This window comes from Syngnathus acus, chromosome 22 (assembly GCF_901709675.1).
Source record: "Syngnathus acus chromosome 22, fSynAcu1.2, whole genome shotgun sequence".
Lineage (NCBI taxonomy): Eukaryota > Metazoa > Chordata > Actinopteri > Syngnathiformes > Syngnathidae > Syngnathus > Syngnathus acus.
In genome coordinates, this window is record NC_051106.1 from 1,555,742 (window position 1) to 1,609,496 (window position 53,755).

Genomic DNA, 53,755 nt, shown 5'->3' on the forward strand with positions numbered 1-53,755 from the left:
CCAAACGCGTCCAGACTGCAAATCAAGTATCTTCAAGCAAATTGACTGTCCATTCTCATTAATGACAAAAAAGTGCACTATACAATTGTGTACTTGTCAGTAATGAAAAAGCTCCTAAATTGTTGGGCAGGTGACACTAAAATGCAAAACAAGGACTTTCCAAATAAAAGAGGAAAAATTTACGACACTTTAAATTAACAGCAGAGCTGAACTGATGGGCTCATTTGCACCTTTTATTGCTACGCAGTCGAGTTATTACGTGTCGGACTGTCATCGTTCCTTCACAGCTCACAAGTAAAGCAGACAGGAAGGTTAGCCGCCATTAAACTTCACTTTAACCAGCAGCCAACCATAAAGCAGCCATATGGAAATTTAATGAGAAGGGGGGGAAGGGGGGTTTAAGAGTTTACAACCAGCACGGAGATTGTGACCACGCATTTGACCGGAGAGCAGCCGTCAGATAATATATTGTGTTTTATACTATCCATGTAGATTTTTTGTAAAATCTGGCTGGTTGTACAATGGCACTCCAAAAGTCCAATAAAGGATCAAGAGAGTAAAAACAGGGCTAAATGGTGGCTTCCTGTCCTCCACATGAGGTGGCGAATCAATTTGAAAAGAAGCGGATGAGGGGAAATTAAAAGTCGTCTTGGTTTTATTGATAAAAAGCAACAGCGGGAAATCTAATTGAGGGGAAGACGAGAAAGAAATGGATTTAAATTGTACACCATTACACCATTAGAGACGCTCAACAGACAACTGCAGGTAGGCTCAGAAAAGATGCACTGTGAAATGTCAAGTATAATTTGGAGCTTGGTGGCACAGAAACAACAGGAAGATACATTTTTTGGTGAGACGCCAGATTAAAGATACACAACAATGTCATTTCAGATCCACAAAAACAAGGTGGCTATGTTGCGTTGGCAATAGCATCGCCACTTGTGTTACAGTTTGGAGATGCAAATTAAGCATTGTCAGTATCAACAAGGTTGTACAAAACTAATCAGAAAATGATTACATTAACAGTTGCGGACAATAGCATCTAAAAATCATTAGTTTAGGTCCATGAGATGCTACATTGCCTTGTTAAAAGTAACATAGCGTTGTTGTTGTTGCCATTGTGACTCACAGCACCGACTTTCGAGGTGTCATCATTTGCATTACAATTGAATTGAAAAGTTGAAAAAAATGTTTTTTTTTATTACTGATACCAATGTTTCTGAGACGTGTTTTATATCAGTAACCACAGTAACTGAAAGTCTAATCTGCTTCAGTGCGCTTTTATTTAATCCTGCTTAGTTTTGGGGGGATATGTGTGAAATTGTAAGCGTCGCATTGAAATTCATACGATGTCCCGTCAGCACTGAGCCCCGGCGCATTTTACAATAGCCGTCTAATGAGGCGGGAGAAGAAGAAATATTATGTTGGGGAAATGAGCTCCAAGTTATTCAAAGAGCAGCATGCACATTTAAAGATTTTTTGTGTGTGGTTAGAACTTTGGATGGATGGAGACGGGAAAATCAGACATTAATGTGGACGCTCACAAGAGCTCCGTTAAGAGAGTCAGTTAAAATGAGATGAGCAGAGCACTTAGCATTAGCATCGGCGGTATTATGACAGTTCAGCGTTGGGAGGAGTGCTTGAACATATGATCAGTTAAGTTCGGTTCTGTGAGCATTGGCTTTAGTTCTCGTGTTACTGTTAAAGACGCACACAGCGCTTGGACAAATGATCTTACAGTAATTCTTCATGAGTACAAAGCCAGTTCTTTTAGCATCTGTTAGCATCACCAATTAGCATTCAATATCATCTATGAATGGTTGTTTGTCTATATGTGCCCTGTGATGGACATTTTATTTTTATTTTCAGTCGATGCATCTGGCAACATTTCATACAATTTGCCAATGAAAAACATACGCTAATTCTGTTAGCATTTAATACTCACTAGTTTAGCTTTTTTGGCTCATGACCATTTCTTAGGTTATGGACTACTAATAAAGGTTTAATGATGGTCACAGTTTGAAAGATAATTTGTATTTCCATTATTTCCTATGGGGGAAATAAATATATCAATTCCTGATCCCCCCCCAGTCGATTCCCCTTTCCGGGCCAGTTTGTCGGGCGGGTGTGATTTTAATCTCCACTTGACACCCGCTCAGCCGTTTAATCCAAACAGCTGTTGGCGAGCAAACAACAACTTCCCGCGCCGCGCGCCATTAATTGGACGTAATTACAAAATGCGCGCGCCGAAAAACAAACCGCGCTGCTGTTTGTTTTCCATGTCTGCAAGGCTTTTTTAGAGCGATAGAGAGCGATAGCGCACACAGAGAGAGAGCGAGAGAGAGAACGAGAGAGAGAGAACGAGAGAGAGAGAGAACGAGAGAGAGCGAGCGAAAGAGCGAGTGAGATTTCATTTTATTTTCCTCTTGCCGTAGTCAGTGAGTGGATGGTGAAACAGTGCCCTCCAGTAGCGACAGTATGGAACAGTGTGGCAAAACATGATTTCATACTGTTACTGAAAGGCAACACCAGCCTACCTGGATTTAATATATTAATTGATTGAGGAATAGTGGAACAATCACTACCGGTTTGCGAGGTACATTAGAGCCTCGATTTAATGCACAAATTGTGGGAAGGTTTCATCCGTTAGAAATATCTGACTTTATAAAAATATCTAACAGTTCTTTTAGTCAGACAGGGAAGATTTTACCTGCTTTACATGTTTCGGCCACTTCCTGTAGCCTTCCTCACAAGCGTCACAAGATGGGGAAGTGACGTGACATGTTTTGTAGGCTGCTGGGATCTCATTTAGCCACTTGTGGCTTGCATTTAGCCACTGGAGGTCACTTGTGCATGTAGGCGGCCATGTCTTTTTCCAGACTCTGAGCGAAGCGGTGGTTGAGGAAGACAAGCTGGCCGTGAGGAAGAAGCCGACTTAGCAGGACGTCCACACGGCTGCTCTTCAACAGGATCTGGGAAATTGACACACAATTACATAACATGGAAATCAACCGTTCTTAAAAAGAAGCAACACTGCCATCTACTGGGATCTGTTCATCAATATCGAGGCCAGACTGTTGAAATACACGGAATGCATACGATAATAATCCACTAAAAAGGCCCTTGGGCTTCCCCCTCACCTCGCTGCCCTGTCCCAGCATGTGCAGGTGCTCCAAGCAGTGTCTGGCGAGGTTCCGAAGCGTTCCCTCGGCCAGCAACAGGTTCTCGTGGGGCTCGCACAAAATCACAAAGGACAAACAATTGACGGCCAACCAGAGTGCGCTGACCTCCTGCAAGTAGGGGTCACCGCAGCGCAGCCTCAGCACGCCGGTGTCGGCGTCCTGCAGGGCTAGGGCCTCCTCGCCAGGCAGAGTTTCCACCGGGGGATGCCCTGATGCCTCTCGGTGCAGAGAGACGGCGCTTTGAACCTGCCTGGTCCGAACCAGACAAAATAACACAATCAGTCAAAATATGTAAAATACTTGCCAGCTCGTATGTCATGAACTTGGGGTGCTCGATATCACTTTTTTCACTCCGAGTACTCACCGATAATAAGTACCGATACGTATAGTACTTTGGGAATTTAATACAAATACAAACAATTCTGAACAAATAACTTTCTGATAGATGATTTCGCTGATGCGTCAAAAATTCGTTTGATAAAATTCAGAATGGGAAAAATATCACAATAAATGTCTGGTCTGAATCTGCTGGGTCAATTCATAAAGAAGAACCGACGTACCGGGCCACCACGGCGAGTTTCTCGACTGACAACAGTCGCCTCTCCTCGGCGTTGAGCTGCAGCCGCTGCCCGCCCTGAAAGAGCGCTTCGTCCGGTCCGAAGACGCGTGAGTAGAGCACCCTGCTCTCCCCGGGAGCGAGCGCCCCGATCGGGCAAACGGTGTGTATGACGAAAGCGACTACCATGATGATGATCACATAGCAAAGCAACAACGAGGATGGAAGGAGGCTAACTGTTTGTGTTGTCAACCCAGGCGACTCGCTTCCGAGTTTGATCACATGACGCAGTGACGAATTTGTTGCTTTATGTTGTTACGCCCACCAGAAGGCGCTCGCGGGTAATACATTCGAGTGACTGCGATCATTGATTGCATTGATTTTCTGTTGGAAAAAAAAAAGATTGTTAAAAACACCCTCAAATTAAATTAATTCGTTTATAGTCCCAATTCTTGAATGACCACAAGAGGATTTTACCTTTTTTAATTTAAAATGATAAATCGAAGAATAACAGTTAAGACATTATCAAAAATCAGATTAAAAAGTATTAAGATGAATAAAATAATATATATATACAAAAAATAATTACAATTCATAGAAAGAAACACTTCTAGCATCTCAATGGTTTAATCCAAACTCAATCATCATTATAATCATCATCATGAAATAGGAAATACATGCATAATAGAATAAATAAAACTTCATAAAACGGAGTGAACAGTTCAAACATCTTGCTATGGTTTAAATTGCATCAATTTGCCCATGATACTAGGTCTCAATCATATTCATCATGACAACTTGGTTATATCTGTAAAACCTACAAATAAAAAGGTTTGAATTATTCCATTGTATTGAAGTGATTCATTTGTTTTTGACATGAAACTGTCAATGAGTTGACCTTTGACCCATTGGGCATGGTGTGGGCCTGTGCAAGAAAACGTCTTGTGAGCTACTATCTCATTCACGTACAGAATGGTTGTGTGCATGCAGCTGCCATGCATGCAGCAGCCGTGCATACGCTTAGCAGAGAGCGACTTTCCCTTTCCGTCCGCCGTGTGTTTGCTCAACCTCTTGATCCAGCCAACGGTCGTTGATGATGTGCGATCCCGTCTGTCGCTGTCCAAGTACAAATGAGCACAATATCCAACATGAGCATGAATCGTACAACAAAGAAAACTTACCTTCATCCACTTGCCAAGGAAGCTAAATTTCAAGACGTGAGCTCCGTTTCTTCGTTCTGGGGCTTTGGTTTGATAGATTCCAAATTTCAATACTTCAATACCCGTGCGTGTTGTTTTGAGAACCTCCCATTCCATTTTCTGTATGACATCGCTTGTGAAAGCGTGCATGTCGTTGACATCATTACGCGTCACTCTTACACACAGGTTTTTTCAAAACAAACTCTTGAAACCGGCCAAGACAAAAAGGATGGTACGAAATAAAAAAACAAAAGAATGAGCAAGCGTGTTTTATCCGCTAATTTTTAAATAAAAAATTATTCGCCCCATTTTTCATAAATCGTTAGCCAAGATACACAATATAATTAAATAATTCAAATGTATTAATTTATCTATTAGGTTTGATTTTAAATTCATGACATCGTGTTTATGAAAATTGTTTGGTTTGATTGTGTCACATTAATTTAACGGATTTTATGTTTTCAAAGCATCGAGTGAGTTTAAAAGTGGCGCCAGGAATCTGCCTCACGCTGCACGTGAGAAGGGCCAGTAGCAAGAGGCCCAGTTGTTCCACATACTAATAACAACCAGCCCCGGGCTCACATGTTGACTACACGTGACTTCCTGCTGAACTTTGGTCAGGACACTCGTGTGGAATGTGTGTGCACGCATGTGTGTGTGCGCACGTGCCTTGGCAGAGGCCGCTCCCAAGGCCGCTTTGGGAGGGAGATTTGAATGTGAGGCCTGGTTACAAGCGTGCGCGCCAAAACAGAGACAAAAAGTCACACTGAGTCACGGACTACGAAGCGCAATTACTACAAACACTCCTCAGAGAAAAATGTTTGTGGTGTCGCCTCACAAGACTACAAAAGATCTTGTGTGAAAAGTCAACGACTTGGACATATGTGCTCCCAGAAAAAAAACGAATGCGACTTCAATTGGGTGGGGGTAGGGGTGAATTGAAATTCAGAGCTTTTTAGCATATGTCAGAATTTTTAGCTGACTTTAACTTAACTTGGTTTATTTTATCACAGAATGAAAAGCAGACCCTCCAGGGATGAAAGTCACACTGATCTTTATTGGGCGGCTCTCCTGAGAGCTGTGCGTCAAAACTGGCAGCGCCTGCCCGCTCAGCAAAAAAACTCATATTTGGGCAACACCACACATGCAAATCACTCACGCTTTCTTTCACACTCCAAAGGTTTTTGTGGTCCTGCAGGACGGCAGCAATCTCACTGCATGTCTTTGGTGTCTTTGGCACCGCGAGAACAGGAAACTTTCCGTAAAAAGAGAATCATGACGATAGCCACAGAGGAAGATGTGCTTCACGTGGTCACCAGGGAACTCAGTTTATAAAACCGCGGAAGCGGTGTGGAAAAGGGGGAAAAAAATAAAATAACGCACCTACTCCCACCTAGTAGGCAATTAAGTACTGAAACGATTTTAAAGTGAACATTGGCAGTGGTGGCAGGAGCCCGGCCGCCCCAAAGTGGTCAGAAAAGGCGGCACTGGAACAATGAGCTGCCTGATAAAAAGGGGGTATGTATGGGCAGTAGGGAGCGCTCACAGCTTCTTGAGGCGACTGTACATGCCCCGCTTGCTACGCTCGCCGGCCCATGAGCGGCTCCTCAGGCGACAGTTCCTCAAATCCTCGCGGAAATCCTCGTCCATCATGGTGCGGTACGACTCGGGCTCGCATTGCATCTGTGCCGGGGAGAAACAGGATATTAACCAGTTTTAGGCATGAAACGAATAATCGATTAATTGTGATCCCCTTAAAGCGCACACAGGTCCCAAAATGGCTAAACGGGCCTCATTTTTGCTCTTATAAGTTGGGCTTTGGTGCAATGCATCAGTGTACAATTATGGCAACCTTACATTCTTGGGTTGAACAACAAAAACAAAACGCTAGTGGAAAATGACCCCCAAGGGACACTTTTGCTAACAGTTAACTGTTTTATAATAATTTGTCCTTGCTAAACAAATATTTGCGGGGGCATTTTTTTTCTGTGAATGTCATCAGCTTGGTGTACCTGGAATAGGGGGAAGAACTCCTTGTAGCCCCCCTTGAGCACGTAGAGTTCGGGGTAATGGAGCTTAGGGTAGTCGTTCATTGAGCGGTCCCGCTCGCGCACATAGCGGCACATACGCGGTCCGCGCTCCGACGAGAATTCGCAGTGGAACATCACGATGATGCGCTTGTCTGGGCACAAAGGCACCACTGGAGTCTGTAGCAGGAAGTCCTCCACCTCGTCCTCCAGGTAGAGATTCAGGGCACCCTGATGGTCACGTTCAATAAATAGATACATTTCAGTTACACAAGTGTGAGGAAAACTGGATCAATCAATACAATAAATAGCATTCCTAAAATCTGTATTATTATATAATAAATCATTTTAATGCAATGAGCAAATAAATAACGTGTTAAATAATACTTTTAGTTGCTTTCATTTAGACGTTTCTCTAAGAATTAGTTTTTTAGAGTTAATGGAGCGTTTCATTATCTAAAAGTAACTTCACGTTTATTTTCTAAATTGCGGCAATGCGCTCGCTCACCTTGATGTGTCCGCCATCATACTCGTATGGGTAACGGCAATCAATGATGATGATTCGGTCCACGAGGTAACTGAACTCTCCCTTCATCGCCGCCACCACCTACACGGCACGCAACAAAACAGCTACATTTTATGACCTCCGCTACGCTTAGGACTCTTAACTTCACACGATCGTACCGTTTCTCCCGTGATGTATTTGAGGTCCTGATGTTTTCCGTGCACCGTTGGCAGCGCGTAGGGCTAAAACGGATCAAGGAGAAAAAGTTGCATCTTAAATTCATCAGCACGCAATCAAGTTTTTGACCCTGTTGAGTGGTGCTCACTTTGCTAAAGTCACCAATAAATTCCGCCGTGCCGTCGTCATTCCTGTCCAGAACTTTATCGATCTCCATGTGGCAGAAGGACTTGGATCGCGGCAGCAGTGGGCAAGTCTAAAGATGACAAAAAAAAAAAAAAAAAGCACAGTTACAATCAATCAAACAGGAGATGGTGCCGTTTGGGCATTGTTGCCAAAATTGACCTTCTTGGGGGAATGGACATCCTCCGTGGTGACTTCGGATCTCGCCAGGCTGCGACGCCGCTTGACCTGAATGGGCGTGTTGTCGTCTCCGGGGCAGTCGGGACGCTTGGCGCAGGGGCGCGACACAGACGGACTAGGCATCGATGGCGAGCGGAAAAGGCTGCGAGGCCGACAGCGGATCACAGGCTGAAGAACAACAAGCACCGAGATCGAGTTGTCAAGTCACAAAAACATCTGAGACAGGCTGACATGGGCAAACCTACTTATCTCTTGCCTCAACAGGCTGCCACGGAAAATCAAAAGTCTGATTTAATTCAGACCCATCGTGTTGGCTAGTGTCTACTCACCGAGTCAGGTCCTAAGCTGTCGGCCACGAGGGGCGCTGTGAGCAAGTTGGTCATCCCTTGGGGCATGTCATTGCTGTTCTGTGAGAAGAAGAAAACATCAGCAAGCGCACCGACGATGCGTTACCTCGACGTTGGGTTTCATGAAGGGAAAACAGCGTTACCTCCATGTTGTCGTCCATCGCATCCATCGCATCCAGGAAACCGTCGTCATCATCGTTGAGTGACGTGAGGGTGGAACATCGAAGGAACAACGGGCTGTCGTCACTAAACGGCAGCTGTCGCGCAAAGGAAGGTGACACCTGCGAGAACACGCCGTTCAAACTTTAGTGGGAGCACCAATAAAAGTAACCTGCAAACCTCCCGTTGAGTGCCGTCTTGTAAGTACCATGAGGGCCGGCGCCGAGTTGGGGCGCTGGGCCAAAGTGTCTTTCGGGGAGGCATTGCTGAGCGAGCGCAGTCGGGTGCGGGCCACGGGCTGGTTGGGCTTCTTGAACTCAAAGCACTCCTGAAGACAACCAACGTCCATCAAAACTTCAAACGCCCGCAGGCGCTATCGTCGCGGTTAGCAATTGATAGACGGACCTTGGGGATGTTCTCCTTGTTGTCCCGCGAAGATGATGAGGAGGCAGAGTCGACACACACGGGGTGCTGGCCAAAAACTCCGTAGCGGTTAGCATCTGGTTCGGATCCCTTCAAGGGCGGACTGAAGCAAAGGAGATGAAGCTGCAAAACACAAGGTGACGAGATGACAAGATGGCGGCGACATGATCGCAATTGAAACATGAAGCGCTCATGCAACTATTTTGCTGCCTAAATGGGCTAAGACAGAAAATCTAATCCTAAATGACAGACTTACATCTGTGGCCCACAAAATGAAAGTGACTTACCGGCAAGGAGTTGTTTCGCCTGATGGGCATTTTCCTGTGAGGGGAAAGAAAGCAGTTGAAGGCGTGAAAATGCAGTTGAAAGACAAAACAGGTTCACGATTGAAGAGCAAATTTGGGGAAAGCTGCCGACTTACTCGTGCACTCGACTGGACTGTTGAATGGCCTTCTCGAACCTGGGCATGCACAAAAACAAGCAAGATTTCATTTTGATGACACTTTTGACTCGTGAACAAAGACTTGATGCTCATCAAAAGTTCAAGAGCCACTGTTTGGTGGCTCAGAAAACACACCTCTGTTGGAATCAAGTGAGGGACAGGCGACCGGCTGGGGAGCACCTGTATGCTAAAGCGTGACTATAGAAGGGCCTCCTGAGCAGACGTGGGCTAATCCACCAGATGCCTGATGGCGAGGGCTCCTTTTGTTTGTCAAGGATGGGGGAGCGTGCCCCATTCAATGTACAAGCCACTGGCTTGGGGGTGGCCTCATTTCTAAAAGTTTCCGTCTCGCTCCTCCTCCACCTCCCATTGAAATAAAGTGTGCCACGGACTGGAGGGGCTGTGCTCAGCTATCACTAAACCCGCCGGCCCACTTTTGACCTCCTCACAAACCAACAGCTGGAAGGGTCTCTGCGACCAAATGCTCTTATGAAGGGAGCTGCCAGCTGGCAGGCCACCCAACATGAGGAAAATGACATCACCACAAAGGAACAAACCTGGCGTACCTTTTCACAGTCAGTCACCAAGTCGATCACACTTTGGCGATTTGGAGTTTAGCATCGCACATCTTTCTAAGGCACCCGCTTCTAAATTGGGGTTCTAATTCCTAAATAAGAGGAACAAAATGCTCAACTTCCTGTTCCGTCTATTTTTTTCCCCTGACTTTCCAATTGAGGTATTCAATAGACATTTCTCTTTTTGAACCAACAGTAGCCGATCTAATCTGACGGATTAGAAACTGGTGGTCTCAACTGTTGAGGTGTTGGAGGGGTCATGGCGTTGGGGTGGAGGGCCGGTCAGGGACAAGAAGAGGGGGAAAGCTGATTGATTCAAACAGATGTTTTATACTTACGAGTTCTCCAGTTCCAGTGCATCGATGGGACTAGTGAGATCCATGCCGAGGCCTGGAGGACCAGAGTTAAACCATTCAGACAATAATAATAAAGATTTGATACCAATTGTGAACGTGATTAAACTACGCCACAACATTCAGAATAACACAGAAAAAGATTGATCATTTGTTCAACGCTTCTCCGGAGCTCACCAGCATCGGAGGAGACATCCGAGGCGATGGAGCACACCTTTTCCAGGCGTGCATGCTTGCTCCTCTTCGGTGTATCACATTGACTGTGCACAGCGCAGCAAAGAAGTCAGCAACGCGCCAAAGAGTCATTTCGACATTTCGGAACATAAATCAACTTAAAATTTACCTCCCGAGTCCCACCAATTTGTTCATGTCCAGTGCAAGATTGGTGACAGGCGAGTGAAGCGCGGGTGATGCCGGGGAGAAGAGATTCCTGCAGTGGGCCATTTTGTAGCTCACGTCCGGCGCAGGCAACGAAGAAACACCGGGGATGTCGTCAGGCCTGCTCCTCGCACTGGTCCCGACGGGACGAACACAGCCCAAAAATTCATCCATGTTGTTTTTCTCTAATTAAGTCGACTCCTCGAGGTATCCGACGAAATGGTTTGGTTGTTTTTGGGGGGAAACTTTGTGTCGCCAATTAGCGAGGTGGCCCGAGGTGTACGCTAACCAAAGAGCTAAGCATTTAGCCTCCCGCGAAAAGTTACGGAAACATGTCCGAATAAGTTATGGTAGCTAATGGGTGGCAAAAGCAGCCCTTCCGAGATGCTAGAGAGGCATGGTTGTTGCGTGACAGAGCGCGGCTGCAGAGAATATTTCCGACCTGACAGCCTCGGCTTTCTGGGGAAGAAAGACTGGCTGTACCCTTATTTACGTTCAAAATAGACGCCGCGGAGCGGCATTCCAACAGCCAATCGGCGTCGATGTTTCATCCATACGACCAATCAGAGAAGAGAGCGACATTCGTGACGAAAACCTTTAAAAAAAACTGTAGTTTCCCTTTTAGCCCTCTGCTGTTGTCTTTTGTTTTCAATCTACTGTATACTTCTGCCATTTTGACGACTCAAAGACAAAACAAAATGCAACATATTTGAGGAAAATTAAGATACCTAAACGTCTTTATAATCAGGATGCCAACCAATAATTTTTATGTGTCGAGTATAATTTAAAATTCAGTTGCAGGAAGTAAAAATCCGTGAATTACAAATTAGCTCCTCAACACAAAACACGATTAACATTTTTGCATGATGGGTCACAAATTGAGGCTCAGTTATACTCTTAAAGTGTCTAACCACAAAGAAACAGACAAACGCTATGATGTAACAGGGATGATAAGATATTTAATAATAATAAGAATGAAACAATCAGAACTGTACGCATGAATATCATTTTCCAGCGTCATTGACATTTGATATGGACAAAAAGTGTGTTCAAATGAGAATCAAGTGTGAAAATGCCTTGACGCCACAGTTGCATATTTCAATGTATCTCCAAGCTTGATGCTAACAAGCCTCCATTTTAGATTCAAACACAAAACAAATTCATCTCCCACTCGGCAGGCTTTGTCCACTTAAATGCATGCATTGCGTGACTGACTGAATGTACTGCATGCAAATGAGCTTTAATGAAGTTCCCCAGGACACGTACGAGCTCCCAGAGGCTCCACACCCCACCTCTGAAAGGACGGGACAAAAGGCCATCGAGGAAACTGGCGTGCCACGCACCCCCTCCTCGAATAAAAGCGCCTCCTAACACATCCTCCTCCCCAGCACCCGCTCCTTGCGGCTCTTTCAGGCGCCGCATCAACATAATTATGATCCAAGGACATTTTGTGACCACCGCAGCCTTTAACTGTTCATTGTCAGGGATAGAGTACAGAGGAGCGATTTTGACATACGCGGAAATTCACCAACTAATGCAAAAACGTATATCACTTGTCCTGCTGCCTTTTTCTTATCTTCACACAAGACGGTGTTTTGGCAACAACAACATGCATGGGGTCCGTTTACACAGCTTATCTGGAAAAAGCCATTATTCGGCAGTACGGACCGATTCTGTGATCAGGAAAACGGATCTGTCTCAGTGGAAACCACAAAACTTGTTTTTTGTTAGCAGTTAGCCTAGCCAATTGTTCTGCAAAAGCCACCCCTTTACACATTTACTTTTTATGAATACATTTAATCTTGAGATAAATGTTAGTAACATGTTCAAAATGAGTTTTGACTCCAGAGGCCCCAAGAGTGTATGGAGCTAATTGTTAATAGCATTAGCATTGTTCATCTCACCTCGACTGTCACTTTCATTGTAATTTTTTGCTCAATAAATACGTCAACATAAATAGTTGTTTAATCAGAAATTGAACCAATAAAAAATGAAAGCATTTTAAATACAAATAATTCACTGACATTAAATGTTATCCAGCTAATAAGTCTTCCTCTCCACCTTTGTGGTAGCTACGCTAATGCTGCATTAGCTTTGACATGAATCTCAACTTGCAGTTAATTCATGCGATGATACAAACGTGCAGAAATGATGTTTCCCTAATTGGGTTTTGTAACGCACAGCCTGTAATGTAAATGAACTAAAGTGAGTTGCGGGCGCAGTGGCTGCTCGGTGTTAATGACCTCTTTAAACTCGTGTCGATGCAAATGCCAATGCTGCCGCGCGCACGCAGTTGTTATGGAAAGCTCAAGTGCCTTTTGCACCCTTGACACGTCTGTCACTTACCACCACTGACACACATACCTTCACAAATGTGGGACATGAGAACGAAGTACAACAACTAAACTACACAGATATACGTACATGTCCTCTATGATGAAAACGGAAACGGTGTACGAGTAAGGGGATGCAAATGTAAATGAAACCAAAAAGTCAGCAGCATTCAGTCTCGTTGCCATGACAACAACTGATGTGCAAAGGTGAAGAATGTGGAATGACCCCCCCCCCCCCCCCCCCCCCCCCCCCCCCCCCATCCATGGAGACGGTCGGTCACATGAATCCCTACCCCGACCACCACCCTGGTGTCCATGCAGACCATTGTTCCTCTTCTTTGCCCCCCCCCCCCCTTTAACACACCACCACTACCCAAAAGCGTCAAAGTGGACAGTCAAACCTCCAACCCAAGAGCCCAAGAACACCCCCCCCCCAACCTTCCACATACACAAGCACATACCTCCCGGGTCAGGGGAAGACACAAACATCTGTTCCTGGGAGAGGAGGAGGAGGACGGCAGATGGACACGGGTGGGTGAGGGATAAGAGGGGGACGGCTTGGAATTGTGGCGGACAAAAGCAACGAGGAGATGAAGACATGAGGAGAAAGAGCAAATAGTGGCATGGCGTGATCCTTCCTGACATGGAGGATGCCGTCTCCTTCAACAAATGGCTCAGAAATGTCCCCTGAAAATGTCATTTATGTTTAATTCAGAGATTCAGTAGTGAGACACATACCACACTTGGAAAAAGAGCATTTCTGTTGAAATTAAACATCGACCATTTAAAAATATATACATTTTATTGTAGGTAATCAAACCCATGGTACATTTTTAAAGAGAATGGCATATTGTATGAATGTTTACATATAATGTGCAAAAATACTTCTGTTGCACGAGGAATCACTGTTGCAAAATGATTCCTCATGCAAGTTGACAAAATGCTGACTGTGCGTGTGCGCATTCAGCACATTAACAAAGATAAGGCGGCTGCATGTGCATTGAAGATCAAGATCTTGATCTATGCAAAAACACCACATCACCACACTGAAAGCTTGCATGTCAGAAGGCTCCAACCGACAAACGTGACGTCAACATTCTTTTGGCCCTTCTAAATTAGCCCAGAACTAAATTCAGGTAATAAGGTGGTGGTCCAAACACACAATGCCACAAAGGTTCCATGAACGGGCATTGTTCGGTAAATAGTAAATGTACCTCACAAACAGGGTAGGCGCTCTCAAAATGTCTTGTGGGAAAGCCCCTGTGGTCAAAACAAGCCAGAAAGCATTGCGCCCTAAAGTTCTTGAAACTAATAATCATGGTAGCCGTGTCTTTTGTCACTCATGGAAGAAGTGAACTAAATAAAATTCTGTACACTAACTCGACCTCCGGCCTAGCGTGTCCAAGGGTGACTGTTAATGTGTGTGCGTGTGTGTGTGGCTTTGCACGAGTGTTAAATATTTGACGTGGGGCGGTTGGCCGCCCATCTGCCAGCCGCCTCCCGCCTCACACAGAGGGAGTTATTCATCATTGATGAGGTCAGTGATTAAAAGTTAATCCATTCAACAGATATCAAAGGTAACCTTATCAAAATGAACTCCAGCAGATCACTCTCACATCAAGTGATTTTTGTCATTTAAATGATGGGGATTAATTGGGTGTAACGCTGACCTTCAAAACGGCAATGGAACTTTATCTAACCCCGAATGTGGTACTTCAAGAATAGAACTAAAAAAATGGGGGAACACTTTACAACTTGTTTTGCTAGCTAACGACGACATGTTATCAAATGCGGAACTACAAAAATGCCTGGGAAGCCACGACCAACTCTTGTGAGGGCAGCTGTGAAGAGTACTGTACCGCCACCTACAGGCGAGGTCTCAGACTGCACGTTACTCTGGACGTACTTAGAAATACAAGTGCAGTCAAACCTCTACATACGATTGCTTAAACATGCGAATTGTTCAACATACGATGTGAAATTTAATCAAATATTTGACTCACATCCGAAGTAATTCCCAAAATATGACGTCATCATGGTTAGCCCGCCCGAAGTCGGCACGTTGGGATGACGTCAGTGAGCGTCCCAAGAAGGCTAACGCAAAGGGTACTAGTGGTGGAAAAAAGGTGATGATTACCTTACAATTAAAACTAGGGTGACCAGACGCAAAGGCGGTCCTGGCTACTTTTGCAAATCATCCATCGCCCCCCCCCCCCCACACACACACAAAACAACCCAATAACTTTGCAAACACCGGTCGGTCCGTCAAACAACTTTAACCTAAATCAATGTTAACATTGATCACGTCACGTATGCGTGCATCAGGCAATGGGGCCATAGGCTATGGCCGTAGCGTAGTGCGTGCACTGCCCGTTTTTTATTATTTTTTAATTTTTGTGTGTAATTTTTTCACATAACACAATTGATTACATGTGGATAGGTATTATTATTTTTATGAATGAAATACAATTTATTTGGAAGCAGTTGTGTGGCCTTGGAATCCCTCGCCCCCTCCCTTTTCTTTTCCTCTCCGGCCTCCGCTGTCCCCCGCCGGCCGCCACCTTCTTGCCTGCTCGGAGCAGGCGAGGAGGGAGGGGCGGGTCGAGAAGAGAGGGCTGCTCTTCTGACACACGCACGCAAGAAGAACGAACGAACGAACGAACCCCGACCCGACACAACTGTCAGCAGCAAGTTGACATCACGTGACAATAAGGACGCCCCAGTGCCCACTGAACAGATTTGAGATGGAGCGTCCCAAGTGACGTTCATAGTTTTCAGTGCAGGATCAATCGGGATGCTGCTGTGTGTGGAGTAGTTTGGCAGCATCAGCGAGCTCTGAATGAGATGCAACATCTTAAATTTAATCGGATTCGTTTTAATCGGAATATATGGTTTTTTCAGTCTTTTTGTAATGAGCTAATATTGCCACAAGACGGCGCCAAATACTCTGAAAAGTAGACTTACAGTGCTTTGGAGGACTTCAGTGGGAAATTGACTTATTAGTGCCATATTATTCTTCCTATTTTAATTAAAGACGAATATAGGTTGGTAACCAACACAATAAACAAATGATGCAGACGTTTTAACATGTTCACATACGCATGTCAGATTGTAGTCAAGACCACACCCACGGGTTGTGTCATCACCATTGCTGGCTCCTTCTCCTGGAGTCAAAGATGTAGAATCGAGAATACATACTAGAATTTCATCTTAATTCGTAGGGGAGCGACTAGGGAAGAAGAACAGAGCTGACATAACATGCTTAATTTCGTTTTCATTTCTCAGAGCTCTCAATTCTATCAACATTTGATCCCACCAGGCTCTGGCAAGCACCATCAAACCAGCACAGCACAGAAGCTCCAAAATGGGAGTCATGGAACCTCCAGCATCCTCCCAAGAGGGAAGTAAAGATGGGGTTGGATGCAATTCAGGAATTATTATTATTATTATTATTATTTCTCCTTTTAAGAGTTTAGCGGTGCCTCACGCAACCTCATCTTCACATGGGACACCAGCGGCGAGGCCAAAAACCAGAGCAGTGGAAACACCGATGGCCAGAAAGCCACCAAGTATCCCGAAAGGGCTGCCACCTTACAGGACGCAATTGACGCAGTGGCACGCTGACTTCAAGTGCAGGTAAGAAAAAAAATGAGGATGATATGATCCACACACATCATTAAAAAGTACCGTTTTTTTCCGTGTATAATACGCAAAATTTAACTAATTTATTGTCCTAAAATCTGGGGTGCGCATTATACATGGGTACAATTTTTTTTAAATTTTTTAAAAAAAAATTTTTTTTTTTTTTTTTTTTTTTTTTTTTTTTAAGAAAATCATGGTACTGGTACGAGTATTGATTTATGTATTGTTCTCTTCTTGTCATGTTGTGAAAGAATGTGGGTTGAATAAATACCGAAAGAACAATAGTGTGTTTGTACTGTGCTCTGGTCATTTCGTCAAAGAAGGGATAATTTAATACAATCAGCAAATAACAAAATGCGTATTACAGGTAATATTTTATTTCACAACACTTTGCCTTGTTCCTTTCGTCTCTGCTGTTCACTTCAAACACGCTCCATACGAACGCAATGCTCTCGTATCAGACGCTTGCTCGATCACCTGCTCGTTTGCTGTCACAATGTACCCTACACAAATCCGAAACATTTGTTGCGGCTCCGAGTCACGACGAGGGGCAAGTTTTGGTTTCCAAGGGTGTTATTATTCCTCTTCAACGTCTCTCCCATACAGAGCCGCCTTTTTCACATGTCCGCACGTCACTTTCCTCTCTTTTCATCTGATCGCGGTGGTGCCTTTATGGGCAGTCGGAGAAATCAACGCCAACAAAAAAAATACATCCAGCCTAGTTAAGACCATACCAAAGACTATAAAAATGGGACCCATTGCCTCCCTGCGTGTGTGACGATCATTGGGACTTAAAAAAAAAAAAGAAAAAAAAAAAAAAAATTAAAAAAAAAAAAAAAATTGGGTGCGTATTATACATGGGTACAGGCTTTTTTCCAGCATCAACATGCCATTGTTAGGGTGCGTATTATACATGGGGGCGTATTATACACGGAAAAAAACGGTATTATTCACAACAAGTAATAAATGAAAATTTGAAAATATATTTTTTTTCCTTCTTACATCTAATCCTGCCGTTAGCCTTCCTCAAACCAGCGGGTGCGGATGGTTGTTTGTCTCTGTGTGTGCCCTGCAATTGGCTGGCAACCGGTTGAGGGTGTCCCCCACCTACTGCCTGAGGACTGCTGGGATAGGCTCCAGCACGCCTGTGACCTCCATGGGGAAAAGCGGTATAGATGAATGGATGGCTGGTTCACCAACTCCGGTCCTAAAGGGTGCCAATCCAGCCCGTTTTATGTGCAGGCCTATTACAACACACCTGATTCAAATGATCAGCTCATCAGCAAGGTCTATTAAGCATGATAACGATCCTAATTATTTGAATCGGGTGTCATGCAGTGGGGATGCATCTAAAACAGGCTGAATTGGCGCCCTTGAGAACCGGACTTGGTGACCCCTGCTTGAGTATCAAATGCACAGTTCATAAATAGATGGTTAAAAGTAAGTCACATCCATTACAGGAGTTCAGCAGATATTTCCTAACCAGTCACATACATCATCAAATGCGTCAAAGTCTGGTCTCGTTTGCTGGCACTGTAGCGCCCCCTTGTGTAAATATTTGACATGACACGGACCTGAACCGACTACTGTTTAAGGACAAATTTGGATGTAATTACAACAACACAGTACAATACAACACAACAACCAAAACAATAGAATTAGAGTAACAAAATACTAAATTATACCATCAGAAAGTTTAGTAACATTTTTACACCCAAAATCACAAAATACGGTCGGTAGAAAGTGTTAAGAGATAGATACACACATGCTTATAAAGTGAAAATGTAAAATCTATACGAACATAAATACGTTTAAGAATTAATTCAACAAAAACAATTCTTGGTTGCTGCTAGCTTTTTGTCCAGCAGATGTCAGCAGACGCCGGAGGAGCTGCCGTCTGCCTGTGTGTGGTCCTTGTTTGAAGTTCTCACTCCACTGCAATGCAATCAAGTGCAGTGTCGGGGTGTGTGCGTGTGTGTGAGGGGAAGTAGTGTGTGTGTGCTCATGATGGGGTCCATTATGAGGCGCAAAGTGTCCTCCAGTCTTTGTTTTAGTGCTTTGATGTGCTCTTTACATTGACATGGATGCATACAATGCACATCACTGTAAACCGCCGTTGCCATGGAGACGTCAACGCAAACAAAAAGAGGCATCATCGTGTCTTGTTTTTTTCCACTACTTTAGGCACGAGCACACAATATTGCGGCTTTTAAACAACAAATTTGCAAAATATAAAAGGACTTGCTTTCACTTAATCATAGGCAATTTTATGAATCATTTTAAGATTTTTTTCAAATTTGATACATTTTGGAATACATCTGCAATATTAATACTAATACTAATACTATTTTCACAGGTTAATGTTGTGAATTTTTCATTTTTTTTTTTTTTAATATATTTTCAAACCTTTTAGGCATGTAGGAATTATGGCTAATTTTATGAGGAATTTTTAGGGATGATTCTTAAACCAACCAATTTTGGAAAAAGACCGTAGCAATATAACGTGGGTAATAGCTTTGTCATTATTTTCCCATAAAGTGCCCGAGGCTGTGCGTGTGTGTGCTGTTCAGAGGAAGTGGTGCAGTACTATAAGTAAACAGAGTTTGCAACGAAGCAGAGGAAATGATGGAGCAGCGATGCGTGGAGCGAAGGCCATATCCGGTCCGGCCCGGCTCGGCCGGGCCCGGCTTGAGGTTCCTGAAAGCAGCGTGGCCCCATGTGAGCGAGCAGGCACTTTACGGACAATGACACCCACAGGAAGTGTAAACACAGGTCAAGTGTTAAAGTCCAACCCGCCAATTCTCACCTCCATTAGAGGGGGGTGTCTGCATCAGCACCCCCGCCGCCACGAGCAATTCACAGAACCCCCCCAAAACCTCAACACACGGCACCTGGGCCGAAAGGGTCATCAATGATATACTCTTGTTCAATGCAAGGACGAGAACACGATGGATTTAATTTCTCCTTGGCTGAGTTAATCAGATCAAAGGGTACTTTTCATCTTTTCAAAATAAATGCAGTAAATGAAGCTAAAATGTTCCACTTGAATGGATACACAGATGGACAATGCTAAAGCGCTCAATTAAATTAACACAGTCAACGAAGCTTATGTGTGAAACAGCTAACATGCTAAATGAATATCTAAACAATTGATAAAACAGCGAGCATGCTAAATATGTATGTAATATGTAGTAGATGAAGCTAACACCCTAAGGCAAAACCGACACAGCAGACAGAGCTAACATGCTAACTGAAAAGATTGAATCGTGACTAGCGTAGGAAAATGAATAAAAATGGATTCAGCAGATGAAGCTAACAAGCCAAATGACAACATATTCCAGTTCTAAATGAAAACAGACGAAATAAATACAAGCCGCAACAGTTAACGTGTTTTGAGTGAAAAAGACGTTTTCAGGCATCCAGAATACACATGGCGAGTTCCCGGGTCGTTTTGGGAAGTTTAATCCCTCATTAAGTGAATAATGAGCCCACAGTGCTACTTCGATGGCCCCACAGGTCCTCAGAGGGGCCCCTCGTGGGGCTCGTACAGTAGCAGGTGTCGATGCTAATGGATAACGGCGGCCACATGTGCAAATGCAACGTAGGCAACATCTGCATAGCCGACACGCACCGCTCTTCACACAGCCAATTCGCATGAAAGTACAATTTTGTAGGATTTTGATTCAGCACAGTTACGGTATGCAGTTAGCTGGCTATAGCTATTGCTTACAGTTCACCCATATTGCCATGTGAGAGTGCCTTGTTGTTAGCCGTGAGGGCACGCATCTCATGCAGAGAAAGACAGAAGAGTGAAAAGGAAAATTGCAGTTCGACTTGACAGCCAGTTTGTGGACGGGGACTTGTGGCTCATGTGGCTGGTTTAGAGCGCCTCATTGTTGGCCTTGAGTGCACACACCACACAATCATATACTACAGTTTTCTTTAACCATAATCTTTGATTGGTGATTTTATTTTATATAAACATTTCAAAGAATCCATTCATCCATTTTCGGAACCGCTTAGTCCCCACGGGGGTCGCGGGTGTGCTGGAGCCTATCCCAGCCGTCATCGGGGGACACCCTGAACCGGTTGCCAGCCAATCGCAGGGCACACAGAGACAAACAACCATTTGCACTCGCACTCACACCTAGGGACAATTTGGAGTCTTCAGTCAGCCTACCAAGCATGTTTTTGGGATGTGGGAGGACACCGGACTGCCCGGAGAAAACCCACGCGGGCCCGGGGAGAACATGCAAACTCCACACAGGGAGGGCCGGAGGTGGAATCGAACCCACACCCTCCTAACTGTGAGGCGGACGTGCTACCCAGTGCGTCACCGAGCCGCCCCATTTCAAAGAATAAATAAGATTTATATCTAAAAAAAATCTACGATTTTCTTTCATGGTAAGTAATTAAGCAATTATGACCTCTTGTATAATTGCTGACTGCGACTGGGCTGCATATTGACGTACACGCACTTTCAAGCACAATTGTGAACGATGGCCCAATAGGGTGACGTCACGCTGCCCGTATTCACTCCTATGACTTTGAATGGGCCAGCACAATGAATGCGGAGTGTATTCCTTGTCTGGTTCCAATACACATCCGACAATCCGCCACTTCCTCCTTAATGAACTTCAACATTGCTTTTGTCATGAAAAGGAAGTTTTTTTTTTTTGCGAGACAAATTTATTTCTTTATGTCTAGAAAAAAAAAAGCCCAATAGAGTTGGATGAAGGGTGGTCCCAGCACAGTACAGGCAGTGTGTTTACCTGGTTGATGAGACGTCGGAGTGTCACTCAGCTGCGCAGAGCAAACAGTGAACGAGCGCATGCGCACGTTGCGCTCTCCAAAAAGGACAAGCCGTGTTTGCAGAGCTGCAGTTGAAAGGCTGACTCGCAGACGCTGTTTCGCCTCAAATCGCCTCGCTCGCAGCAGCGGCACCTCAGTGACGAAAGCAAAGAGATCACATGGCGCAATTAGGAGCGCAATCGCCTCGCAGCGCAAACACGTCTGCACAAAAGACGCTGCTCAAGAGTGCAATCAGTACACGACACGCAAACACCGGCGGCCAATAATGAGGGGAAACCCAAATAGGAGTGAAAGTTGTTGGGATCAAACGGAGACGGGTTGGGGCTCGCTGATGGTGTAGGGGCACACTCGCCTGTCTTGTTGCCGGCACCGTGAGTTCGATTCTCCCATTTACGGTGTATGTGTCAAAAAACGGGAGAATTAAGATGAGAGGGAAAATACTTTTAATTCAAGTGGAATTAGTTTTGCATATGATATGTGAGAAATACGATTAAGGGTTTTTAAAACGTGACTAATGGAGGATCGTGAAAATATCACAAACAATGGGGGAAAGCGCACCCACCTGAAAAATTTGCAAAACATTGCTGATACAGCTAGGGGTCCTCATAAGAGCAACATTTTAAAAAGGTTTATTGACCATAAAACATAATTACAATACAGTGGGAACAAAACTTCTAAACCAACTTTGACAAAAAACGACTGCAAAAATTAAACGTTAACAGCAAATTCTAATTAGAAATGCCTTTTTGTGTCCCTTTAACATATATAACCGATTTTTGATGCTGTTAAAAACGTATTAACTTTTTTTCTTGGCACGTTTTGTCGTATATGTTCATTTTTTAAGTTTGACGTATACATGCTTAGATGAATAAATAATAATTAATTTATTTATTTAATAATATAAATGCTGAACCTAACCCTCAATTCATAAATATCATATGTTCTATGTTGATACAATCCTCAAGTGTCCCAATAGAGCTGACTGTAATGTGCAAATTGCACTGACCTAAACCAGTAAAGCTAATTGAGAGATGATATTTTTTTCTCAATAGCCGTGAGAGAGGAGGTGCCAGGCAGCAAAGTTGCTCCTCTAATGACTTTCGCACTCATCGTATTCTTCATGCAGTGCACCCCCCCCCCCCCCCACACACACACACATACAAAACCACCAATTCGCCAGATATGATACAGATAGCGTGGTTAAGGACGACACAGTGCATCAAGGTTGCAACCCTGATAGATTATATGGTCGTAATAGAAACAAGAGAAGCCATAAAACAATAAAGAGAAAAACATCGGTTGTCAAATTTGACGCCTCCATTAGGCAGCCCATTTCAGGGAGCGACACCCCGGCCGCAAAACGTCACACGTCGTGCTGGCCCCCGTCATTGTTCTCGAGAAAGGCCATAATCGTGTGTTTGTGAATCTCTTCATGGTTCCGTCGGCGACTTATTCAGCTGCTAAAATGGGAACGAGAAAAAAAAAAAGTGAAGTTCTTGCAAGGTTCTCATTCGGTCACGCCGGTGAGATGATTTGCCTTTAATAAGATCATTTGGCAACATCAAGGCTTTCCCAGCAGTCGTGATTACATCTGGACTCAAGATCCATGCAGGAATTTGTAGGCCGGCTAATTCTGGCTGGGAGTCAACGACCCCCAACCCGCGTCTTCAAAAGCCCCCACTTGATCCCCCTCCCCGCCCCCTCCTCAAAGGGTGAGGATGTTTGACAATCCCATCTTGTACTCGTCCCGCAATTAATTGGATACGTTGTTGGGATGTTGGCTCCTCTCATCTTTGGCTTGGGGAGACAAAAGAGGGGGGGGGGTCTGTTGACACCTCCGCGTCTGGCCGGGTATAAAAGAAGGGAGGCCACCGTTAGCCTCGCATGTTCATCTCGTGGCAAGGATGCAGATTCCGAGCAGCAGAGCCACGGGAGCTTTCGGCGGATACTCGGTGCGTAATTACGCGCCGGCGCAGCCCAAGCCCAAGTCATTCACCATCGACGCGCTACTCGCCAAGCCAGACGAGTGCAACTCGGAGCGGGCGAGTCCGGGGCTCCCTTACCCGGCCGCACTGCACGTCGGCACCGGACTGACCTACGCGCCCTGCCCGTACAACATGCTGCCCGCCGGCTATTCCGCCGTCTACTGCTGCCCGCCGTTCCCCTACCAGGCGTCCTGTCGCGGTGCCTTTTACGCGCAAGGTATTCAATTCAAGTCCTTCTCACTTGGAATGCTTTTCAATCATCTCACCTTAACTGACTTTTGTGACTGTTTTTGCAGCGGCGTCAATGCCCAAGGTGCACGCGTTGAAAGCCAAGGGGGGCAAATCCAAGCGCATGCGCACCAGCTTCACCAGCGAGCAACTCTCCCGCCTGGAGAAGGAGTTCGCCCGGCAGCAGTACATGGTCGGCTCCGAGAGGTTCCTGCTCGCCTCCGCCCTGCAGCTCACGGAAGCGCAGGTCAGAAAAAAATACAATTAATATGATTGAGTTTACGAGACAAAATGAAGGCAACAAAGTTTTAATGTGCATTGAGGTCGCCATTAAAGGGGAGAAAAGTTGAACCGACACTCAGTGAGTGCTGACATAAGAAATTTCTATCTAAATCAATTTAAAGCATATAAAATATGTTGTAAATATGAAAAATATTGTTTTACACGTTAAGAAAGAAACATTAACTATGTCTTTGATACTGTGTTTGAAATTGTGTGTTTGATAAAGTGAGGGGGAAAACAAAGCGGCGATCAGTTGTCCAAACTCAGGCAAGAAATAAAACTGCTGTTTACGTGACAAATTATAAGAAAAACACTTTAGAAGTTTCTTTTCTTCCTCAGGTCTTTGATGTAAAGCGAGAAAACCCTAATAACTCCTTGAGTGGGTGGTCATAGAAAGATTAAAATCCAGCACTCAAAACCAAATTTCCTTTCACATATTGCATTTACATATTAACGGTCAAAACTCTTTTAAGACATTCCGTCTTTGATATTGTCAATTAAAGACACTCAATGATGATGAATGACAATTGCAAACACTGAAAAAGACTTTTCTTAGACATGAGAATGCATTTTGATCGTGTCTTTGATGTCTTTGATTTTGAGTCTTCCACTCTTTCAGTGATTAGTTAACTTCTAAACATTTTTAACAACTCCAAATGACTTATTTTTAATTCTTGTACTGTTCTTTTTGTAGGTGAAAGTATGGTTCCAGAACCGTCGCATCAAATGGCGCAAGCAGAGTCTGGAGCAGCAGCAGGCCAAGCTGGCCAAGCTGGGCCTAGCCACCACCACCCCGCCCAAAAGCCCCGGATCTCAAGGCCACGCTGACGAAGAGGAGGAAGAATTCTCTGACTCTGACGTGGATGTGGATGTGTCCGATGATGCCCACGAGCCTTGCTGAAAACCCCCCTCCCCCAAAAGACTCTTGTCCACAGAAGACGACCTATTCCTATTTAATAGAAGTATAGTTATATATTTAATTTTTCTACATGCATTGCTCTTTGACTATTGTTATTTTTTGTATATTTGAATGACATATTCATAAATATATTTTATGCAATGAACGTCACTACTTTGCCTGGCTTCTTCATTCGATGACACAGCATTACACATTTTCAGAGCTGATTCAGCAAACAGGCCAAACGAATATGAAAACACTCACAACGCTAAAGTAATTCTAGTTAATAACCAAAGGTGCCATTTTTCGTCATGAAATACATGAAAGAAAAAAAGGGGTTAATGGCATTTGGTTGGCAGAACAAATGAAAAGTCCTCTCGAAGGAGCCCCCCCCCAATTACATCTTAGCAGCCAAATGCTCAGCACAGGTGTACCTAATAAAGTGAACTGGGGTGGACGTAAACGGCGAGCAGGTCCTGGGCCTCCCGTGGGCAACCAGAGACACATCAGCCGCATGTGCCGGGATAAGACGCGCGAGCACGGTGTGCATCGAAGTGGCTAATTGGCGACGCCGAATCGCAGACAACGGAGCACAAAGGCGACACGCTGGGAAGGTTTCCATGTCACTAATCTGCTCCCAAGACCTCTTAACAGGAGAAACGCTCACCTCGGGGATCAAGAGGGCTTGTTTGAGGCTTTCATCTTAGGTAAACATGACTACCAACACTTTGAGCACATCACGCCACAAAGGTGGCACGCAGGGAAACGAACCAGATACCCCCCAGTTCTAAACTGGATGATGAAGTTGGCACGGTTTGCTTGGACAGAATGCTTTGAGCGCTGTATGACTAACAACCAACAGATTTGTGATTGACTTAAGTGAATGACTGACTAACAAACTAACGAACTAACTCACTCATTAAATACAACACTGATGATCAAACTCCTCAATGAACGAACAAAGATGATGAGAGAAGCAAAAGAACAAGAGGATGGCAGCCGAAAAAAAAAAAATCTGAATTTAGCTGAAAAAGAGTGAAGCAGATCTGAGTGGCGAGTGATCTGATTTGCCCGCTAAGCCCGCAAAGCAGCGTGATGAGATGACGCCTGCTATCTCAGCATCCAGCGTAATCCCATTGAGGGAGGACCAGGGGCAGCCTGGGAAAAAGTGGAGGGGATGAAGAGGATTTGGGGAGGGGTCAGTGGAGGGGTGCGGGAAGGAGGGGGGGGGGTCGTGCTCTCAATTAGCAAAGGCCACCTTAACGGCTGGAAAGCAACACCAGGGGCTGCCGGCTGCGTGGGCTCCTTAAAATGAAGACCTCATCATCATTGCTTGTGCCACCAGGCTTCAAAAACAGTGAGACATCAAATACAACAAAAGTACTGTGCAGAATTCAAGACAAATGTAATCCACTGCACCATTCAGCTCAGTTGGAAAATGTATTTTGGTCCTTTACTTTCACGTACCACTAGAGGGAGACCTTGTATCGTTTTAACAATCTCCAATAGTTAATAAGAACAAAATAATGCAGCATGACAAGGGTGGAATCCAAATTGCATATGAAGATAGACATGTGGAGGCGAGAAGAAGGTGTGAAAGTTCTCATGCCTCGTCAAAATGGCGCTTAGCATATTTTATGTGGCGCACTCCATCTAATAGTCATTAGCTTTCATTACTGCGTTTGAAGTGGAAGCAGGCTCTTTTGTGAGCCAGCACAATGGCGGACCAAGCACGGACGTGGCCTCCTAAGGGGAGGAGACGGGGACACGCCTCTTCCTGTCTGCATTCAGACTGGCAGCCAATCAGCGCGCGGAGTGAAAGGGAACCAATAAAGTGGCAACAAAGGGCAACTTTACAGTAGAATGACTTCTGCTTGCAGTTCAATACGGACCATTTTAATTGCAAGTTATTAATTCGAAAGCATTTACTTGTAAAGGGGCGGTAAGCCCAAAATTCTATCTATCACGTGATTCCACTGCCTCGATTGTAAATAACCTTTTCACTTTGAAACACAGGCAACTAGTTTAATATCTTAGAATTTACTGTATCATTGAGGTGCAATCGATTGTATTGAGCTGGATGTTTGTTTAGGCCGAGTGGGTGTAGTGGGGCGGGAGGGGGTGGGGGATGCTATGTGGGGGGCGGTCGCAGGTTGTCGCGCAGGTGCCACATACGCGGCGACGTGCTACTTTTGCCATGTGGTTATTGTGGCAAGGGTGAATTTCTGCAGGTGGCGTACATTAGCATCAAGGCACACATTAGCGCTGAGCACACAAACAGAATGGCCAATTAGGTTATTTTAATGAAGGAGCCATCACATCTTCATTCATCTCACATTCCATGCAATCACCATAACAATATTCTCTTGGAAAAGTATTGCGTTCATTATACATATTGACTTGCAGCAGATTGTTATTCTTCACTCAACTGCCGATTAGCATAAAGATGATGTCATCTGTAATAAGGAAATGTTTGACACGTTGTAGTCCATATTCACTTCAGTCATGATACACTGCAAATTCTATGGTGTTGTTAAAAAAGGGAGGGAACCTCAAGCTGTTGTACCTGGCTTTTTCCGACAAGTGGCAGCATAAACCCAGAAAACTGATACAACACGAATTGCTCGTTTTCATTCGCAGGACTTCAAGCGTTGTAGGATTTTATACCAAGTTCTACCAGAAAATTGTAAGTAAACATTCATCCGATAGCATGTAAATAAAGAACACCTTTTTCTTTTTTCTTTTTTTTTTTTGATAAAGCGTCGGGAACGTTTTTTTCAAAAACGTCTTTTGTCAAAAGTTTCTTTTGAAAGTACATTTTGCCAACACAGGGGGGCAGCTGTCATGTCTGAACAGGACATCAGACCAAAACCATTTTGGAATGCACGGATTCATTAATTTGAATTCTGTCATTTATGCGGATTTATTTCAATCAAGAACATTTTCGAACGGAATTGTTGAGATTATGCGTGCATGTTATTTTAATTGGACAGTTCTCTATTTTTTTAAGAACGCCTGGCATTAATAACATTTGACACAAAGACGACAGTAAATTAATTAAACCGGATGATTCTCTATTAGCATAGGCGTCAACGAGCAAGGAAAAAGAATTAAATCCCAATAGAAAAATTTAAATCAACGCTTATGGGCTGATAATGTTGATAATGTTTCATATAATTACTTTTTTTAAAGAAGTGTGTGGAGCAATTTCATTAACACCTTTGTTCATTTCTTTACCACTATACATTAATAAAGTCACACGCATGATTAGATTACGCACACGTAAGGTGTCAAATACATTTTTACAATTCTACAATCTTGAAATGGGATTATTATCACATTGTGACGACGCATTTAGAATTAGTCAAACATCAAAAACATTGATGTCAAGTTCCAGGTTTCTGTGGTTGGTGAGACTCAGGTGATTAGTGGAGCCCGGAGCTCAAAGCAAGTATGCTGAGGCGGCATTTTAGTGTTACGCTGCAGGCAAACGGAAAGATGTTTTCACAAAATGGTCTTAAAACTACTTCTCTTTCTTCACTTTTCAATCTTTTAGTCTTCTCTTAATGTGTTTAAACGTCGGCAAAAATGCACATTTCCAGGTAGATAATTTTGTCAAAAATATTAGGAACAGCACACGGGGCAATCTAAAAGATTTTTTGTTTACATTGGCTCGAGAAAGTGTACCTAATGAAGTGTCCAGCCAGAAAAGAAACTGAACCGTGGCGCAGGTGGTTTTCTGTGAGACACACGCGCGTGCGCAACCAAACATTAACCTGCAGCGGGGATGCGCATGAGCGCGCGTGCATGCCCGGGGGCTTTTCAGGATCAAAAAGCTTTCATGTTAAAAAAGAAAGGTTAACCCAATGACAAAATGTTTCATTCCTTCAAAGTCGTGACTCCTAAGTTTTAGCTTGACTCGGGCTGACGTCACTTGCGGAAATTAAATCTGCTCGGCTGGTGCGTTTAGGAGCCTTTAAAGCTCTAAACGCCTCATCAACAACTTGTTTAACGCTAATCATTTTCTATTGCAACTCGCTGCACATTCCCAAGTCACTTATTAACTATCACGTTTTTTTCTCTCTCTCTCTCACTCTACCTTTCCTTTCCACGACCTAAATCCTTCTCGTGATAGAGGACAAAGTGTTTTTGCCCAAAGCTTGCACACAATGTAGACGTTTTGATTAAATGTCTAAAAAATGGACAGACAAATAAAACGCACTAACATTAATGTGATTAGATTTTTTTTTTTTTTTCAGTGTGAGAACGGAGGCCAATTATCACTACTGTTAATGAGTGGCAGTGTTTATAGTGTAAGTATACAATCTCAAGAATATAATCGACGGTTATGGAGATTTAAAAGCAATTAAAAATACTAAAATAAAACATGAAAACATGTTAATTTGCATTTGACAGTTTATAATAAAAATGCGCGACGACATCCATTAATGTGAGTCCTTAAAAAGATCGCTGGACGAAAATGCATGCTGGAATAGTATTATATATATATATATATTTGTATTGTATTTTGTGGATTTAAAAATCCAATCAAATAGTCGACTTTGATATGAGTCCATTTTCTCAAGAGGGACACACGCATGATCAAAAAGATGATGAGACGATGAGGGGGGGAAAAGTCGAAAGTAAAGAAATTTACCGACCTTTCTCAAAATTAACGCATGGAGTTGGGGAAAAAATGAAAATATATTTCAGGTAAGTTGGAATAATTTTTTAACACCGATATATACGAAACGTAAATTTTACTGGCTACAAAACGAGCTTCTTGATGGGCAGGTGCGGTGGTCCAATCAACGTCCGCGCAAGGGGGGGGGGGGGCGAGGGCACCCCCACATGCACGCACGCACGCTCTCACTTGCGCAGCCTTGCGTATAAGAAAGCTTTGGCGTCAAGGAGGACTTGGAGCACTGTTGACTTTTCAAGCAACATCTCCGGGCTCCGAGCGGAAAGAAAAGTTGGACATGCAGATCTAAACGAGGATTTAGCAGGGAACAGAAAGAAAAGAAAAAGAGCTCGACTTCTTTCTTGTCTGGAGATGTTCGCGCCTGCAGGCAAGCGCTGCTTCACCATCGAGTCTCTAGTGGCCAAGGAGAACCCGCTGGCCGAAGAACCCATCCGCCCCACGGCGCTCAGCTACGCCGGTCCGGCCCCTGACGCCCTGATGGGCGGCTACCAAGCGGCCGCCGCTCCAGGGGTGGCTGCAGCGGCTGCCGCTGCGGCTGTTGCCCGCTCGCTCTACCCGAACCCAGCCGAGCTGGTGTTCCCCGAGTCGGTGAGCCACCCGCAGCTGGCCGTTGGCCCCCACTCGCACACCCACCATCACCACCATCACCACCAACATCAGAACCAGCACCTGCAGCACCACGCACACTTCTTCGGCTCGGCGCAGCACCGAGACCCGCTCAATTTTTACCCCTGGGTGCTCCGGAACCGCTTCTTCGGACACAGGTTTCAAGGTAATGCCGCTCCTTTTCCGATGAATGTCAATCAACGAGGCGCGGACGCAACGCGGTCATTTTAACTATGCAGCGCAAGATGTAATAAAAGATGCTTTTATATTATTTAAATGCAAAATTCAAGTATGCACAACATTTAGCCATTGGAAACCTCATCTGGCTTTAGAAATGCATGGCAGCAATGATATATTTTTTTAAAACTATATTAACTTTAACAACGTGTTACTTATTACAGGTGTAAAGTACTTTTTTTTATAAATAGCATACGATTCAATACTATAGACGCAAATACAGTAAGTTAATTCCTCACTTACTGAGTCATTCTAATGAATATTTGTCTTCGTACCTGATTACACTTTAACGTGCGCGCGTGTGTGTGGGCGTTGTAATATCATGAAAAGTCATACACACTGAGAACTGCACTCGCTCAATTATTCATAAAGAAGCAAAATTACTGACGATATATCCTAATCAAATATAAATATTTCAAAGAACCATGGTAGATTTTTTCCAAATGACACAATTATCAATTGTATTAAAAAACAGCAAATAAAGTAAAATGATCAAATTGAGTCAAACACACAATGTAGATATATATAATTTAAATCATAGCGTATAAAACTCCGCAATGAGCACTTCTTACTCAACATGTCCTGCACACACCAAATGAAAAGGAGATTCAAATACATGTCTACATTAAATTACAATCACCATAACAGTACAAATTGCAAGTCGCTATTTATTACGAATAATTAATAAGATCATTTTTTAATCGAAAAATATTGTACTCATTTAGTTTTTTGCTACCAAAGCATTTACTGCATGTGTGTAAATATAACTTTAGTCAACAAACGACAATAAACGTGCATTGGACATTTGAATAGCAGTAAAGAAGCAAAAAAAAAAGTTGATAGATAATTGGCGAAGGCGATTAAATCACGACAAAATGGTCCAGAATATAAATGTTTTGAGCTGCGGTTTTAAGCGTAAAAAACGGGCAAACAACTCACCTGTTCGGCGACTCGGAGTCGTTCTTGCAAGGCCGTAATGGTGGTCCGGTGTGTCGTCCGCGTCCGGCAGGTCATGACGCGTCCCAGGACAGCCTGCTCCTCCACGGCCCGTTCGCCCGGAAGCCCAAGCGGATCCGAACCGCCTTCTCACCGTCGCAGCTGCTGCGCTTGGAGCGGGCCTTCGAGAAGAACCATTACGTGGTGGGCGCCGAGCGGAAGCAACTGGCCGGTAGCCTAAACCTGTCCGAAACGCAGGTGAGGTCCCGGGCAGGAATTAAGGCAAACAAACACGGTGACTCCTCGCGTTCTTTTGAAGGACAAGTATTGGATAAATTGTGTCCATCTGAAATATCGACACTTGGGGGGGGGAAATCATGCCACATCTACCGGAAACACCAGAGGTAAAGTGATTAAAAAAATTCCCCTTTTGATTATTTAGCAAATTTTGGCGTTTAATAAATGTACATGTGCATTGTATAATATCAGCAACAATAATTTGAGGAAATACTGATTCATAGTGGCTTTGTGGATAATTGCTACTCTTAATTTGGACACAAATAGAGGTTAAATTGTCACAACAAAAATATTCACAGGATACACTTATATTAGAAATACAGAAACAAACCAACAGTGTAAATAAATACAGGAGCCAACGAAAAATGTTAAACATTTAAATCTAATCCAAGCATTGAGAGTGTTTATTTTTTTTATGACGATTTATTCATTAATAATACGTTTGCTGTGGTGGTTGTATGTTAGGGAAAATATGGCCCGTGGGCAATACGTGGCACACTACGTTCTGAAATCCGGCACACCAGGCAGTTGAGTGATCAAGAATCTTGTGATACTTGTAGAATTTGTAAACTTATTATTATTATTATTATATTATTTGATAAAACAGGCAAATTAAAATAAACAGTCATTTTGGTTTAATGCACTTATATTTTTTGATTTATTAGAAATCAAAACTATTAGTAAAATGTTCACATTTTCATTTTATGCTTTAAGTGTTATTAAATAATAAAATGAAAATAAAATACAAAAAGAGAACGCACCATTGTTCAGACCATTATACTTTGAACTACATCTAAATAAATCCCATAATCATCAGTTAAACGTTTGTGAAAAAAACCTTGTCATAATCTGTGACTAAACAGATGTGCAAACGCCACCACAGCAAATCTGGAAACAGTGAGCCACAAACACAGCACAGTTCGTGTCATGTGATCAAAGCAAGATTTATCGACCAGGCTTTTACTACCAGTCATAATGATGGCGTTCGCACCCTCGCTCTTGCCGCTTTGACAAGTCCAAAATAGCGTGTGGCATATCTACCGACATCACTTATTGGATGGAGGTGTGTGTTATTGATGCTATGTGGGTGTCAATTAGGCCTAATGGGCCATAAAAAGACATCTCATGAGCCAACAGTATAGTTTGCGTGAATGACGAGACTTCTTGCTTAAGCTGCACCACTTGCTTCATCACCCTTCACCATCATAACACTAACACAAATACATGACATCAAAGTATCAGTTATGATTGGCATATGAAAAAAAATCTCACTTCTTTTTTTTTAGAAAACATAGTTTTAGCATGCGGACTCATTCCAGGTCACATGTGACTACAGTCTTGTTATCAAACAGTGGGAGATGGTTTTGGACGATACTGGAGTACATCTTAATGAATGTAAATGATATGCGAAGTGAGAAGAAATCCGGCAAGAAGGCGACGGCAAGTCACGAAAAACAAAAAAACTGCAAGCAGGCATGTGCGATGAACTTGTGTCACTTCCCAATGTTGTGCGACACGTTGTCGCTCCCCAATGTTGCGTAACACGTTATCTTCCCATAACGTTGTGTACTCACCGTGAATGGACTTACTCATGTGTGTGGCTTGCATCCGCACAGGTGAAGGTTTGGTTCCAAAACCGGCGGACCAAGTACAAGCGTCAGAAGCTGGAGGAGGACGGGCCGGATGCCCAGCAAAAGAAGAAGGGCAACCACCACATCAACAGGTGGCGTATGGCCACCAAACAGACCAGCTCCGAGGACATCGACGTCACCTCGGAGGACTGAAAGAGAACAAAAAACAAAAGGAACAGAAACACTGCTGCCTCACGAGGACCAACAACACTATTTATTATGTAATATGATGAAGTATATGTACACGTACCGGGAGCAAACAAGACTGTGTGTGGAGTGGGACGAGATGGACTGGGACGAGATGGACGCCCCCCCCCCCCCTGTGTTCTCATGCTGTTCTTTCATTAAAGCTGCTGTCAGTCACCAACCGTGGTTTACTTTCATCCCCAGGCACACAATTTGCCCGTTCGAATGAACGCCTTCCTCAAACAAACGTCAGCCACAAGACGCTACTGCTCACGTGCGCTAACCAAAACAGCAGCACCAATCCAAGCGGTTGCTCAGATGAATGAAAGTGGTTAGTTTCCCTTGACGTGACTTGTAAATTACTAACATAAGCCACATACTGTAACACTCCCGGGCCAGGCCGGTTTGGGCCGGGTCACGTTTTGCTCTCCACCTGCACGTCGAGGCCCAATAAGGTCTGAGCGCTTCTCGAGCCTCTTGAACAAATTGACACGAGGAGACAAAACCACGTCAACGTGCCAGGAAGTCAGTCGTCCGCCTTCTGCTGTTTGTTGTCGAGAAGCGCCGATTTAGACAAACATGTCAAGAATGTCGCCGGGCGCTTGCGCAGGTGTCAGGTGCGTTACCCGAGTCGCTGCGCACACAAGTTAAACAGACGGAGAGGGAAAGTAGTCGGCCATTGTGCGGCGGCTGGGGCCTCCGTAATCACCTGTCAAAAGAAACGGAAGGAATCTGTCGCTAATGACCGCTGGGCTTTAGCGATGAGCCGTGATGTCTGACCTTGATGTTTTGTTTTGTAAACCAAGAGGAGCGGGGGGGCTCTTCTCACTTTTTGGACAAAGAGCACAAAATGGGTGTTGTGAAGGACTGGCTTTCAGGAGATCCAACTTGTATGCACGCTGGTACACGCACGCACGCACGCACACAACACACACACACACACACGCACACACACACACGCACGCACACACACACACACGCACACACACACACACACACACACACACACACACACACACACACACACACACACACGCACACACACCTTTAATTTAAAATCCATTGGAAATGAAATGAATCTCTGCAAGCTAGTTGTAAACCAAGTCAGCAGAGAATGAAACCAGGCGTCTCTTATCGCCAGTGTCAGCAAAGAGGACATTTGGTGATGGGAAAAACAAAAGTGTGTGTGCACCAGCAGATGACAGACGCCTTGACGAGAAGTTGGAGAAAGCGAAGCAACTGTCTCCTTGCGCCGTCATTAGCTCAATGCGCTAAAGAGCAGATGTTATTTCCTTCCTCCGCTTCACAAAACAGCACCTCGTGCAACAAACGTGGCGTCACTTGAGTCGCATGATAAGAAGTGCAACTGACGACAAATTGCAGCTTTACTAATTAGCATGCTACGAAGCCGCCATTTGGGGATATTATGCTTCAAGAAAATGACGATTACGCAGTAAACACACACCAAAGTGGGCAATGGCTTCTTTTCCCTGATTCAATATGCTTATAACATTATTTGGACCCACCCAGGTCGTTGTTGAGGAAGGTGCGACTTCATTTTGACAGCACACACCAATGCGACGTGACATTTTTTCTTCACAATTGCCATGGCAACCATACAAACACTGCAGTTGACAGTGGAGGATGCGAGGCAGCAAATGTGAAAATGAAGTGCAAGCAGCACTCAAACACATATTGTCACCTGCGGCACTACCTTGACTTACAAGTGCCCTGACTTACGAGTTTTGCAAGTTACGAGCCATCGCTCCATGCAACTATGTAAAACCAAAACCAGACAATCCAAGTTAAGCAATGTACCCACGAAATAACGTTACTTTGTAGTTAGCTTCTTAAGCAAAATGCTAACTTTATGCTCGGCTAAAGACGTTTGAACTGGTTGAAAAATCAAAAGGCTAAGGTGAGCGACTTAGCATGCAAGCATTTGTGTGTATAATGACGTGGTCCGAAAGCACGGAACACTCACTTGCAGGTGTTTGTTGCCACGTCTGATTGACTGACGCAGACCTGAAGGAAGGAGAGAAAAACAAGCAGTTGTATGACAAGACGTGAAAGCGTAACCCAACAAATTGTGACCGTTTTAAAGACATTTTTAAACGTTGCTGCTAATGTGCAGAAAAAGGTCCAATTTGGCACATGGAAAGTCTGAGTGGAGCTTTGCTAATAGTTGAAGCAGATGGCAGAACCCAAGGTGTGAAGTGGGACAATTGCGTAGGTGGGGGAGTATTCAGGTGTCTTTCTTTTTGTTTTTTTTGTTGGGGGTAGGAGAAAGTGCAAAACTGGCTCCTCCATCGGAACGGAAGGCGTCTATTCGCTACATATGTCTGACTTTGCCACCATATGGCTGCGGGAGCTATTTCCAGTTCGTAATTAAAACCTTCGGCAAGTGGAGAAAGGCGGTTTGTCTCATTCGGCGAGGGGGAAAGACGACTGCAGAACGCAAGAAACAAAACACACCAAACAGACCGATTTGGACAATTAAATGAATTCAACAAGTCGATACATAACAAATACCTGCGATATTTAAAATCAAACTGGCTCTGGGCCTTGCGAAGAGACCAAATATGTGCTCTGACACCACTAAAGTGATTTTGTCCAGATTCTGTCCATTTTCAAACCTGCAACGTCTTCACCTGAACCAACTCAATCTAAAAGCAGAGTTTTCCCATCTCCAAGGATAATACCTCCTTTGCCACGTGGGGACGGCGAACACAGCGGGAGCTCCCGTGAAGGAGCTAGCTCCGTCGCTCCTCCGCCTAACAAGGAAGAGCGGCTGCCTAATGAGGGAGCTCATTAACACGTCGGGCTGCCTTGTCTTAATTAGGCAGCTCGCTCACAAAACCGAGCCTGAGAGGAGGCGGCGTCAAAGAGGTCAACGGCAGAATCAGGAGTGTGCTAAAATGCTAACTTGCTAATTCCAGCATGGCACCCATGGTTTGTATTTCATTGTGGAATAAACGCATGTAACGTCTTTGTGTTGACGACGTTCAGCATGTTCATTAGCTAATGCCAGTTAGCTCACTAGCTTGACTTTGAATTTAGCATGCGCGGTTAGAAATATATTACAAGCGTGCACAAGCAAGGATAGTGCTATTACCACTTCTTGGTACAGAATGCTAGAATGGTTAACGATACCGGAATTATAAATTGTGTTTCAGAGATTTTGTGTAACATCATGTAATGATGTTTTTGTAGATAGCACAGGATTTGACTTCAAAAACATCCCGATCAAGGTTTACCAATTCTAACTGTACTTTTGAACAGAAGCAAAGCGTTTGGCAGAACCGAACCATTAGTCGGGTCTGCTCAAACTAGAAGCCCACAAGTTGTAATTGCTTCACTTGAACTGAACGGTAAAAATGCTCTCAGCGGTGTGATCCATCACCGAAGGGAGGCCCCTCTTACGACCATCTTGTTCTCGCTCTATTGAACACCAGCGAGGGCGATCTGACATTGAGGAGAGGCTCTGCACCCCCCCCCACCTCCTTATTCACTCTGCAGTCCGGAATCCCAAACACACCTGGCTAGAGGACTCATGCTTGTCAGACCTTCACAAAGATGGTCGCATTCCTGAAGAGCCAGCTGGAAGAGGGGCTTTGCTTTCTGGCAAATGATGCACCCGAGTATCGCCGTCGACAACGAGATCCGTCTATGAATCAGTTTAGGCTTTTTTGAGATTCCTGTCAGCCATGAGACACCCTCCGACAGTTTGCATGAACGCCATATCGCACAGAGAGCCTGCGATCACACTTGACATATTTGATTAGTTCACAAATGAGCATCTTCATTTCGCTTGCCATCTGAATTCAATCCAAAACTGGAGGTTGCACAGAAACATGGCCTGGTTATGTCCCAATAATAATCTGGATAAATAATAATAATAATCGTAATCTGCTAGATAGCCTCGAATCATGGAATCAATTAACGTGAATGCTGCAATCATTTGGAATTATTTGAAACTGGCGGCGATTTTCCGTAAGCTAATTTCACTCGCACATTTGAAATTGCGTCAAACAATCGTGTGCGGTATTCACTGGCGAATTGCCACTGGCCACAATTCCAACAAATGGCAAATTAATCGCGAGACGCTAGCCGGCGCCTTTGCCTCTGGTCGAGCTCTTTATCGTCTAATTGATTGACAGGCCAGCGCTTGATTAGGTTATTACAAATAAATATAGCCCTAAGTAAGCAAACAAACAAAATCCAAACACCACTTTGCTTGTGCTCCATCCAATTAGCTTTTTTTAATTACCTATTATGCTGAGGCGCACAGCAAAACGACAACAATGCGCAAAGACAAATCGGCAAAACGAGGCCCTGACATAGACGCCACTTTAGGGGTAATTACCCAATTTGTTTGCGGCAGCAGAGTTCTAACAAGCAGCCAATTACCGCAGAGAAAGGCTGCGTCGCCGTGCAAACCTGTTGATTTAATTAGATTAACCGTGTGCTACGGCGCCGGGAAGCAGGCAAACAATTTAATTACCAGCCGGCGGCCCCGGGGCATTGTGGGACGATGGCTCTGTGGACCCACGAGGGCCGATGCTGCAGAAAGAAAGCAACACAAGGAAGACTCACAAACGTATTTTGTGGGATCCCTGCCTGAAAGAGAAATTCAGATCTCTGGATTTTTTGTGTTGTGAATAAAGAAAATCAAGTCTGTGACTCTTTCAATTTCTTTAACCATTACTTGGTTGCTGTACTTTATAAAGGTCGCTACAGTTCATTCGGTGTCGACGTTTTGGTGCTAACGCGCCAATCGCCGTCTCAGAGCGCGGTCGGTGAAGAAAGCAAAATATTCCGACTCGGTTCCAACGGAAGCGTCCGCAACGCAGCGGGAGATGGATCTTAATCAGCGACCAGCCGTGTGTGACCTTTTCCAGGTCCGAGACAACCTGACGTTGCCCCCGCGGAGCGGCGACGCTTCCCGGGGTGAACGCTGCCTTCCCTGTTGGCCCACATGACAAGCTCTCAGATCCATAAGAAGTTCCACAGCAAGACACCGCCAGTGGCACTGAAAGGTGATAAAAAAGACAAAGAAAAAGCCAAAAGCACGGTATTTGTCATAAGACTTGTTCGCTTGTGATGAGTCAGTGTTAAACTTCACAACCTTGTCACAAAGGCCGTGCCCAGCCTCTGTACCGGCTTACCTCAAAACGGCAGAAATATGGGTCGACTTCCCGCATATTCAATATGTTAACCAGCTTTGTTGTGAATGGGTCGTTGTTCTCCCTAATTTGTTTTGGACATCAGCTTTCCTCTGATTGGTTTGTTCCTGATATATCTGTTGGCTCTACGATGCTAATGACTTAAGTCAAATTTCACATGCTGTGGATCAGTTTCACTTTTCTGTCAAAATGGCGGCAAATTGGTGGTCAAGTCCACTTCATTTTCTGCCTTTGGAGGCGGGATGAGAGCCGAGCCAGAGTTGGGACGCTGCCCGTGTGTAAGGGTGTTGTTCTCAGTGGCGCAACAGGGGTGTGAAGTTTAACGCTCGACATCCTAGGCCGACTCCCTAAAACCATTCGCGCTGCCCAGCGCTCCTTTTGTTTTTGTACAAGATTTGCAGGTGTCAAGCTCAAAGCGAGCGAATAAGTCGTCCTTTAGCGACCGCCCTGAGGCGTTCACGAAAGCGACAGGAACAATGGCGGGGGCACTCGGAGGGGGCGTGACCGCAGGCCGGGACCCGCGAGGGGGTCAGGAGGTCGCCAATTAAAGGTCTGGTGAGGAGCCCCATTCTTTGAACCAAGGCACCTTTTGCAATCAAACTCGAAATCTTCTTTTGGAACACTAACTGTGTGTGTAAGCACGACTTGCTCAGAATATTTGAGCATATTTACGTTTTTCTCTTGGGACACCCAAAAGAAGCTCAACACACACCGACGGGGCGAGCGTGTGCGAGCCTGGCCCACTGGCCGCTCCGGCAAGGTGACAAATGAGTTTCCTAAAAGGTGATGAGCGCCACTCGACGACGCCGTCGCAGCAAAAACTACCAACGCCCGTCATCCAATTTGCACTAATTAGCTTGACATCAGGTTGGGAGAGCGCCGTGGTCCCTGGCCGGCGCCCACCCGGCCCCTTTCCGCTCTTGTCATTAGGAACAAGTCCAGGCGAGACCTGGCCCTGCGGGGTGCGCTCTGTGTGTGTGTGTGTGTGTGTGTGTGTGTGTGTGTGTGTGTGTGTGTGTGTGCGTGCGTGCGTATATGAGTGTGTGTGCTTGTGCATGTGTGTGCGCACGCACCCACACTTCATCGTGTTGCTATCACTGTCAGTGGAAAGCCCGCCCACCACTTGGTAGCATCGTTCCTCACAGACCTGAAATGACCACCACACAACCAGGAAAATAAAAAAATAAATAAATAAATAAAAATAATAATAAATAAATAATAATTTGCATTCACTTTATTCAAAATATATGACATTTTTCCAAATTGACAAAAATGCATCTACATAAATCATCAAAGGAAGCTGTTTCAAAAATTGTCTGATTCAAAAATATTTTTTGCTTAACTCAGCCACAAGCAGGGTGGAGAATTCATTTTGTCAGCGGTGTCTCGCTAAATATTAATTACATTTTCCAATACATCCTTAATAAAGGTCATCATTTGAGTTTTTTGCGCTCCAACTGTCAGTCAGTCAACATATCAAATCATATCGTCATCATATTAGCGGGAGCCAGATGTTTCCACACACCAGGTGGCGCCTGCTCATTAGTGCCTCTGACAAACTGTTTCCTGTCACCCTCTGACAGAACTCAAATCAGCTTGCACCATTTGCAATTAAATTCCGTAATGACGGCGCCAGCGACATCCCTCAAATCATGATTATTATTATTAATAACGCAGCATAAGGAACCATTTTGGAGCGCCCAGCCGCCACCGGCACCCGTGCCTAACTTGAGTTTAATTGTGGCAACTGCTAATTTGGATGAAAATCTGCTCTGCGACGATGTTGACATATGGATGTGTTTCAGAAAAAAAATGCTAGGTCACTTTTAAGTTTTAAAGTCCCTGATTAGCAGGATAGATCCAATTAATACTTCCAATAACATATTCATCTTGTTTACCGCATCAAACTATACATATGGTTGGAATAATTCCATGCATATTCAATTATAAGCATAATTGTGTTGCGTCTGTGCTTTAATACACAGTCTATTAAGAGGGTAATTATTTTTATTTCTTGGATGTAGAGTGGGGAGAAAAGTGGGGGTCATTTCTTTGCCCTCTCCAAACCAGCGTCCCTGTTAGAGAATCTGCCCAGTGCTTAGGCCCAAAGTAAGCACGTTATTACATGAGTTAAAAACTGTTTCTACGACAATAAAGCAACTTGATGCGAGAATATTTCTTAAAGATCAGTACTAATAGAAATTGTAATTGTCAAATGTTACCTGCTCAGAATGGGACCTATCACTGCTGGGCTGCCAGATATTTTTCTATTCTGTTAAGATATTTTGTTTTTGTCCATTTCTAGTTTGTCAATGATGAACAAATTTGCAGTTTAAGAACACCTTTAGCTTCTTTTTCGTTCTTTACTTCAGCTAAGGAGAGGGGCGTTTACCTTTAGCTTAGCACCTAAGGTGCATTGTGGGAATGTAGTTTTTCAACCAGGCTTGTTATTGGACTGGGTTTGTTCGGGTTTCATTTCCAACGCAACCTGAACAGTTGCGACGACAACGTCAAAGCAAACTAAGGTCACATTCATATTTTGATGACGAACAAAATGGCTACTTGGAAACAACGTTAGTTTCTTTTGACAAATAAACAGGGACGTTTTTACCTTGCTCTTATCGCCGAGGTGCATTGTGGGTATGATAGTTTCCGACGACAGTTACAAAGAATGATGTATATTTGGCGATTTGCGAGTTCATTATGTCTAATAATTCTTTATTAATAAACATTAATAATTTAATGACGGACCTGTTCGGCAAAACGTTCACTTAATCATTTTATGAATCAGTCAGAATGGTGAGGTGCATTATGGGTACTGTAGTTTTTACGATTCCCTCTGCTAAATCAGGGACATACATAGTTTGTTGCGATAGAAAGCAAAATCATGTTTTAAACAGCACCCAGGAAGGGCTATACAATTCTTTAGTCATAATTTTGGACTGTGCAAATTATATAAATAATCAAAAAAATTTGAAATGATTAGCAAGACCGTCTCACAGTTAGGAGGGTGTGGGTTCGATTCCACCTCCGGCCCTCCCTATGTGGAGTTTGCATGTTCTCCCCGGGCCCGCTTGGGTTTTCTCCGGGCACTCTGGTTTCCTCCCACATCCCAAAAACATGCTTGGTAGGTCGATTGGGCACTCCAAATTGTCCCTAGGTGTGAGTGTGAGTGCGAATGGTTGTTCGTCTCTGTGTGCCCTGCGATTGACTGGCAACCAGTTCAGGGTGTCCCCCGCGTACTGCCTGATGACTGCTGGGATAGGCTCCAGCACGCCTGCGACCCCCGTGGGGACAAGCGGTACAGATAATGGATGGATGGATTTGAAATGTGCCCGCGAACCTCGTGTGGCTAAGTGGCTCAGAAGATGAATAAATCTATACATTTCAAATGTGATATTGTAATATTTCACATAATGTCTTGACCTGTGTGGGTGTAGTTTCGCTTGAGACCGGAACCTATTGTAATGAATAAAACACGACAAGAAAAAAAAAAAAAGAAATATTTTGAGGCAAACATAGAGTGAGGAAGAAATACTATATATTCTTTATTAAATATACAAAATTGTGTGAAACAGAATTGCATCATCACAGCTTGTAAACGCTCTTTTGCGACACGTGGGCCTGGGGAGGCAGGCGACCCCCACCACAAAAAACATTCGCCTCAATAAAAAGCTTTCAAAATGGAAGACATGATATACAGCGCTGGTCCATACACAGCCACAAATCCATGAGCAAAAATATAGGCAAACGCATATCTTTTATTGCACTGATTTTGCTGCAAACTTAATCAACATTGTCTGTTTGGCAAACAATCTTGCACAATAAGCACAAGCTTAGTAAAATTCTTGAAAAAGTGAAGCGCTGTGAACATTTCCCGAACAAACTTAATGCATCTGGAAAGTATTCACGGGCCTTCACTTTAAGCGACTTTTAGAATTGGTAAGAAAAAGAAATACACTATTTTGGAATGAGGCTGTAACTAGAGCTGCAACTAACAATTACGAAACAAATAATTTCGTCGCATTGTGATGATGATCCAATTTTTTTCCGCACAAAAATTAAGTGAAGCTGTCAATTTTTATTGCCTCCAGCTGTGTTGTCTACCACACATGGCTGTAAAAACGTACTGCAGTTCAAGATGAAAGTGACAAAATAGGGTGAACATTCTGCATTTGCTCTCATTTGTGTTCATAACAGGCAAGGTGAGGCATAAAGGACTTTTTCTTGTTTTCTCCCCACACCGATTCAGCATCCAGCAACATGGTGCGCACATGCCCACCATCCTAAAACCAATCCAACCTGGTGGGTGAGGAGCTGAAAACAACCTGAGGACTACGTAGCTAGCATATTCGTTACACGTCTCAAATGCAGCGGTTCTCAAACGGCAGGTTTTGGGCAGCTGATAATTCGCCAAAGTGTAGCATAGCGCAAATTATTGCCGAGGAGAGTTTAAGATTTTCTTTAACTTAAGTATCGGTTTCTGGTATCGGAAGCCTCCATGACAGAGCAAATGAGGTCTAATCAGACAAGTTGATGTACGCTACATTTTAAAGTGTAACGATTTCATTCGGTTCAACCAAGACCAATTTTTCAATTCAAATTGTTTTTTCTCGCACGCCTAGTTCCTTTGGCATTTTGGGTTACACATGTTCAATTGCTGTTGGGACTATGAGGGGGGGGGCCCGGATCTAGAAAGTTTGAGAACCTCTGCAAAAACGCTTGTATCAAAATAGGGACAGCGTAGCGGTGAAAAGACTAAAAAGCTGTTGGGGTATCCGAGGTTGCCCGTGGGGAGCGTGCCGTCATTTGAGCCTGGATCGCACCTGCAGGAGGGTGGGCTTCTGCTCCATGATGCGCACCAGGAGCGTGTCAATGTAGTCCTCCAGGTCCCGGACCTGCGGCTTCAGCTTACGCAATTCCACCTCCCGTTTGGCCAGCAGGATGCGCTGCTGCTGAAACTCCGCCTTCTGCTGATCCAGCTCCGCCTCGCGCTGCACCAGGAGACCAATCAGTTCGCTGTGGGTCAGGTGATAGTACGAGCCGGCGCCCTCCGTCAGGATCTGGAAACAGGAAAAAAAAAATTTAACTGAAAAAAATATCATGTTGATGTTACAAGTCTTGCTGGTAAGAGAATTTTGAGGAAAGGAAATGTGAAAAAGTGCAGTGAATATTTTCTAAATGAACTGCAAAGGAATCAAATTGGACCTTCTCGCCGGTCTGGCTCCTCCTGCCAGGGTGGATGCTGGACTTGATCTTCTCCAGGACCGAGCGGCCTTCGAGCAGCGGGCCACTGCTCAGGGGCCGCACCGGGTGGGGACTACAAGGAAACCACACAAGAGACTGCGTTACAACACACTTGAACACTCTGCGTGCCATCCAGGGTTGCTTGCAAGGGTTAGCATTTTTTTTCCCTGAAAATAACATTGAATTGTAAACATTTTGCACAACACCAGACAATTCTACATTCCACAATCTGAGAGCGGTCCAGGAGAAGAAGGTTAGTGCAGGTGCACCTCCTTAAAGCGGTGAAAATTAAAAGTCAAATGCGCCCAAAGTTGTTTTAATTGCATGCGTTTATGCAAAACAAGTACAAATGTGAGAAGAAGTGTGTTATTGCCCCAGGTTGAAAAGGAAACGCTATCAGTGACACAACAACACCTCTATTTGGGGGGGGGGCAAAGTGTGAGAACAGGTCCTGTGAGGTAAAGGGGATGTGTGTGTGTGTGTGTGTGTGTGTGTGTGTGTGTGTGTGTGTGTGTGTGTGTGTGTGTGCGTGTGTGTGTGTGTAAGGAACAGGAAGGAGTGGAGGTGGGGAGAGGGGTTGTGTTAGGAATTGGAGGGCAAAATAATAACTGCTAATTGGCCTGCGGCAGTGTTTCCCCTCCCATTACCACGGAGACAGGACACATACACACACAAGACACCTACGGAGGCAGTTCCGGCAGGATTAGTGCGCGTGTGTTAACTGGGAGATTAAAAGAACCACCACCACCACCACTACCAAGAGGATCCCCTTCGGAGTCGATGACACAAAGGAAGAAGCAGGTGAAAGGGCCAGAAAACGCTGGAAAACTGGAAGGAAGGGGGAAAGATGGTTCCCTCAACCGACGAACAAGCTCACCTGAGCTCCTGACGAGTTGCGTGCTCCTGCTGGCATTCCAGTGCCTCCTGAGGGTTCAGTGTGGCGGGCAGCAGCGAGGCATCAGAAGGGGAGGAAAGGAAAGAGGGGAAGCAACTAGTTTGACGGGTTAGTGTAGGAGCGGAGGCCGTTGAAGGGCAGGGGGAGGAAGGGGATGTGGATAACGCCTCGGGGGAGCAGGACTCGTTCCAGAAGGACAGTGGAAGGGTCTTGTCCCAATTGAACGGGAGGGTGCTTGCGCGATGTACTGTGGGGTGGTGCGGTGGCGGGTTTTCCACCATCTGGTTACCAAAAACCTCATCAGGCTTCAATATTGTTGGAGTTGCAGCGAGAACTTGCGAACCCCTGAGGTCACCTCGAGTGAGACCTGCATCTGCTCGGTCTGTCATCACTTGAGTCAACCAGTCGGTGATGTGCGTGTTAATGTTCGGTCCGGTGGTCAAACCCAGTGAAGCGCCGGTGTCTTCCGGAACCTCTCCAGCCTTCCCAGCAAAGGTAGAGTTCTCTGACCCTCGCCTCTCGGTGGGCTTTGAGTCACCGTAATGGTTTGGAGATAAGTGGAATGAAGGAACGCTCATTGTTCTCTGGAATATTTTGGGAAGTCGTGGTGGTGGGTTTTTCACAAACGTGTCATCAAAAGCAGTGACAAAATCATCCCCGAAAGGCTTTGCATACGAGTCTGTTGATGTTGCAGGGAGAACCTGGGAACTTCCATCATTCCCTTCGTTAAAACTTGACTCATAAGGATCTTGTCTGTCTTCTGTAACCACAGACAACCAGTCATTTAGATTTTTTGAATCACTGGGAAAACTCTCTGGAATCAGTGAAGCAGTGGTGGCACTCTGAATCTCTCCTAGCTCACCACAGAAAGTAGAGTTCTTCGCGATTACCATCTCGGGGTGTGTGGCTATGCCATAATGGTGCTGCAACTTTCCGTCGAGGCTTTGGAGAAAGCTCCTAGTGCTCTGGGATGTTTGAGAGACTTCTGGTGAAGGTTTGTTCACAAACACATCATCGAGAACGGTGAACTGTTCGCCATCAATGGTATTCGGATACGAATCTGAAGGAGTGCCAGGGAGGACTTCAGAACTCCCATCATTTATTGCTGTGAAGCCCAAGTCACAAGATTTTACGAAACCTGATTCACAGGTATCTGGTGTGTTCTCTGACATCAGAAACAATGAGTCAGCCTGGTCATTTGGGCCACTGGTAGAACCCCTGGGGCTCACTAAAATTCTGATGGGTTCTGGAATCTCTTCTAGCTCACCACAGAAGGTAGATTTCTCTGAATCAACGCTCTCAGTGGCGTCGGGTACACTGATATGGTTTTGGTGGTCCTGCAAGTTTCTCTCTGGGATTTTGGGAGAGCCCCTGGTGATCTGGGACATTTGGGGTAGTGGTGGTAAAGGCCTTTTCAAAGACACGGCACTTAGATCAGTGACCTGATCGCCCTCAATGAGCTTCTGATAAGAGTCTGTATGAGTCACAGGGAGAAATTGGGAACTATTGTCGTCCCCTGCTGTGAAACAAGTCTCAAAAGTATCTGGGCTGTCTGTCATCACCAAAGACAACAAGTCATGTTGATTGTTTGGATCTTCGGTTAAGCCTTTTCCACAAAATGAAACATCGATGAATTCCGAAATCTCTCCTGATTCCCCAGAGAAGGTAGATTTCTCAGAGTCAAGTGTCTCTGATGGGTCATATATGCCGTACTGGTTTTGGTGGCACTGCAAGTTGCTATTGAGGCTTTGGAAAAAGCTCCTGGTGCTCTGTGATATTTTTGAGAGTTGTGGAGGGTTTCTTGCAAAACCTACATCAAGAGCTGTGAATTCATTTCCCTCCATGGGATTTGAAAAGACGTCTGTTGCAGGGAGAACTTGAAAACTCTTGTCCACTGCTGAGAAATCTTGTTCACCAGTTTCTGATCTGATTTCCGGAATCGGAGCCAACAGGTCAGCTTGGTTATTTGAGCCATCTGGACTCACTGAAGCAATGGCGGGTCCCCCAATTTGTCCTAGCTCCCCACAGAAAGTCAAGTTCTCAGAGTGTGACTTCTCAGTAGGGTTGGAAATCCCAGAACATTCTGAGGGCGGCAGAGAGCAGCAATTTTGGTCATCGTGTGAGTCAGTGTTCATGTTGAGGCTTTGGAGAAAGCTGTTAGTGGTTTTGTCACTATCTCCAAGATGCCTGGAAGGTACAGGAGATTCCCAGCAACCTTCCTCAAACGACAAGGATAGGCCAGTGCCTGGGGGAGAGCTCGGAATGTCCTGAGATGGTTGTCCACTTAATTCGCCTTGAGATACTTCTTCATTGTTCTCGTCATCAGATTGCATCTCACATTTTGGCTCTAGGTCCAGGTTCTCTGGTGTCTGCATGTCTGCAGCTTCTAAACCTGCAATCATTGCACTAGACATAGTCGGCGGTGGTGTGAAGACTAAGGACCCGTCTGAATCCCACCATTCAGAATCGTCACTCTGACTTGCAGTTTGTTGAGCTGCATCAGTCAAAAGCTCATCTGTAGAAGTAGAACCCTTTGGAGTGATAACTGTTTTGGACAAGATCTCCAAGGTTGGAGCAACGCTCTCGAAATTCTGCGGCTCAGTTTCATCCAAGGAGCACGCTGAGAACTTGTCCGATGCAGAATTTGAAGAGAAACAGGAGAGGAAATCATCTTCAACTGAACTCCCGATACCCGAAGAACCATCTGGGAAGGGAGCCATGTTAGTAGTGCTGTTAGCTTGATGCCATCCAGTGGGAGGGTGTGATTCCAAAGTGTTAAACACTTCGTTGCAGTACTCAAAGCTTTCATCCTCTGGGATGGGGTCCAAAGAGTGCAGGTGGCTGCAGGTCGTCATGTAGTTGCTCAACATGACACTTTTGGTATTCAGGGAATCATTCCTTTCATCACTGCCAAGTTCCAGCTGATGGGTGTTGGTTAAAATGTTAGATGTCAGGTCTTTTGGACCTTGCAGCCTGCAAGCAGCAAACTCCTCAAAAGAATCGTCCCATTCCGTATGTGGTTCCTGTTCCTCAGCAGATGCAAAAGGGTTTGAAGACTTCTGGCTTAAAGGTATCTTCTTGCCCAAGCCAATGACGTGGTCTTCGGTAGTTTGACTCTCCCAAGTCTGGGTGTCTGCATAACCCGTCTTTGGAAAGAGTTGCTCAATAGGAGGCCGGGAATTGGAAAGAAAGGGCAGGGGGGGCAACGAGGAATCGTACAACGTGTCGTGCGATAGGAAAGGGTTGCTGGGTGACAGGGATGGTGAGGAACAGAAGGGGTTAGATTGGTGCAGTGGGTCAAGGGGTGGCTCAGTGGAGGGATCTAGTTCATGAGGTGCCACCGAGCTGTAGAAGGAAGCGAACACAGTCCTCCAGATTAGTGCAGGTGGTTCACACTAACCTGAACTGAAGGGCTTGGAAAGAGTTTTGCTCTTACACTCAATCGGATCGATTTGAAATACAGTCGACAACTGTTTTAGCATAACTTGTAATGCTTTAATTTGTAATTGCTTGCTGTGCACGTGGATGTTGGATTTTTTTTTTTTATCTACTCAGAATTCAGTTTCTTTGTGCTGCCATGTCAATCTAATATGCCCAGGGCCTTCAGAATGCCTAGAATATTTGCAATGGGGCTGTTCCAGATCAGATCAGATTTATCGTCACTGCACTGATATGATGATTGCGAACTGCTCCAGATAAGGTAGTACATGTTATTTTCCAGTATTGAGGGTTTCTATGACTGGAAAATAATACTGGATAGTGGTGGAACTGGGAGTTGGATAAATGCCCCCTGAATGCTCAGGTACCAAAGATATGGCCCACCACTGGTATAGATTACGAAACTCACCTGGATTTACTGTGCGACTCCTTGGACCCGAACCATCCTTTGTGTTTGCCCTCTGTGCCAGAGTCTTGTTCGACCTCCTCGCCCGTCTCTTCTCTGCCCAACACAGGGCAGCTTTTCTCCATGGCCGCTGCAATAGCAGCACTCTCTTCCTCGCCGGCCTTGTCAAAAGACCAGCGTCGTCCATCGCCCACGGTGCCATGCAGGGGTTCTGCAGAGGCCCGCGGGTGAAGATTCTGCAAAGACACGGATAGAGGCAAAGTCTTCTGCAGGTGTCCCAGGCCCAAAGAAGTTTCTAGAGCTCCCGAGGCCTGATCCTGGGACTTGTGCGTTCCATTGATGCCCGCGGGAAGTTGAGGCACGGCTATGGTGATCTCATTAATCTCATCGCTAAAGTCACAGCGCAAGGGAGACAACCTGGGTGATGTGTCAGCCGTGCGGTCTAAAGAGATGACAAGACACAAACAAGGTCATGAGGAAACACTAGACTGGTGCATAGGTTTGTCATTTGCTATAGATGTACCGCTGGGTTTTTCTTGAATTCAGCATGAGCTTTGTTATCGTTTCAAAGTTCACTGTTTTGTGCATGCATCATTGGCCCTAAAAGGGACATTTCAAATTTCCAAGGTTCTTTTGAGTACAATGCTGCATCCACTAAAACTTCCCAGTTTCCTTGAATGCAGCATTCGCCCAACATATGTAAACAATGTGCTAACCGCTGCATATTTTCTGTCACCTGGGCTGTCAGCGGTCAGGTTGCTGCTGTTACTGGGCGAGTTGGAGAGGTCGGAGACCACCACACTGATGCCAGCTGTGGGGCTGAGACTCCCACCACGCGACGACGACTCGCTGCTCTCGGACCCCAGCGACGTGCTGGAGCGCGTGTCCGACGACTTCCTCAGCTTGCCTCGCAGGAAGAAAGTCCTCATCTTACTGCGCCTCACTTCGCCGCCCTCGTCGTCCTCGTAGTCCTCCTCGCCGCCCCCGTCGCTGGGCAGACGTTGGCGCACGCGGCTCAGCGGGCCGGTGCCACCTGAGGTTGCCTCATCTTCACTGGATCGCCTCTTGCCCCTCATGCGCTCCTTCAGCTTGCTGAACGTGGAAGCCCCTTTGTCCTTCATGACCAGGTCGTACATGCTAGCCGTCAGGTTGTTGCGTGTGAACTGGACGCTGACTTGAATGTCGCCTCTCTCTTTCTCCTTCTTGCCGGTCTTGGAGTTAAGTCGGTACCACCTGGACACCCGCGGAAATGCCATAACAGTCACATCAACATTGGCAAAGTTTCTGCTGGTTTTTGGGGGGAACCGATTATGAGTTGCTGAAAAGGTTTTTGTTCTTCAAGGTAAAACAGTGGTTCTTAACCTGGGTTCGATCGAACCCTAGGGGTTCGGTGAGTCGGTCTCACGGGTTCGGCACAGTCTCCACTGTGGAGGTCCGAATATACCTGATTTATCATGTAAATTTGTGATGACGCATATCTGAACTGGTCTCGCAAAAGCAACAGCAGAAGTCACACTGATTTGCAGGTATGTAATTTGTTGTGAGTTCATGCATTGTGTTGGTTTTGTTCTTTGAACAAGGTGATGATCATCACGGCTCATTTTGTGCACCAGTAAAATACATTTATGTCTTGAATTTGAAAAAAAGAAAAAAAAAAATCGCTAAAGAGGGGTTCGGTGAATGCGCATATGAAACTGGTGGGATTCGGTACCTCCAACAAGGTTAAGAACCACTGAGCTAAAGCAATAAAAAGTAGGACTTTTGTGCCCTCTCATGGAATGGCTAACATCTGCTCTATGCTCCTTGTGAGTGATTTTATTTTCAATGTGTGCTCTGCCAAATTTTGGCTCGTAACACAAAGTTAAAAAAAAAGACATAACGACGGCTCGTAACTTGAAAACATTGCAAGTCATGCCCCGTAAATAACAATTGCGCTCACTTCTGTGCTACAGTGCTCGTTAAAGAATGAAAGAATAACTTTCAAATGGGTCACAGCCTGAAGTGAATGAGTGTATTGTTTGTTCGAATGGGGTTAATCCAGCCAAAGTGAGTCCAAGTGTGTGTGCGTGTGTGTGTGTGCGTGTGTGTGCGCGCGTGCATGTGTGTGTGTCTGGCCAGACAGCTTCCATAATGTCCTCTGAGCAAAAACAATGAAGTCAGGCAACCACCACTTACACTCAAAACGACAACACAAGTTTAGCTATTAGCTCCAGTTAAGAGAGAAGCTATCTTGCCCGCAATCAAAGGCAAATCTATTTACCCAAAGTTGACTAACAGGTTAGCACAGTGAGATAGACGGCGTTTTGATTTTGCTCTTTTAGTACACACCTAACGAGATCTGACTAGTCAGTTTGAATGTGTTATTTAGTTTGAAAGACGTTTGTGTGCTTCCGTTTGGCTAACTCAAGCATATAGCATGTCTTGTTTGCATTGATGACATTATATTTTCAATCACATATTATCTCTCGCTTAAAAAATTGTAGCACCTTGTAAGAGTTAACTTTAAAAAAAGTAGAATTAGAAATAATCAAACATACCAGTCTGGGTAGTTACGCTGTCCTAACGTTGACGTCCATTTCAGCACCGGCACAGACGCACTAACACACACGCAGCGACGATTGCCAGAGAAAACAATTATCTGCTCTGAGGTGGAGTCTCAAACACAAATTGGAATGCTGACACGTTTGAAAGCCGCACAACAATAACCAACACCTAGCGCAACCGGAGGAATGCATTTTGAATCCGAACACTAACTAGGCACCAACTCAAAGCTATTTAACCTTAACCCTTAACTAACCTTCATTTCTTTGGTGCACTCAAAGGCATAAACCATAAAGTACTAAAAAATAAATCAGCGAGCCTCAACGGAGGCATAAAAAGCAACAATTGTGTAATATATTTGTTAAATGTGAGTTCTTTAACTGAGAGCAGTACTGTGCAAGGCGTGGACTCGAGTTTCCCGTCCAACAATAGAAGCACGGTAACTCCCCTCAGCCAAGGTGGAGCTCACATTCCTAACGCAGCGGCCAGCTCGGGACTTTTCTCTTCATGGCCTACTTCCTCCTCTTTCAAAGAAGCATTCAGAATGACATTCCAGTTTATTCTGATTCACCAAAACTGTTGTCCAAACTGTGCAACAAGCTAACACCTTCATGCCAAAGATCTTACAGGAAATACAAGCATGAGAGCTTGTCTTTTTTTTTTTTTATAACGCTGCATCTGCTACCCCATCGCTCAAAAACAGGAAGTCAGAAGCCCCTCCATGTCCCACACGAGAAAGCTGATAAACTGATGAAGTCTACTGGGATATAAACATGAATGTACACAACATTGTGGAGGACTGAATTCCAACTTAATTCAAGCCGTAATGTAACTCTTACTGCAAATGGTCCCTTCTAATCACCTCACCTTAGCCACCAGATTTAGCGAAGGAAGCAAAATCGGCCGACCAGGTCTGTCATGGCAAGATGTGTCAAATCGCCTCAAGGGCTCATGACCCAAACTCAACAAAATGTCTGGCAATTTCTGTTTTCGCAGCATTAGGACCTAGACTAATGGTGGCTTTGGGTTGCCGGAAATAGTCTCAAGAACCCATGATGCAAATTAATCAGGAAGTCGGCCATTTTGTTTCTTGTAACAATATGGCCAATGAGCCTGCAGGCCACAAAATAGGGGATGGTCTGTTATCTTGCTTATTGCAATGTTCAAATGATCATTTCAGAATGATATCAAGTGATGTGGTTGAGCGCCATGATGGGACAAGTAAACAAAAACAACAACTGGACATGGGAGGAGCCTCTACAAATGTCTTAAGCTTTGGTGTGTGTGTGTGTGTGTGTGCGTGTGTGTGTGTGTGTGTGTGTGTGTGTGTGTGTGTGTGTGTGTGTGTGTGTGTGTGTGTTGGACAACGTGCTGAAAAATAAAAATGCTTTTAGTCAATGGGGACCACCAAACTGTTAGATAATCCCTGGAAATTGGGACAGTGGACGCAGCATAATCCCGTTGGGGAAATAGCATTTTCAGCAAGCACATCAACAAAAACAAACGAATGAGTGTCGTAGACGGTTCTAGAAGGTACAGAATTGTGGTTGTGTGCTCGGGCTGGTGATGGTGTGAGGGTGTGTCGATGCAGCAGCGATGTGTTGACATCCCAAACGTGGATGAGGAGTGCCGCGATGCGTTCACGGAACGTGGGAGAACACAGCGAATATACGTACTGATTTTTCACACCGCGGCTCTCGTGGAAGATCTTCCGCAGCTGGATGATGGCCTGACCCAGGAACACGTCCAGCCCGATTACCGCGCGGTGCATGACGGTGAGGACGAGCTCCGGGCCAATGTCCATGTCCAGGACGCCGGGTTGCAGCTCGAAGCAGCACTCCTCGCGCCACTCGGGCTCGGTGGTCTTTTCGGCTACGCACGTCAAGTACTTCTCCTTGGCCAGCTGGATAACCGCGTACACGTCGCTGGTGCCGTGCTTGCCCTTGCCCCGCAGACCCCTGCCTCGGAGCACCGTCACCTGAACGTGTGTGGGCACCCATGGCTGCTCCATGTCCTCCCCGACCCACTCCCCTACTCGTACCACCGTGTGTGGAGCCTGGTGGAGGTGGCTGGCGCGTCCCCCACCTCCACCACCACCACCAACTCCTCTTCCTCTTCTTTCACATCTGCCGTGCGGGCTATAGCTCGCGTGGTCCGGTGGATATTCCTCCACTTCTGCAGCTCGTCTGCCGCCCGGCCGGCCGAGGAGTGGGCCTCTCTGCGGGCAGCGACGTCACGCCTTCTCCATCCGCCCTCATCCTCCTCCTCCTCCTGCATCCGATGCTCCACTTCCGGGTCCTGCAGCACCACGTGCATCCTCCGGACACTTGTTTTGGTACCTAACCGCTAAAAAAAACAAAAATAATACCTATAATAATTTATTTCATAGGCATATATTTTGTATGTAAAAACAAAAAACAAATAAAAAACACGCCTTTTTGTCCTAAACGTTACAACTGCCCATATGACCTGACAGTAGAATATATTACAATTATCTCTGAAAAATAATCCCTGTCCTGTCCCGTTTAATTCCTTTGATCTAATTTTGTCGACACTTTCATTGTTATTTTAAAACTTGTAA

At 44.9% G+C, this 53,755-nt stretch overlaps 5 protein-coding genes and 1 long non-coding RNA gene across 8 annotated transcripts; 2 read left to right on the plus strand and 4 right to left on the minus strand.

The window, feature by feature from the left end:
• Nucleotides 1-220: 220 nt before the first annotated feature.
• On the minus strand, nt 221-4,021 carry ap5s1 (adaptor related protein complex 5 subunit sigma 1). The gene is made up of 3 exons (XM_037241753.1): nt 3,743-4,021; nt 3,141-3,432; nt 221-2,972 (listed from the first exon to the last, which is right to left on the minus strand). Exons 1-3 carry the CDS (start codon nt 3,925-3,927, stop codon nt 2,844-2,846), a joined length of 606 nt encoding a protein of 201 aa, XP_037097648.1. The 5' UTR covers nt 3,928-4,021; the 3' UTR covers nt 221-2,843.
• Nucleotides 4,022-5,974: 1,953 nt separating this feature from the next.
• On the minus strand, nt 5,975-11,205 carry cdc25b (cell division cycle 25B). The gene is made up of 15 exons (XM_037241981.1): nt 10,652-11,205; nt 10,486-10,568; nt 10,294-10,345; nt 9,360-9,398; nt 9,226-9,259; nt 8,921-9,061; nt 8,724-8,843; nt 8,500-8,637; nt 8,339-8,416; nt 7,992-8,177; nt 7,795-7,902; nt 7,649-7,711; nt 7,473-7,571; nt 6,950-7,195; nt 5,975-6,620 (listed from the first exon to the last, which is right to left on the minus strand). Exons 1-15 carry the CDS (start codon nt 10,858-10,860, stop codon nt 6,480-6,482), a joined length of 1,737 nt encoding a protein of 578 aa, XP_037097876.1. The 5' UTR covers nt 10,861-11,205; the 3' UTR covers nt 5,975-6,479.
• A 4,251-nt stretch (nt 11,206-15,456) lies between these two features.
• Nucleotides 15,457-16,644, minus strand: LOC119116249. Its single transcript, XR_005096253.1, has 2 exons — nt 16,512-16,644; nt 15,457-16,409 (listed from the first exon to the last, which is right to left on the minus strand). It is a non-coding gene; the product is annotated as an uncharacterized LOC119116249 (long non-coding RNA).
• A 6,714-nt stretch (nt 16,645-23,358) lies between these two features.
• noto (notochord homeobox) lies at nt 23,359-24,972 on the plus strand. Its single transcript, XM_037241629.1, has 3 exons — nt 23,359-23,675; nt 23,755-23,933; nt 24,663-24,972. The coding sequence occupies exons 1-3, from the start codon at nt 23,378-23,380 to the stop codon at nt 24,867-24,869; spliced, it is 684 nt and encodes a 227-aa protein (XP_037097524.1). The 5' UTR covers nt 23,359-23,377; the 3' UTR covers nt 24,870-24,972.
• A 4,810-nt stretch (nt 24,973-29,782) lies between these two features.
• Nucleotides 29,783-33,661, plus strand: emx1 (empty spiracles homeobox 1). Its single transcript, XM_037241484.1, has 3 exons — nt 29,783-30,340; nt 31,421-31,605; nt 33,261-33,661. The coding sequence occupies exons 1-3, from the start codon at nt 29,920-29,922 to the stop codon at nt 33,426-33,428; spliced, it is 774 nt and encodes a 257-aa protein (XP_037097379.1). The 5' UTR covers nt 29,783-29,919; the 3' UTR covers nt 33,429-33,661.
• An 8,508-nt stretch (nt 33,662-42,169) lies between these two features.
• rab11fip5a (RAB11 family interacting protein 5a (class I)) lies at nt 42,170-53,438 on the minus strand. Of its 3 annotated transcripts, none has more exons than XM_037240754.1 (6): nt 52,851-53,437; nt 49,370-49,866; nt 48,637-49,075; nt 44,772-48,134; nt 43,856-43,967; nt 42,170-43,710 (listed from the first exon to the last, which is right to left on the minus strand). In XM_037240754.1, exons 1-6 carry the CDS (start codon nt 53,183-53,185, stop codon nt 43,453-43,455), a joined length of 5,004 nt encoding a protein of 1,667 aa, XP_037096649.1. In that variant the 5' UTR covers nt 53,186-53,437; the 3' UTR covers nt 42,170-43,452. The 3 variants fall into 3 exon arrangements, with proteins under 3 accessions (XP_037096649.1, XP_037096650.1, XP_037096651.1); XM_037240755.1 differs by lacking the exon at nt 52,851-53,437 and adding an exon at nt 51,171-51,603; XM_037240756.1 differs by lacking the exon at nt 44,772-48,134 and having other exon boundaries at nt 52,851-53,438.
• Nucleotides 53,439-53,755: the final 317 nt, after the last annotated feature.

Coding starts and splice junctions, on each gene's coding strand:
- noto (XM_037241629.1), top strand. CDS start 23,378: ATGCAGATTCCGAGCAGCAGAGCCACGGGAGCTTTCGGCGGATACTCG. Junction 23,676..23,754: donor CGGTGCCTTTTACGCGCAAG/GTATTCAATTCA, acceptor CTGTTTTTGCAG/CGGCGTCAATGCCCAAGGTG. Junction 23,934..24,662: donor TGCAGCTCACGGAAGCGCAG/GTCAGAAAAAAA, acceptor TTCTTTTTGTAG/GTGAAAGTATGGTTCCAGAA.
- rab11fip5a (XM_037240754.1), bottom strand. CDS start 53,185: ATGGAGCAGCCATGGGTGCCCACACACGTTCAGGTGACGGTGCTCCGA. Junction 49,076..49,369: donor CCTGACCGCTGACAGCCCAG/GTGACAGAAAAT, acceptor TCATCTCTTTAG/ACCGCACGGCTGACACATCA. Junction 43,711..43,855: donor GGAGCCAGACCGGCGAGAAG/GTCCAATTTGAT, acceptor TCCTGTTTCCAG/ATCCTGACGGAGGGCGCCGG.
- emx1 (XM_037241484.1), top strand. CDS start 29,920: ATGTTCGCGCCTGCAGGCAAGCGCTGCTTCACCATCGAGTCTCTAGTG. Junction 30,341..31,420: donor CTTCGGACACAGGTTTCAAG/GTAATGCCGCTC, acceptor CGCGTCCGGCAG/GTCATGACGCGTCCCAGGAC. Junction 31,606..33,260: donor TAAACCTGTCCGAAACGCAG/GTGAGGTCCCGG, acceptor GCATCCGCACAG/GTGAAGGTTTGGTTCCAAAA.
- cdc25b (XM_037241981.1), bottom strand. CDS start 10,860: ATGGATGAATTTTTGGGCTGTGTTCGTCCCGTCGGGACCAGTGCGAGG. Junction 7,903..7,991: donor ATGTCCATTCCCCCAAGAAG/GTCAATTTTGGC, acceptor TGTCATCTTTAG/ACTTGCCCACTGCTGCCGCG. Junction 7,196..7,472: donor ATGATGGCGGACACATCAAG/GTGAGCGAGCGC, acceptor CGTGACCATCAG/GGTGCCCTGAATCTCTACCT.
- ap5s1 (XM_037241753.1), bottom strand. CDS start 3,927: ATGGTAGTCGCTTTCGTCATACACACCGTTTGCCCGATCGGGGCGCTC. Junction 3,433..3,742: donor AAACTCGCCGTGGTGGCCCG/GTACGTCGGTTC, acceptor GGTTCGGACCAG/GCAGGTTCAAAGCGCCGTCT. Junction 2,973..3,140: donor TGCTGGGACAGGGCAGCGAG/GTGAGGGGGAAG, acceptor TCAATTTCCCAG/ATCCTGTTGAAGAGCAGCCG.